Source organism: Artemia franciscana, chromosome 16, assembly GCF_032884065.1.
Source record: "Artemia franciscana chromosome 16, ASM3288406v1, whole genome shotgun sequence".
In the NCBI taxonomy this organism is placed as follows: domain Eukaryota; kingdom Metazoa; phylum Arthropoda; class Branchiopoda; order Anostraca; family Artemiidae; genus Artemia; species Artemia franciscana.
The window spans coordinates 34,301,540-34,373,628 of NC_088878.1; the positions used below are offsets into that span (position 1 = coordinate 34,301,540).

A 72,089-nucleotide genomic window follows, 5' to 3' on the forward strand; every position below is an offset into this window, starting at 1 on the left:
ACAATTAAATATAAAAAAAGGTTTTTTTAACTGAAAGTAGCGTAAAGAGCAGGGCGTTGATGAGGAAGCAACTTCATATAAGAAGTAATTTCTGTTCGTTTTAAGTTTTAATGTCGCTCCTTACTTTCAGTTAAAAAAACTTGTCTTTTTTTATTCAATTTCTGAACGTTTTTGAATCAATGCATGTTTTGATTTTGGCTCTCCGCAGAGGAATAATTAAAACGAAATTTGCATATTTTTTGGCTAGATGGCTTTCTCATAGTTTTGATCGAATGGTTTTGAGAAAAAAGGAGCGGGGGAGGAAGCCTAGTTGCCCTCCAATTTTTCGATTACTTAAAAAGGCAAGTAGAACTTTTAATTTTTTACGACTGATTTTATTAGCAAAAGATACACGTAACTTATAAGTTAGCTTACGTAACGAACTTTTGTATTCTCATGTTTTTATTACATATATGAGGGGTTTACCCCCTCGTCAGTACCTCGCTCTTTACACTAGAGCTTAAATTTTGTCCTAATTCATTAAGAATAACCCTTGAATCACAAAAGCCGTAGAATAAATAGTTGAAATTACTAAAAATACTTTAGCGTAAAGAGCGAGGTATTAGGAGGAGGTGAATCCCTCATATGCGTAATAATTTCTGTTTGTTTTAAGTTTTAATGTTGTTCCTTACTTCCAGTTGAAAAACTTTTTCATATTTATTTTTTCATTGTTTTTTTTAAATAATGCTAGAAAATCCTGCGTTCCCTTCATGGAAATTTTCTTCCCCCATGACAAATTCCTCGATGGAAAGTTTTCCCAACATATCCCCCTCTTCTAAACCCCTCCCCCAACCAAAAAATCCCTCTTAAAACGTCTGTACACTTCCCAATAACCATTACTATATATAAGCACCGGCCAAAGTTTGTAACTTGTAGCCCCTCCCGTGAGGACTGTGGGGGACAAAAGCTCGTCAAAAGACAAATTAACAGATTTTTGTATAGACAATCTGGGAAGTTTTCTTGTATGAAACTTGCCCTTAAAATTTTATCCTCGGAAACATCCCTCTCTGCTGAAAATTCTCACGGTAGAAAATCTCCACCGTCATCGCTGAAAATTAGCCCTCCCCAAAAAAGTCTGTTCTCTTCCCAGTAACATGTGGGCCTACAGTATGTAACCAATACGCAAATGTCATATCTTACAGCCTTTTTCCCAGGGCTGTGGGGAGTTCATATCACCCCCTTGGCACGACATAGTTGAGTTTTCCACTATCTTGAACAAAGTTGTCAATTCAAATTTTGATCGGATACATTTGGGGAAAAAGGGCGTTGAAGGGAGGCTACTTTACCCTTCAATCATTTTTGTCGCCATGAAAGGCACTCGAACTTTTAATTTCTATTCAAAGGAGCCTTCTCCCTACCATATAGGACCATGGGTTCGATACGATCACCCTGGAAAAAAAACACACACAAAAATAATAAGAAAAAACACTCGATCTTTCTTACGGCAAAAAATACAAAATTCCAGAGATAGTACCCTGAATTCTCTACTTTAAGGTTCTCTGATATGCTGAATCCGAGAGTGTGATTTCCATTAAGATAATTTTCTTGAAAATAACAAAAATATTTTAATAGCTTTTGACAGGTGACATTAAACCTAATGAATTCCAGGTTAATTTAAACATTAAACTTTATATATTTGGAATCAGCATAAAAAGCCAATTGTTTTGATGCATCTATTGTTACCAAAATTCAGTTTTTTAGAGTTCCTACGTAAAGAGCAAGTCAGATCTTGAAGTGAAGTGAATTGGTTTGAGGGGGCAGCACGAACCCTTTTATAAAGGTTAGTCTCTTTTCGGTTTCAATTTGATTGTTACTTTTTTCTACGCATTTTACAAAGGTTACAAAGGATCATATGGAAAGAGTAATGAATAATATGAAAATTAAAACGATCTCAAGAGTTTGGTTGGGGGGCACAAGATCAGAGTTACTCCCCCTCCTGTGTAAAATTGTGGTAATAAGTACCTAATACAAACCTGATGCAAACTTTAAAACTCTTCAATTGTACCAATCTATGAAAATGAAGTGGGGGGGGGAATCATTTAAAAAAGGTCAAAATTTTTTTTTTCTTAACACAAAAAGCACATGTTTCAAAATCTATAGGGGAGAGAATATTATTTTTTCAGATTCTAAAAAATATAAATACAAACAAATTCCGAATCCTTGCGTAGTTGGTGCTCCAGAAACCGAATAAATTGCAATTTTTTAAAATAATGCGATGCGCCAAAACCCTTAATCCCTCTTTACTTTGGGAGGGTATAGAGTCTAAGTGTTTGAAGCATTAAAAAACCAATTTCAGCTCCATTCATTGACCTTGCATATGTTTACAAGAATTTTTAAAAACAAACTGGTCTACCGATAGTACCGTGATTCGCGTCATCGAAATTTAGAACAACTACCTGTAGTGTAAAATTTACAAGCCATCAGGCGAAAGTAAGCGGAACAATCTATTATTAATTTATATTCAGTCGGCTGAACGAAGAGATGCAATTAACACACAAAAATGCCTGAGAAAACTTACTTCTTTTGTGCAATTTTTATAAGTGCCACAGTAATTAGTAAAAAAGGAGTTTTGACTGAAAGAACTCTCAATTTGGTTGATTCAACTGAGAGTTTGGTTGTGTTTGATAGCGATGTGACTTTTCCAGACTCCACTATTCCCCCAGAAGAACTTGCAGTAGAATTAAGAACTGAAGAAAGTGATAGAAGTGATGAAGTCACAACTCTCGGTAACCTCGAATTTTCGTCAGGCATAATAGATGGATTAACCTCTTTTCCGACAGAAAAATTTCTCAGTGACGATGAGTTAATAAAAGCTGCGTCCTACGAGATTGATAGTAAAGAAACATTAGAAAGTGATGATTATGGTAAATCAGGATATGAAAAAAAGTCACAAAGGGGCATGGAAGCAAGGAGGATAGACTCCAATTCTCAAGAACAAAGGTTAATTAGGCCTAGCATTAAAGTACAAAATAGAAAATACCAAACTATTAAAGTTACAAGTAGTGAAGAAGAGGAAGATAGTGAAATATTAGCAAGTGATTCTATATCAACAAACATGAGAGTTGCTGGAATTTCTAAAGACAGTTTGGAAAATAATATTGAGAAAACACCATCAGTTATTGCACCAATTGTCCATGAAAAAATTTTACAGTATAAAGCAAAACCTATGAAAAAGCATGATTCAAGATATGAAAAGATTAAAATACCATATTCAAAGCCCATTAAAATAACTATGACTGAAGAAGTAGATGAAAATATAGATTTTGTTCCTCTTCCATATCCACAGAATATGAATATGAGGATTATAGGTGTACCTAAAGAAGAAACGATTTCTGAGACCCCTGATCTACAAGTCAGTGAGACAACTCACACAAAATCCCATTTAACGTCCTTAGTTCTATCAAATATTAATAATGCTTTCATAAGTTCAACAGAAAAGCCCGAAGGTATTTCAACAATAGATCATTTAAGCACAGCAGGTATTCCATTTTCTAAGGAAGAGAGTTCCAACGAGGCGATAATTAGTATAGATTATGATAATGATAAATTTCCAAGTTCCGTCGTTGAGGATGACATCCTGGAAGGCTCTGGAGACAATGAAGAAGGTAATATCCTACCGCAGTTGAATTTTATTGAAAGTGAAAAATTAAATTCTGACCTAAATGCAGGTGCAAATATGACAACAGAATCTAGCATAACCGGTCAAAAAATTACTGGTTTATATGCTCGTTTGATACCTACCCGACAATCAACTTCCAATTCCAGTTTTACAACTACCCCAAAAACTACTAGGATGACGTTTAGAAGACCTATATTCAGCAGAAGGCCATACCCAAAATCAACACTAAAGGTGATAAGCACAACACAAAGAATTTCTTCTGAATCATCAAGTCGCTTCAGAAGACCTATAAAGCGATTTTCAAATTCCCCTTTAACTAGGACTGGGACTTTAAACCGAAGAACATCGATATTGAATCTCAGTTCTTCATCTCAGAATTTGAATGACATTTTACCCCTGGAAAGCTTCTGGGATGAAGATTCAATTCAGAAATGGAAAAATATCCCTCAGGTTTATACAGATTATGGAAAGCAGGAGCTCAATTTATCAGTATTGAAAGATACTAAAAGACTCCGACATTCAGTAGGTGACATATTACAGGACTTTAGTAATATATCCTACCCGATAAACAAGGAGAGAATTTGTCGAGTGCGGAAAGTTCAAATAATTTTTATAATATTTTCTCGTGCTGGGAATTTTCATCAGCGGAATATGATTAGAAAGACGTGGTTAAATCAAGTAAATGTTAATGAGGCCGATGAGATAAAACATATTTTCTTACTCCCACAGGACAACAATCTACTGGAAAGAGTTACCCATGAACAAAAGGAGTTTAATGACATAGTGTATGCAAATGTGCATAATGCAGATTTAGCGATAGCTTTTCTTAAATGGGTTGCTGATTATTGTCCTAGGTCACAATTTGTTATGAAACTAGATGATGATGTCTATGTCAACCTGGAAAAGTTGTTAAACACGATGAAAAGGATTACAGAATTTAATGGTATTTATGGAATAAGGGCTACACATCTTGTCACCGAAAGAGGTATTTTTTTTGTTGTCTTTAAACTAAAGCCTTGACTGTTGACTAATCAAAAATTTTTGTCCCTATAACGTAATGAAATATTTATGAATTTCAAATTTATTTGTAGCAACAAAATCATTTTAAGGCCCAAGAACGGTGAAAATGAGGCATGAAGATTTGAACTGGTAAGCACCCGTGAATATCTTAAAAAAAAAAAATATATATTTAAATTCATTTTATATAAAAATGACTTTCATATACAGTTATGCGTTCTTTATAGCATTAGAAATCAGATATAAGAAAAACGGAAAAAAAGAGAGAAAAAATGTTTCCAAACAGTTTAAGAGGGTGTACCTTTTCTTTGAAAGTTTAGTTGTCGTTGGGAATCAACGGATTGTTAGGTTAGGTTAACCTAACCTGAATTTTTATGATGAAAAGTATTTTTCATTACCAAATCAGTTCCTTTTATTAATTTTTTCTTTAAAACATGGAAACAGTGACGAAAACTTCGTATTGTCCTAAAAATTTCATAATTTTGAAAAAAGCCAAAAAAAGTTGTTAATTTTTTTGTATTTATGCATGATGACCACTCCGGTGGTCCAGGGAGGAGGGCAAAAAATCAAAATTATACAGTTTAGTTAAACATTGTGGCTGGACCTTGGCTCGGGATAGAGTATTTGGAATCAAAGGAACCAAAGGATATCCATACGTTTTCACCAAATAAGACGGATCCGAAAAATAGTATAGCATTTTTAAGCTACAAAACAGCAAATATTTAATTAAGAGGCTAAAAGGTACAAGAGCTAAAGTATAGACTGGAGGTTGATTACTAGAGCTGGATGTTGTATTGGATTTAAAAGTGCCGAAGAAATTGTTTGGTCCCGAATGAAATTGGTCTCACCCTATTAAACAGTTCTTGGTAGCGAGCTGTAACTAAGGAGCGACACGGCTCAATAGTAACCGAAACTCTAAAAACCGAAAGTTTGATACAAATAGATGCATCAAATGAATTGGATTTCAATGCTGATTTCAAATATATAGGTTTTGTCAAGTTTTGTCTTGCCAGTCAAAAGCTACGGAGATATTTGCCTAATTCCCGAAAAAAAGGGGAAATATAGCCTCCCCTTGATGAAAGTTCTTATAATCGCATTATCAGATTCAGCGTATCAGAGGACCCTACTGTAGAGGTTTCAAGCTCCTGTCTGCAAAAACGTGGAATCTTGTATTTTTTGACAGTAGAATGATCTGCGATGCGTTTTTTTTTTTTTTTTTTTTTTTTTTTTTCAGCGGTGACCGTATAGAAAGTGGTCCTAATATCGCGAGAGGGTTCATTCAAACGTAAATTAGATATTCTAGTTCTCTTTTTAAGTGAAAAAAAAAAATGGAGGGCCACTAGCCCCCATTCCACACTCATTTCTTTCCCAAAGTCACTCAATCAAAATTTTAAGATAGTCATTTGTACAGCATAGCATGCTATAGCATCAAGTATCAATTTTAAATATCTAATTCCAAGTATTTCCAGCTGTTGAAATACCCATTTTTGTTGATAAACATCACTAATAATTTTTGTTGAATGTGGAATGTGGTTGTGGAGAGGCTGTAGTCGAGGTTAAACCTCTCTCTTCAACCCTCTTAACGGCTCGGGTATGATTTGTGTTTTATTAAAATATTTATTTTGAACAGTGTGATTTTGTTATCAAAACATCAAAAAAAAGAGAAAAAAATCACTCTAATAATCAAGATAATCGAAAAGAATTAATTGAAGTCGACTGATTGTTTAATATGTAATGATATTATTTCCTGGAATTTTCCAAAACATGTAATTATAAGCGAGGAAAAAATTAAATTAAATGTTGTTTTCAGTAAAGAGGAATGATGCTATGACCTTTAAAGGGTTCTGGGGTGGTAATCCTACTTTGGGTCTTTACTTTTCTTTGAAAAACTTCTTTTTTCAAAAAGTTTTTATTTAATTTTTGCTTGCTTTTGACTGATAATATTTTATTGTGGTTATTTTAAACTTATATAATATTTTAAACTAGGAATATTTGTGCATTTTTTTCAGTTTTTCAGCCTAGGAATGAGAATTTTGGATTGTAATTTCAGTTTGAATAAAATTAGGATATTCAGTTTAACTTGCTGATCAGCAGTAATTTTTCAAAATAAACTTTTAATAATGGTTTAACAGAATATTTTATAATGGCATCCTTTACAGGGCTGCAGCCGTTCTGACTCGTTTTTTTTTGTTTTTTTTTTTCTTTCAGTAAATCCATGTCAAGGTGGTTTATTAAAAGTAGTTTAGTTTTTTTGTATTATTAAGAAAATAATACAAAAAACCTCACAGATCTATACAACCAGATTTGTTTCCTTAATTTTTTTTTTAATTGAAGTTCCTATGATTTTAAATGTTTAATTAAGACGTCTACAAGGTTAAGTTGTCTACGAAGTTGCGATTTGAAACATAGGCAATTTTTAAAGGGGGAAGCAGAATTTCAAGTTAATAATTTAAGAGTCACAATAATTTCGTAATTTAATTTTCATAAAAATAGAGTAGAGGGCGCAGTCGGCAAAATTTGTTAATGCATCCAAATTTTATTCAAATTTGGCCTCAAATTTTATGGGAGACAGGGGTGGGGGCTACTAAAGATTTTTCCCCGGACGCAGGAAAGGACAGAACTCCCACTGATTTTGAAGCAGATTAGCGTCAAAAATTCAAATGTTTTATGGAATCGATACAACCAAATTTTTCTGTCACAGAATTGTCACACAATTGTTAGAGTGAAGTTTTTCTCGGAGACGAATGAACCAATGCCTTCTAGTGCTACCTTTTTGAAATATATACAAACCGACACCTGTGTCAATGAATATTCTTTGCTATTTCATGGTCTATAAAAAATTAAATTTATTCTATATGCCATTTCATTATCATCATTTGCTTTACATTGAAGAGTATTTTTGCCGAAAAGACACAACAGCAACATTTATGTATATTTTTGTCTTACTAGTTTTATATAGTCTATATTCTGAATGCAACCCTACTTGAAACTAAATTAATATCGGTAGAAAATAGTTTGCAAGCTAAATAACCACTTAATTTTAGTGTATTTAAGGTTGGATAAAAATTATTTTAGAGTTTAATGGAAACTTAAAATCTAATGGTTAAATTTTTTATAATTTTTTTTTCTCGGTAGAATTGTATCGGGGAAAGAATCAAGAACTTACTTAAATTGGAAGCATAATACACCCACACAAAGGAGTAGTGATACCCCTAAATCTATCGTTGTTACAAACCTCTTTAACCTCTTGATTCTGAGTGGTCACATTAGAAAAACCCCATTCACGTCCACGTACCTCGTCTTTCTTGTATCCGCTTCGCGTAACATAACCGAGTATACAACCCCTGCTTCAAATATAATATAAACTTGGAATTTGTGAAACGGAAAGATACAACAGAAAAGCCATTTATGCTTAAATCTATTTAATAGAATATTTGCTAGAACATAAGCTATCCTTGATCCCTCTGGATATGAAAACAAACACTAGGAGAAATGAAGTAGTGATGTTATCCCTTGTATATGTTAACGTCACATGATAAACTTCCTTGTCAAGGAAGGATATATCCCCGGAAAAAAAATTCAAGGTGTTTGCGAAAGACTATTGGAAATGCAAAAGCTTTAGCTGGTTTAAATAGAGAGTGGACCACTTAACTCTTTATTAGAAGAGAGAATTCAAACAGGAGGATATCTATACTGATATTATCCATTTTTATTGAACTTGCTTATACCAAATACAAGACGATTCAATTTGTTTTTAAATTCTTTTACAGTATCTATTTAGACCTTTTAGATTATTTTTTTTAGTAAAATGAAGAACAAAAACGAACTGAAACTCAATGAAAAAATAACTGCTGTTGCTTAGGGTTCACTTTTGTTTTATCAAACTGTACAACACAGCTCCTAACATTTACACCACCTAACGATAACAGGAATAATTTAACAATGATAACATAGCAGTGATAGCTTATAAACTACAGAGCTCCTGTTTTCAAGACTCTTTCGCTTTTTAGTTCAATGCTCTTATAATATATAGCTTTATTGACGGAAATGAATTCAGCCGTTTGTTTTGGAAACCCTTTTATCTCATTAATATCATTATATGATATCATCATTATCATTATCATTAATCTCATTAATATCATTTATGAAAGAATAACAGCTATTATCAAACAGTTCGTGGTAACGAACTGTTTAAACTCCGTAACGAACCGTTAAACTGTTTAACGAACATTTAAAATCAGATTTAAGATTAATATTAATATCAAACAGTTCGTGGCAACGAACTGTAGTAAGGAGTGACCCGGCTGAATAGTAACTAAGACTCTTAAACATGGAATTTTCATACCAATAGCTACATCAAAAGAATCGCATTTTAATGCTGATTTTAAATGTATAAGTTCCATCAAGTTTAGCCTTACCCATCAAAAGTTACGAGCCTGAGAAAATTTGCCTTATTTTAGAAAATAGGGGGAAACAACCCCTAAAAGTTATACAATACGAAAGCCACACCATCAGATTCAGAATATCAGAGAACCCTATTGTAGAAGTTTCAAGCTCCTATCTACAAAATGTGGAATTTTGTATTTTTTGCCAGAAGGCAGATTATGGGTGCGTGTTTATTTGTTTGTTTGTTTTTTTGTTTGTTTGTCGTTTTTTCCCCAGGGATGATCGTATCGATCCAGCAGTCCTAGAATCTCGCAACAGGACTCATTCTAACGGAAATGAAAAGTTCTAGTGCCCTTTTAAATTGACCAAAAAATTGGAGGGCACCTAGGCCCCCTCCCACGCTATTTTTTTCCCAAAGTCACCAAATCAAAATTCTGAGATAGCTATTTTATTCAGCGTAGTAGAAAAATCTTATAGCTATATCTTTGGGGACGATTTACTCCCCCACTGTCCCCTTGGGAGGGGCCAGAAGTTACAAACTTTGACCAGTGCTCACATATAGTAATGATTATTTGGAAGTGTACAGACGTTTTCAGGGCGATTTTTTGGTTGGGGGGGACTAAGAAGAGGGGAATACGTTGGGGGAACTTTCCTTAGAGGAATGTATCATGGGGGAAGAAAATTTCCATGAAGGGAGCGTAGGATTTTCTAGCATTATTTTAAAAAAAATAACAATGAAAAAATAAATATGAAAAAGTTTTTTCAACTAAAACGAAGGAGCAGAATTAAAACTTAAAACGAACAGAATGTATTACGCATATGATGGGTTCACCTCCTCCTAATACCTCGCTCTTTACGCTAAAGTATTTTTAGTAATTTCAACTATTTATTCTACGGCTTTTGTAATTCAGGGGTCATTCTTAAGAAATTGGGACGAAATTTAAGCTTTAGTGTAAAGAGCGATGTACTGACGAGGTGGTGAACCCCCTCATATGTAAATTAAAACATGAGAATACAGAAGTTCGTTACGTAAGCTAATTTATAAGTTACGTATATCTTTTACCAATAAAAACATTTGTAAAAAATCAATAGTTCTAGTTGCTTTTCTAAGTAACCGAAAACTCAGAGGGCTACTAGGCCTCCTCCCCTGCACCTTTTTTTCTCAAAATCATTCGATCAAAACTATGAGAAAGCCATTTAGCCAAAAAAATAAATATGCAAATTTCGTTCTAATTAATCATCTGCGGAGAGCCAAAATCAAAACATGCATTGATTCAAAAATGTTCAGAAATTAAATAAAAAAAACTATTTTTTTAACTGAAAGTAAGGAGCGAAATTAAAACTTAAAAAGAACAGAAATTACTCCGTATATGAAAGGGGCTGTTCCCTTCTCAACGCCCCGCTCTTTACGCGAAAGTGTTTTACTGTTTTAAAAAGTAGAGTTGAGAGAAAGTCAAAGTTTAGCGTAAAGAGCGGGGCGTTGATGAGGAAGTAGCCCCTTTCTCATACGAAGTAGTTTCTGTTCGTTTTAAGTTTTAATGTCGCTCCTTACTTTCCGTTAAAGAAACTTGTTTTTTTTTATTTAATTAATACAAGCCTCAAAAATAACAGCATTAACTTAACAAAAATAACAATAACATCTAAAAATAAAGTTCAATAGTGACAGTTTTCAAGACTGTCTTTATTTCTTTTATAACGTTTCTACATAATACACAGTTTTCATGACTGGAATAAATTCTTGAACTTTATTTTACTGATGTTTTTCAGCCAACAGACATCCATAAAAATAAATTACTTCTCGCTTATTTTCCTCAGATATAGTTCTGTTTAATTAAAATGGAACAACTGGAAAAACAAATTTTTAGAACCTTAGCTTTTACACATCAAATGTTTTAAGAAGACTACCAAATCTCTTTGTCAGTATGAAATATGTATAGGGTTGCCACCGCTAATGATTCATCACTATTGATAGTGATTTTTTTTTATGTTGCGTAAACAAAAAATTAACTAAATCAGTACATAAATAACCAGATTACTGAAAAAATCATAGAAATCACTAAATTTGAGTGATTTTATTTCACTCGGTGGCAACTCTGAATATGTATCAGAAATAACCAATTTAACAAGCCTTGGTATTGAATCCACTAAAATAGCGCACTTGTTATTGACTTCATCATCGTGGAACGAATAGAACTTTTTTTTTTTGTAGAATGTTTCAAAGAAATTTCCTATGGAGGAGCTATGTTGTCCGATTTAAAAAATTATGGGAATTATCTGGCTTTTAAAGTTTCGCTCATTTGTTAAAAATTATCTTATATAGGCTTCTGAATAATCCATTTTCTAAGAAAAATAGAAATAATTAAAGTAAATAAGAATTAAATTAATTAACTACACAATAATTGATATAAATTAATTAAGACACGAATCTTTTTCCTAGACAATAGGGTATTTAACTAAAGAGTCTCAGACCAGAAAACACCGGAACCCGTAAACCGGAAGAACCCGGTAAAAATACCCCGGAAATATACACCAAGCTCCAAGTTTTTATTTTCACTGGGTGGCAACCCTGAATATGTATCGAAATAACCACTTTAAAAACCCTTGGCATTGAATCCACTGAGGTGGCGCAAATGATATTGACTTCATCATCATAGACCGAATATAATTTTTTTTTTAGTAGAATGTTTTATAGAAATTTCCATGGAGAAGCTATGTTCTGTCAAAAATATTGGAATTGTCTGGCTTTTAAAGTTTTGCTCATTTGTTAAAAATCATCTTGTATAGGCCTCTGAATAATCCCTTTTCAAAGAAGAATAGAAATAATTAAAGTAAATAAGAATTAAATTACTAAAATTAACTAGCCAATAATTAATATGAATTAATTAAGAAACTAATATTTTTTCCTAGACAATAGGGTGTTTAACTAAAGAGTCTCGGACCAGAAAACACCGGAACCTGGAAGAACCCGGTAAGAATACCCCATAAGTATACACCAAGCTCTTATTTAAAGTTGTTTCTGAAGTGTGCAAGCTAAATTAAATACTTAGTACATGCTAAAACAGTTCTAGTGTGTCTAGTGGGCTAATACAACCTTTACGTAGTGAAGATGGATGATGGTTAGCGGTTAAATGAAAAAAACTAGTTTTTTTAACTGTAAGTAAGGAGCGACATTAAAACTTAAAACGAACCGAAATTATTCAGTATATGAAATGGGTTGTCCCCTCTTCAACGTCTCACTCTTTACGCTAAAGCTCTTAATTGTTTTAAAAAGTAGAATTGTGGCGAAGAGTCAAACTTTAGCGTAAAGAGCGAGACGTTGAAGAGGGGACAACCCATTTCATATACTGAGTAATTTCTTTTCGTTTTAAGTTTTAATGTCGCTCCTTACTTACAGTTAAAAAAACTAGTTTTTTTCATTTAATTTCTGAACATTTTTGAATTAATGCATGTTTGATTTTGGCTCTCCACCATAGGACTTGTCCAATCTTATTGAATTTTTTGTATTGAATCAGATTAACAGATTATTAAAATGAAATTTGCATATTAATTCCTTTTTTGGCTAAATTGCTTTCTCTTAGTTTTGATCAGACGATTTTGAGAAATAAGGGGTGGGGAAGGAGGCCTAGTTGCCCTCCAATTTTTCGGTTACATAAAAAGGCAACTATAACTTTTAGTTTTTAACTAACGTTTCTATTACTGTTTATTACTGTTTTAAAATGTAGAGTTAAGAGAAAAAGTCAAACTTTATCGTAAAGAGCGGGGTGTTGAGGAGGAAAAGCCCCTTTCATATACGGAGTAATTTCTGTTCATTTTTAAGGTTTACTGTCGCTCCTTACTTGCAGTTAAAAAAACTTGTTTTTTTTATTTAATTATCGAAAAGCGCTTGCATTGCTATACACTAGTTTTTGCGACCATTCAATACTTTTCCTATCTGGTATTTCACATATCCTGAAAAAAAGACAAGATCTGGCTGAACTGTGTATATTATATTTCCGCTATTGTAAGTTTCTGTTTCATTTACCCCGGTCTTATATGAAAAAGAAAATAATTCGTTATTTCGGGGCTTCTGACATTATTACTCCTTTGCGGAAGTTAGGCTCAAAATTGGAAAAGGATTATATTTTTTCTCTGGGCCCCTTCCACCTCTTAGTTCGTTTATTTTCCCGTTAGTTTTCACCTGTTTTCGCTTTATAGTTGTGTTATCTCTTAGCAGTTCTTTCGTTAGTTGAGTTATGGTTATAGTATATATGTTTTATCGCTCGTATAGTTTTGTTATTTTCAAATTATACTCCATAATAGAGAGGCTCCGAACACCCAGCATTGTATATTAAGCTCTGAATTTGACGTTTTTTTCTAACGTGACCAGATTCGTCCTGCGCCCTGCGCCCTTTTCATTGAATTTTTCTTCCCCCATGACATATTTCTCCAAGGAAAGATCCTCCCACATAGCCCTCTCCCCTCAACCCTACCCCCAAAACAAAAAAAATCACCCTGAAAACGTCTGTACACTTCCCAATAACCATTATTATATGTAAACACTGGTCGAAGCTTGTAACTTGCAGCCCCTCCCCCAGGGACTGTGGGGGAGTAAGACATCCCCAAAGACATTGTTATTATGGTTTTTAACTATGCTGAACAAAATGGTTATCTCAAAATTTTGATCCGTTGACTTTGGGAAAAAAATGAGCGTGGGAGGGGGCCTGGATGCCCTCCAATTTTTTTGGTCACTTAGAAAGGGCACTAGAACTTTGCATTTCCGTTATAATGAGCCCTCTTGCGACATTCTTGGACCACGTGGTCGATACGATGACCCCTGGGAAAAAAACAAATAAATAAACACGCACCCGTGATTTGTCTTCTGGCAAAAAATACAAAATTCCACATTTTTGTAGATAGGAGCTTGAAACTCCTACAATAGGGTTCTCTGATACGCTGAATCTGATGGTGTCATTTTCGTTAAGATCCCACGACTTTTAGGGGGTGTTTCCCCCTATTTTCCTAAATAAGGCAAATTTTCTCAGGCTCGTCACTTTTGATGGGTAAGACCAAACTTGATGAAACTTATATATTTAAAATCAGCATTAAAATGCTATTCTTTTGATGTAGCTATTGATATCAAACTTCAATTTTTTAGACTTTTGGTTACTATTGAGCCGGATCGCTCCTTACTACAGTTCGTTACCACGAACTGTTTGATTGGAACCATAAAAACTAGGGATTTTCGGTGAGGCCAAATCGTCTCCAATTAAGATTCAAGGGGAAACTAGCCTCTTTTAAGAATTAGCGATTAAGGACTATGCACGATCACTTAGACTACCTTTTTTCTTCGGAAAAAAAGAAATTTGTAGATACTGGCTTTAGTCCTAAAAAATTTAGAATTTCATTTCATAATTTCCATCAAGATTGCATCCTTTTTTTCTAAGGTGTTTAAATCCTATTCCTAAAATTATGCAATTTCTCATGGAATAATAACAATAATGACCAGCTTTAAAAATAACACTTTTGCATAGTTAGAATCAGCATGCGAAACAGATTTTGTTGTTACATATTTTAATAAGTTTAATCAAAGCTTTATATTTAGAGTTTCGGCTTGTATTGACAAGAGTAACTCTTTATCAAGGCTGCGTCCTTTGTCCCACTCGTAAAAACGTAAAAAAATAAATGTAACCAAATTTTTAATGCGTGTTTTAAAGTTTTTTGTAAACCCTCCCCCCCTCCAAGGAAAAAATCTTTTTGTAAAACACCCTTCGAAAAAAAAAATCCTAACAGTTTTTTGCTAAGAAGTGTTTTATCTAAGGCTCTCTGAACTTTGAGGTAGGCTACAATTTCCTTCTTCAACTCCTTTTATACATATAAATAGGAAAACAAGAGATATTCCTATTTAAATATTTGTGAAAAAAGCTGCCAGTAGCAATGGCTCACTCCCCCCTGGTGAAATTCCTGGTGGTGCTCATAAGTCCTCTCGCCCTTTTGTGCCTGCAAGCTGATGTATTTAATCGTTTTTGTTATGCGGAATATCTATTTTTGCGAAGAGAAGGGAGCCTCTTTATTATAGGCTCAGTAAAACAAAAAAAAATCCCAGAATGGAAGGACGATCAAGGGTTAATACCCATGACTTTGAGAAAACAATGAGCATGGCAGAGGGCCTTGGTGCCCTCCAATTTTTCGGTCAGTTAAAATGGGCACCAAAACTTTTAATTTCCGTTAGAATGAGCCCTTTCATGACATTCTAGGACCATTGGGCCGATATGATCACCCCTGGAAAAAAACAACAAAAGGAAAAAAAAAACAACAACAAATAAACACGCATCCGTGATCTGTCTTGTGGCAAAAAATACAAAATTCCACATTTGTGTTGATAGGAGCTTGAACCTTCTAAACTAGGGTTCTCTTATACGCTGAATCTGATGGTGTGATTTTCGTTAAGATTCTATGACTTTTAAGGGTTTTTTCCCCCTATTTTCTAAAATTAGGCAAATATTCTCTGGCTCTTAACTTTTTATGGATAGGATTAAACTTGATTAAGCTTACATATTTAAAATCAGCATTAAAATACGATTCTTTTTATGTAACTATTGGTATCAAAATTCGGATTTTTAGAGTATCGATTACTATTGAGCCGGGTCGCTCCTTACTACAGTTCGTTACTACAAACTGTTTGAAAATCACAGCATAATAAATCACTTCTTAAGGTCTTAATCCCATCCCTATCCCTTTCATATTTACAAAGATATGCCAGCTCTCATCTATCATAGTTGATGCGGAATTATACTCAACTGTAAATATTTTTATCTTTTTACTAACTTTTTAAATGAAGCTTTAAGATAAATGTCTATAATGACCGTTTATTTTGCATGGATTAAGTTTACCTTTAGGAGTGACTGTGCCATCTTGTGGCATTACCTTCTCTAAAACTAGGAATGTTGTTACATAGTTTTTCGATGATTAAAATTGATTGGCGATCATTATTATCTCTCGATAGGTTTTTGACCTTCTTTACGCCAAAATTTGTGGCCTTGCCCTAAAAAGTGTCACAAAATGCCACTTTGCTACTTGAAAATGGCTAGAGAACTTTTAATTTCTCTTAGATGAGACTTCTATTGATATTCAAGGACTAACTGCACGATACAGTCACATATAGAAAAAAGACAAAAAAAAACAAACAAGCATCCTTGGTAATCCTTCTTAATTTGTGAAAATTTTGCACTTCTGTAGATAGTGACTTGAAGATAGTCGAGATTGTAGATATAGTGACCTCTTCGACAGATTTCTCTGATATACTGAATTTGGTTGTGTAACCAAACCGTGATCGTTCAGATCGGGTTTGTTTTGCCATATTTTTTGAAAATAAGTCTTGCAAGGACTGGTGGGTTACCAAAAATTCTTCTTTTTTTATGTTATTTTTTGCGTTATATAAGAAAGCGTTTTACGTTATAAAACATCCCATATTAATACGGTCTTCTTCAGACTTTTTGATGCTAATTATTTAACAAAGGCAACGTTAAAATGTAGCATAAGAATAAAGGGAATTAGGGGAGACAGTAAACCTTTTTATATTTAGAATAAATAGTACTTTCGTTATTTTAATATTGATTTTTCTATTTTGTAATAAGAACACCTTATTTTTTAACATTTGTTCGTTTTTAAAGAACAGATTAAGACGTACAGAATATATTGCCTAATAATGAACTGCCCTACCACCTGGGAGTATACTCTTTGGACAAGGATCCTTATAAGTATTTTCAACAGTTTAAATAGGGTTATTATATAATTTTTGCTTTATATATTTTGGCCTAATTTAGGCCAAAATCCTTAGTGCAGCGCACAATTATATGAAAGTGGCATGTCTTCTCTTCCTTCCTAAAATTAGGCAAATATTTCATGATAGTAATTTTCCTAAGTGATTTTAAACTTAATTAGTCTTATAGATTTACATATTATTGTTCAAGTTGTTTTAACAACTTGTTATATATATATATATAACTTTTAAGTTATATATATATATATATATATATATATATATATATATATATATATATATATATATATATATATATATATATATATATATATATATATATATATATATATAACGAAAAGAGAAATCACCAATGCAACAGCACAAACACAAAAAAAAAAAAATAATATATATATATATATATATATATATATATATATATATATATATATATATATATATATATATATATATATATCATGAAAAGAGAAATCACCAATGCAACAGCACAAACGCATAAAAAAAAGAGACAGAAGGAGAAAAGGAAGACTGTTTTCCTAAATTAGTGATTAATATAGACCAGCGCTTGAACGAGGCCTTAACCCTACTCATAAATTCTATAGAAAAGTCGTTGGTGGGAGGAAGCCCATTAAGTCGAATTCAGAAAATATCTAGTAGTTTTGCGTTATTTCATTAAACTCTTTATTTTAGCCTTACACCGAAAGCCTCTACTTAAAACCCAAACTGTTTCAGGAGTCTCGTTAGTGGAATCGCAGTATGTTAGGCTGATATACTTGTATAATTGAAGTATACTTTATGTATATACTAAGTAGTATATACTTATATACTATAGTATATACTTATATGCTAAGTTTAGACTCGAAACTAGCAGCTTTTTAGAAACTTTTGTTATGTCATCTACACGTGTTCCTGGTTAAAAATAACTGAAGATGACGGATAATTGGAAGATGGTGAATGGCCGCAATAACCTTTGACTCTGCTTAACATGTCGCAATTTAAACATTAACTAAATAAAGCTGTGGTGAAACCTCATTACCTTAGCATCCGTATAATCACAGACGTAGGGTTGTCACTACTTTTGATTTATCACTATTTTTAGTGATTTTTCATATTGCCTAAAGAAAAAAAAATCACCAAGTCAACACATAAATCAATATATTATTGAAGAAAAGCAGTATATAACTCAAAATCGGTAAAATTTTTATTTTTTTTCACTATTCAGAGACCCTGCACAAACGTGTGTGAACTAGTAAGAATACAACAAAACAAGAAAGACAATTTTGCATGAGGGCTTGAAATGTCAAAAGTCTCTGCATAATTGGTCAATTATCTGTCGTTTTCAACCGATTCCTAGTAACTAATAGCTATGGGCTTAAATAATGATGATAATGGTAAATGAATTATTATATTTATATTATATTATATTATATTATTTATATTGTATTATATTTATATAATTTATATTAGATGACGCAATGGCCATATACAAAAGTTGTGATTACATCCATATTGTCCCAATCCAATCCTCCCTCCAGCCCTATCCAGTATTCTCCCAACATTTTATTTTCATAAGCGACTCTTTCAGCCCTATTTTGACAAGTCTACCATGCTTTTTTTTCTTCAACTAGAGGATTGAGTTTAAAATTTCGAAGGAGTATTGGATCTTTAATTTCTCTATTAAGGATGAAGGGCAAACAATTTTTTCTCTGGGCATTTGTAGTTGACAGGCAAATACATTTGCAGATTGCGTAGTTGTTATTGTTATTTTTAAATAATGTTTCAGCTTTATAAATCAAAGTGTTTTCTCCTTTAAGCCTGTCGTCCCATAGGCCTCACTGCTATCTTACATAGCTTCTCTGATGCTGATAGACTTACAATATTTTATTAAAACAGTTCGTGGTAACGAACTGTACTAAGGAGGACCCAGCTCAATAGTAACCACAACTCTAAAAAAAAATTATTGATACCAACATATACATCAAAAGAACCACATTTTTGTACTGACTTTAAACACCTAAGTTTCATCAAGTTTAGTTTTATCCATCAAAAGTTACGAGCCTGAGAAAATTTGCCTTATTTTCGAAAAGTCATAAAGTCTTAATGAAAATCACATCATCAGATTCAGCGTATCAGAGAACCATACTGTAGAGGTTTCAAGCTCCTATCTGCGAAAATGTGGAATTTTGAGGTTTTTGCCAAAATAAAGATCACGGATGCGTGTTTATTTATTTATTCGTTTTTTATTTGTCGTTTTCTCCCCAGGAATGATCAGATCGACCCGTTGGTCATAGAATGTTCCAAGAGGACTCATTTTAACGGAAATTAAAAGTTCTAGTGCCCTTTTTAACTGACCAGAAAATTGCAGGGCAACTAGCCCCTCTTTCACGCTAACTTTTCACCGGATCAAAATTTTGAGATAGCCATTTTGTTCAGCATAGTCGAAAAATCTAATAACTATTTCTTTGAGGACAACTTAATCCCCCACAGTCCCCGTGGGAAAGGCTGCAAGTTATGAACTTCGCCCATCGCGTACATATAGCATTGATTACTGGGACGTATACTGACGTTTTCAGAATAGATTTAATCTGGTGGCAGGGGTGTCAGAAGGAGGGGGTTACCTGAGAGGATCTTTCCTTGAAGGAATTTATCATGGAAGAAGATAATTTCACTGAAGGGGGAGCTGGATTTTCCAGCTTTATTTAAAAAACAATGAGAAAAAGAAGTATTCTCAACTGAAAGTAAGGAGCAGCATTAAAACTTAAAGCGAACAGAAATTATTGCGTGTATGGGGCGGGTACGTCCCCTCCTCAATACCTACTGACGGTTTTATTACCGCATCAATACCGTTTTATTTGTTTTTTCAATTTTTTTGTATAATATCAGTCAAATTGATTGAGTAGCTAACATTTCTACCCAAAAACAATCGTTAAGACATAGGCTATAAGACATTTTAGCCCAAGGATACAGTTTTTTAATGGCGAGTTTGACTAGATACAATCTTGAACGCTTTTGAACCTTCTGCTGTATCCCTCTTCTATCTACAGGACAAGAGTAAAATCCAACTCTGTAATGCAAATTCTCTTTAATCTTCCGTGGTTCTATATGTTTAAGTGCGTGGCTCTAGAAATACTATAATCTAATTTTATGACCATAAATATGGCTGAAATCTTGTCATTTGGATGTTTACACTGCCTAACAAAAATAACAAGGAATCTCAAAATACCTGGAAGAGCAAGACTGAGATCTGAATGTTGGAATTGATTAAGTGAAAACTTCTACAACCATAGGCCTATGTACAAGATCGTATCCAGGGGGTGGGGAAGGGGGTTTAATCCCCCCCCCCCCCGCCAAAAAAATTCTTTTACTAGTTAAAACGTCACAAGAATGAATATTTATCCCCTGAAAGAATCGTTTTGTAAAAACCTCTCCGAAAAAAAAATCAGATATGATCCTGCCTATATATCATAAAAAAATCAGAAAAATCAGGAATTCAATTTTAACAAGAGACCTCTGTGTGCAGCGGTGTAATTTTGGTAGTAACAATGAAAATTTAAAAAAATAAAAGAAAAACGAGTGTTAAATCAGCAAAAAAAAGCTAAAATACATATGGCACCAAAAATTTAAGAAGATGTAGCTTTCCTTTAAAGGTATTGTTGTCTTTCGGAAGGAACAGATTGCTAATATTTGAATTTCATCAGACGAAAAGTATTTTGTAACTTCCTAATCTAGTTTAAAACTCTCCAGGAGGAAAAATCTTTTTAATTTTGAAGTGGTTTTACTTTTAAAATGCAAAAAAAATAAGAAAGAAACCAAACTATAAGACTAGAAGACAAAAAAAATTAATTTTTTGTTTAAAAATAGCTGAAAGTGTTTGAATAAATACTTGAATACACTGATATTAATTACAAAAGAATTTAAGTGCATATCTAAAATATATATCCAAACAGTTACCCAAAAAGCGTTTGCAACTGAATGTGAGAGAATTGTAGATATATTCAATACAAATGCCCTTATGTGTAGAAAAAAGCTTTTGTTTAAAAGGAAGGACAGCTTTCGAAGTGGCTGGATGTCCTCGTAAGCGAATTTCCGGCAGGAAGAAGCGTTAAGGAAATTCATTATGTTAATGGTGAAAAATTTTCACTTTCTGCTAGTCAAGCAAAAAATCTTATGCTTAATTATGTACTAATTGGCCTATTTTTTGTACATACTTTGTTTTAGTTTAAAACTGTTAAAAGTTGTATTCGAGGACGATGGCGTTTTTTATCAGGGGGAAAGGGAAAGAGATTATTTTTATAGACTAACAAAACTGTTTTCAGCCAAAAAGCCAAGCTTGTCAATTGTAATTAAAACTATAAAATATTGAAGCTTGTAAAATTTAGATAAAAAAAACTGTTTTGGGGTTCCAAATATTTAAAATTTAATCGCTGACCCATGTATGATATTTAACGTTTATCAGGCTTTAGGTATCAGAGCTTACTTCCGTTTCAAGACAAGCTCTTCAAGTAAATCTGTTTTATAGGGAGATCCACCATTTACGCTGGCAAGAGCAATGCCCCCGTTCTCAAATGATAAACAATAGGATATTAAATATATTTATAACACGAAAATGGAAACATTACAATTTAATTCTTAGTGAAAATAAAGCTCATGGTATCAACTCTCCCCCCACCTCTGAGAAATTTTCTGCCGGTGCTAAGGGTCCCTAAGCACCGACATCTGAGCATAAGACTCTAATCTTTTACGTTATACGAAAAAAATTTACAATAAGAAGGGGAAATCATCCCAGAGGACCCTTAATGAAAGAGTATTATTCTCCCCCCCCCAAAAAAAAAATCTAAATTTGTCTAAGGGCTCACTGAGACTGTGAAATTTGATAATAAAAACACTCCCTTTAATGCTTTAGGCACACTCTTTTTACCCAACTGTAGATCTTCCGATCCTCCTCTGTTAGAGCTAATTCGTAATTTTTAAAAATTTTGTGCAATTTGATCCATCCTTAAATGAATAAATTTAGTTAAACGAAGATTTAAAGTAATGATTACGTTATTCATTGATTTTATATTGACCATTTGTATCTTTAGAAATGAATACATTACCGAGTTTAAATCTAATGCGCTCTGAGACCATACTGGCTATGCATGACGTATGAAAACAAAAGCTACGAGCTCATATGGCACTTGTGACGAGGCAAGAAGAGCTAAGAGCCAAGAGCTCATATGGTATGAGCTCTAACAAAATTCTAAGAATCAATAGATTGATTTGAAAGGAAAATCAGAGGCTTAATGCCGGTCGGGATTTAAAATAAGAGCTCTGAGTCACGATGTCCTTCTAAATATCAAAATTCATTAAGATCCGATCACCCACTCGTAGGTTATAAATACCTCATTTTTTCTAATTTTTCCTCTCCCTTTAGCCCTCCCCCCGATGTTCGAATCTGGGAAAACGATTTTATCAAGTCAATTTGTACAGGTCCCTGACACGCTTACCAATTTTCATCGTCCTAGCACGTCCAGAGGCACCAAACTCGCCAAACCACTGAAAGCCACCCCCTAACTCCCCCAAAGAGAGCGAATCCAGTACAGTTACGTCAATCACATATCAAGGAAATTTCCTTATTCTATCCACCAAGCTTCATCCCGATTCCTCCACTCCAAGTGTTTCCAAGATTTCTCCCTCCAACTCCCCCCAATGTCAAAAGATCTGGTCGGGATTTGAAATAAGAGCTCTGAGACATAAATTCCTTCTAAATATTAAATTTCATTAACATCCGATCACTTATTCATAAAATAGAAATACCCCAGTTTTCACATTTTCCAAGAATTCCGGTTTCCCCCTCCAACTCCCCCCAATGTCACAGGATCTGGTCGGGATTTAAAATTAGAGCTTTAAAGCACAAGATTGTTCTAAATATCATTAAGATCTGGTCACCCTTTCGTAAGTTACAAATACCTCATTTGTCTAAATTACCCCCCCCCCCCGAACTCCACCAAAGAGAGCAGATCCGGTCCGGTTATGTCAGTCACGTATCTTAGACAGGTTTTAATTCTTCCCATCCAGTTTCATCCTGATCTCTTCGCTTTAAGTATTTTCTAAGATTTCCGGTATACCCCCAACTACCCCCCCCCCCCAATGAGCCTGGATCCGGTTGAGATTTAAAATAAGAGATCTGAGTTACCAGGTCCTTCTAACTATGAAGTTTCATGAAGATCTGATCACTCCTTCGTAAGTTAAAAATACGTCGTTTTTTCTAATTTTTCAGAATTACCCCCCCCCCCCCTGGATAGAGCAGATCCCTTCCAATTGTGTATATCACGTATCTAAGACTTTTGCTTATTTTTCCCACCAAGTTTCATCCCGATCCCTCCAATCTAAGCGATTTCCATGATTTTAGGTCCCTCCAAACTCCCCCCAATATCACCAGATCCAGTCGGGATTTAAAATAAGAGCTTTGAGACATGATATCCTTATAAATATCAAATTTCATTGAGATCCGATCACCCGTTCGTAAGTTAAAATTACCTCATTTTTCTAATTTTTCAGAATTACCCCCCCCCCCCCCCAACTAACCCAAAGAGAGCGGAGCCGTTCCGGTTATGTCAATCATGTATCTAGGACTTGTACTTATTTTTCTCACCAAGTTTCATCCCGATCCCTCCACTCTAAGTGTTTTCCAAGATTTTAGGTTTCCCCTCTCAACTCCCCCAAATTTCACCAGATCTGTCGGGGTTTAAAATAACAGCTCTGAGACACTATATCCTTCCAAACATCAAATTTCATTAAGATCTGATCAACCTTTCGTAAGTTAAAAATACTTCATTTTTTCTATTCATTCCGAATTAACGGGCCCCCCACTCTCCCCCCCAGATATTCAAATTGGGAAAACGACTATTTCTAATTTGATCTGGTCCGGTCCCTGATACGCCTTCCAAATGTCATGAAGATCCGATCACTCGTTCGTAAGTTAAAATACGTCATTTTTTTAATTTTTCAGAATTACCCCCCCCCTCCCCCCTCCGATAGAGCGGATCCGTTCCAATTACGTAAATCATGAATCGAAGACTTCTGCTTATTTTCCCCACCAAGTTTCATCCCGATCCCTCCAATCTAAGCGTTTTCTATGATTTTAGGTCCCCCCAAACTCCCCCAATGTCACCAGATCCGGTCGGGATTTAAAACAAGAGCTTTGAGACACGATATCCTTTTAAATATCAAATTTAATTCAGATCCGATCACCTGTTCGTGAGTTAAAAATACCTCAATTTTTCTAATTTTTAGAATTACCCCCCCCCCCAACTACCCCAAAGAGAGAAGATCCGTTCCGGTTATGTCAATCATTTATCTAGGACTTGTGCTTATTTTTTCACCAAGTTTCATCCCGATCCCTCCACTCTAAGTGTTTTCCAAGATTTTAGATTTCCCCCTCCCAACCCCCCCAATATTACCAGATCTGCCCGGGATTTAAAATAACAGCTCTGAGACATGATATTCTTCCAAACATCATATTTCATTAAGATCTGATCAACCGTTCGTAAATTAAAAATACTTCATTTTTTCTATTTATTCCGAAATAGCGGGCCCCCACTCCCCCCCAGATGGTCAAATCGGGAAAAAAGACTATTTCAATTTAATCTGGTCCGGTCCCTGATATGCCTGCCGAATTTCATGAAGATCCGATCACTCCTTCGTAAATTAAAAACACGTCATTTTTTCTAATTTTTCAGAATTAACCCCCCCCCCCCCGATAGAGCAGATCCGTTCCAATTATGTAAATCACGTATCTAAGACTTCTTCGTATTTTCCGGCTAAGTTTCATCCTGATCCCTCCAATCTAAGCGTTTTCCTTGATTTTAGGCCCCCCAAACTCCCCCCAATGTCACCAGAAACGGTCAGGATTTAAAATAAGAGCTTTGAGACACGATATCCTTCTAAATATCATATTTCATTGAGATCCAATCACCTGTTCGTAAGTTAAAAATACCTCATTTTTTCTAATTTTTCAGAATCAACCCCTCCCCCAACTACCCCAAAGAGAGCGGATCCGTTCCGGTTATGTCAATCATGTATCTAGGACTTGTGCTTATTTTTCTCACCAAGTTTCATCTTGATCCGTCCACTCTAAGTGTTTTCCAAGATTTTTGGTTCCCCTCTCCCAACTCCCCCCCCCCCCCCCAATGTCACCAGATCCGGTCGGGATGTATAATAACAGCTCTGAGACACAATATCCGTCCAAACATCAAATTTAATTGACATATGATCAACCGTTCGTAAGTTAAAAATACTTTATTTTTTCTATTTTTTTTCCGAATTAACGGGCCCCCACTCCCCCCAGATGGTCAAATCGGGGAAGTGACTATTTTTAATTAATCTGGTCCGGTCCCTGATATGCCTGCCAAATTTCATCGTCCTAGCTTACCTGGAAGTGCCTGAAGTAGCAAAACCGGGACAGAAAGACCGACAGACAGACAGACCGACAGAATTTGCGATTTCTCTATGTCACTTGGTTAGTACCAAGTGCCATAACAAGAAAGGAAATAATAAATGAAAAGAGAAAAATCAAATAGGTGAAAAACGAGGATTTTGTCGGCCAGTAGCAAAATATGAAAAACAAGCAAATATTTCAACAAGGACCTCCGCCAAGTCGTCCTCAGTGCTCAAAAAAATAAGAAAGAGGAAAAAGAAACAAAGAAGAAACAACAACAAAATCTAACCTTCTTAAATGAATTGTACGAGAGGAAAAAAGACACTGAATCAAACAACAAAAACCAACTTGAAATCAATGAAAGAGGAGTTACCAATCAGATTGAATGAGTATCCTTTGCCTTGCAACAGATTTCGCCTGTCTACAATTTCGGTTTCCATTAGATATGCGTACAGGTTGTCTTTAATTAGATTAAATAAAAAAAATTTTTTTAAATGAAAGTAAGGAGCGACATTAAAACTTAAAACGAACAGAAATTTCTCCGTATATGAAAGGGGCTTTTCCTTCTCAACCCCCCGCTCTTTACGCTAAAGTTTGACTCTTTCTCTTAACTCTACATTTTAAAACAGTAAAAAACTTTAGCGTAAAGAGCGGGGCGTTGAGAAGGAAAAGCCCCTTTGATATACGGAGTAATTTCTGTTCGTTTTAAGTTTTAATGTCGCTCCTTACTTTCATTTAAAAAACTTGTTTTTTTTATTTAATTTCTGAACGTTTTTGAACCAACACATGTTTTGATTTTGGCTTTCTGCAGAGGAATAATTAAAACGAAATTTGTATATTTTTTTTTTTGGCTAAATGGGTTTCTCATAATTTTGACCGAATGATTTTGAAAAAAGAAGAGCGGGGGAGGAAGCCTAGTTGCCCTCCGATTTTTGGTTAATTTAAAAGGCAACTAGAACTTTTAATATTTTACGAATCTTTTATAAGAAAAAGATATACGTAACTTATAAAATAGCTTACGTAAAGAACTTTTGTATTCTCATGTTTTTATTACATATATGAGGGGGTTCGCCCCCTCGTCAGTACCTCGCTCTTTACACCAAAGCTTAAATTTTGTCCCAATTCATTAAGAATGACCCCTGAATCACAAAAGCCGCAGAATAAATAGTTGAAATTACTAAAAATACTTTAGCGTAAAGAGCGAGGTATTAGGAGGAGGTGAGCCCCTCATATGGGTAATAATTTATGTTCGTTTTAAGTTTTAATCCTGCTGCTTACTTCCAGCTGAAAAAAAACTTTTTCATATTTATTTTTTCATTGTTTTTTAAGTAATGCTAGTAAATCCTGTGCTCCCTTCATGGAAATTTTCTTCCCCCATGACAAATTCCTCGATGGAAAGTTCCCCCAGCATATCCCCCTCTTCTCAACCCCTGCCTCCAACCATAAAATCCTCGTGAAAACGCCTGTACACTTCCCAATAACCGTTACTATATGTAAGCACTGGTCAAAGTTTTGAACTTGTAACCCCTCCCACGGGGACTGTGGGGGAGTAATTCGTCCCCAAAGACATAGTTATAAGGTTTTTCGACTATGCTGAATAAAATGGCCATCTCGGAATTTTGATCCGTTGACTTTGGGAAAATAATTAGCGTGGGAGGGGGCCTAGGTGCCCTCCAATTTTTTTGGTCACTTAAAAAGGGAACTAGAACTTTTCATTTCCGTTAGAATGATCCCTCTCGCAAGATTCTAGGACAACTGGGTCGATACGATCACCCGTGGGAAAAAAAACAAAACAAAAAACAAACAAATAAACATGCATCCGTGATCTTCTGGCAAAAAATAAAAAATTCCACATTTTTGTAGATAGGAGCTTGAAACTTGGACAGTAGGGTTCACTGATACACTGAATCTGATGGTGTGATTTTCGTTAAGATTCTATGATTTGTAGGGGGTGTTTTCCCCTATTTTCTAAAATAACGCAAATATTCTCAGGCTTGTAACTTTTAATGGGTAAGACTAAACTTGATGAAGCTTATATATTTAAAATCAGCATTAAAATGCAATTCTTTTGATGTAGCTATTGATACCATAATTCCATTTTTAAGAGTTTTGGTTACTATTGAGCCGGGTCGCTCCTTACTACAGTTCGTTACCACGAACTGTTTGACTTGGCGAAAAGATTCATCGAGTCTTTTAATATTAAATTGTTATAAATTGGGCTTAAGGAAATATCTCCCGTGTCTCTATTTATAGCCAAATTTATATTTATATGTTTTTTTTTCTATTTATATGTTCTCTTTAAAAGATTGCGATAGGCTATTTACGGTACATATTAAATTTGCCTCTCCAAAAAGAACTAAATGGTCAGGATTTTCGCATATATGCTGGGCCAGAGCTTATTTTTCATATTTTGCTACTGGATGACAAAATCCTCGTTTTTCACCTATTTGATTTTGCTTTTTTCATTTATTATTTCCTTTCTTGTTTTCATATGTCATGCATAGCCAGTATGGTCTCAGAACATATTTACGTCAAGCTTACGGGGTGCATTTGACCAATATTGTTTTAGACTTTTAAATTTTTTAAAAAACACGCAAATCTTATTTGTCAATTCAATTTCTTAGAAACTTGCAAAAGAAATCGAATTCTTCTTCCTTCTTTACGTTACAATTTACACTCAGGTACACAATCTGAAGGCCTATTTAGCCAGAGAATGGGTTTCAAAACTCTAACTTATATTTTAAAAGACCATAGACTCACAAGATATGTCCTTAGTAATAAAAAATGTAATTTAAAATCTTTATTACATCAGACTTTATCCTTTCCAGATTTTCTCCAAATTTTAAATATCTCACAAAGGTCTTTCCAATAAGTTTTTAATTTAGCGAAAACTCGCTTATCAGAAAAAATTTCAAAACTCGAATTTCAACATTTTCAACAAACACGGATTTTCCTTCCTAGATTTTGTCCTGGCTCTCCTTTGGAAAATCTATCCTCCAAAGTTTTCACACGCAAGGAGCTAAGTATTCTATCAAAAGGACCTAAATTTGCATGGCTCAGACACACGTAAATATATCAGAAGTTATTACGAACGTGGAGTCTGGTATTCTTAGCTCTCATGGTGAATTTGAAAATCCAGACCTACTAAGAGGAGAAATAGTAAAGAGTATCCTTGATTATAAGCCGTCATGGTTGCTTACAACTCAATCAAAGGAAAAAATTAAAATCCTCCGAAATTTGAAAAAAAGATAAAAATACAGTAATTACAAGAGCAGATAAAGGAAACACACCTTTGTGATTATGGATTCTGCAGGTTATCAAAATAAAATAAATACCCTTTTATTGGATAAAAATATTTACAAAGAAATAAAAACTGATCCCACAGATAAATACATCAAGCAGTTGAGAAAAAAATTATAAATTTTAAAAGACAATAGACTAATCACCCCTCAAATGTACAGAAAATTTTACCCAAAAGGTTGTTCAGCCCCAAAATTTTATGGTCTACCCAAAATCTATAAGAATGATACTCCGTTACATCCTATTGTAGCATGTTATAGTTCTCCAGCTACAGTTGTAGGAAGATTCTTAGCTACAATTTTCTAGTCTCTTCTAGCAACACAGAAATCTTATATAAAAAATTCCATAGATCTTGTTGAGAAGCTGAAAAATCATAGTATAACAGAAAAAACTATCTTATCTAGTTTTTATGCAGTTTCCATGTACACTTCATGCGATGTCCATAAATATGAATAGGCCTTACAAAGAAAATTAGAGGAAAATTCTGCTTGGTCAGATTATAAAACCTTGGAAATTGACACAATAATGACGCTTGTACGTCTTTGCAACAAGTTCTCCTTATATTTTATGTTTCGAGAAAATTTTTTCCTTCAGGTCAAGGGCCTACCCATGGGCACTGTTTTGTCTCCTTTTTTGGCAAATTTTTACATGGATTTCATAGAACAATTTGCTTTGAATAGTTTCCCCTTAAAACACTCTCTCTGGTTTTGTTTCGTTTATGATAATCTTGCTGTTTGGGAACATGGTCAGGACTCTTTAAAAGATTTTTTGGCATATTTGAATTCTTTTGATTCAAATCTTCAATTTACAATAGAACTGGAAGATTCAGGAAAGCTCCCTTTCTTGGACGTTTTAATAATAAAAAATAGTCCTAGCCTTGGATTTTCCATATATAGAAGGCCAAACAATAATGATCGGCATCTACATCTTTCGTCCAACCACCCTCCTTGTGTAAAAACAGGGGTAGTAATTTCTTTAGTCGACAGGGTTCTAAAAATATGTTATATTCAACTCGGGAAAGGGTAAAATGGACCCTATACTAGGTAGTGGTGTCTACAGAGTCCCGTGTTCATGTGGAAAATTTTACATTGACAGGACCCATCAACAACTAGGGGAACGATTGCATGAACACAAAAGTTCAATAAATAAGTCCCTGAGATTTGAAAATAACAATGACAACTTTGATTCAGCTCTGGCCCAGCATATATACGAAAATCCTGACCATTTAGTTCTTTTTGAAAAGACAACTTTAATATCTACCGTAAATGGCCTATCGCAATCTTTTAAAGAGGCAATTGAGATAAAAAAAAAACCATATAAATAGAAATTTGGCAATGAATAGAGGCACGGGAGATATTTCCTTAAGCCCAATTTATAACAATTTAATATTAAAAGACTCTATGAATTTTTTCGCCCAGTCTAATTTAAGACAACCTGTCCGCATTTCTTTGAAATTACTAAAAGTACTTTAGCGTAAAGAGCAAAATACTGACTAGGCGCCGAACCCCCTCATATACGCAATAATTTCTGCTCATTTTAGGTTTTAAAGCTGCTCCTTAGTTTTAGTTGAAAAAACCTTTTTTTTAATTTAATTTCTGATTGTTTTTTAAGTAATACTGGGAAATTCAGCGCTCTCTTCATGTAAATTCTTTTCCCCCATGAAAAAACCCTCAATGGAAAGATCCTCCCACGTAACCCTTTCCTCCCGACCCCCCACCAGAAAAGCCCCCTTGAAAATGTCAGTATACTTCCCAATAACCAATACTATATGAAAACAATAGGCAAAGTTCATAACTTGCAGCCCTTCCCCAGGGGAATATGGGGGATGAAATTGTCCTCAAACACATAGCTATTAGATTTTTCGACTATGTTGAACAAAAATGGCTACCCCAAAACTTTGATCCGGTGACTATGGTTGCCCTCCATTTTTTTGTCACTTAAAAGGGCCACTAGAACTTTTAATTTCCGTTCGAATGAGCCCTCTCGCGATATTCTAGGATCATCCCTGGGAAAAACACAAATAAACACCCTCCTTGATCTTTCTTTTGGCAAAAAAGAATTCCATATTTTTGCAGATAGGAGCTTGAAACATATACATTAGGGTTCTCTGATACGCTAAATCTTGTGGTGTGATTTTCATTAAAATTTTATGACTTTTAGGGTGTGTTTTCCCCTTTTTTCGAAAATAAGGTAAATTTTCTCATTCTCGTAGCTTTTGAAGGGTACTTTTTAATTGTTTTAAAAATTAGAATTGTGGCAAAGAGTCAAACTTTAGCGTAAAGAGCGAGGGATTGCGGAGGGGACAACCTATTTCATATACGGAGTAATTTCTGTTTGTTTTAAGTTTTAATGTCGCTCCTTACTTTCAGTTAAAAAAACTAGTTTTTTTTTATTTAATTTCTGAACGTTTTTGAATTAATGCATGTTTGATTTTTGCTCTCAGCACATAAATTATTAAAATCAAATTTTCATATTAATTCTTTTTTTGGCTAAATGGCTTTCTCTTAGTTGTGATCAGACGATTTTGAGAAATAAGGGGTGTGAAGGAGGCATAGTTGCCCTCCAATTTCTTGGTTAATTAAAAAGGTAACTGGAACTTTTAATTTTTAACGAGCGTTTTTATTAGTAAAAAATATGCGTAACTTAAGAATTAACTTACCTAACAAATTTTATATTCTTATATTTTTATTATGTATATGAGGGGGTTTGTCCCCTCGTTAATACCTCACTCTTTATACTAAATCTTAAGTTTTGTCCCAATTCTTTAAGAATGACCCCTGAATCAGAAAGGCCGTAAAATAAGTAGTTGAAATTACTAAAATACTTTAGCATAAAGAGCGATGTATTTATCTCCTTCTAAATACCTCGCTCTTTAAGCTAAAGTATTTTTAGAACCTTTCATATGCTTAATAATCTCTGTTCGTTTTAAGTTTTAATGCTACTCCTTACTTTCAATTAAGAAAACTTTTTCATGTTTATTTTTTCATTGTTTTTTTTTACAGTAATGCTAGAAAATCCTGTGGCATTTTCATTGAGTTTCTCTTACCCAAGGACATATTCCTCAAAGGAAAGATCCCCCCACATAGCCCCGTCCCCTCAACCCAACCCACCAAACCAAAAGAATCCCCCTGAAAACGCCTATACGCTTCCCAATAACCATTACTGCATGTAAACACGGATTAAAGTTTGTAACTTGCAGCCCCTTCCCCAGGGACTGTGAGGGAATAAGTCATCCCCAAAGACATAGTTATTATGGTTTTCGACTATGCGGAACAAAATGGCTATCTCATAATTTTGTTTCGTTGACTTTAGGAAAAAATGAGCGTGGGAGGGGGCCTAGGTGCCCTCCGATTTATTTGGTCATTTAAAAAGGGCAATAGAACTTTTCATTTCCATTAGAATGAGCCCTCTTGCGACATTCTAGGACCACTTGGTCGATACGATGACCCCTGGGAAAAAGAAAAAAAACAACAAACAAAAAAACAAACAAACAAATAAACCCGTGATCTGTCTTCTCGCAAAAAATACGAAATTCCACATTTTTGTAGATAGGAGCTTGAAAATATTGCTATAGGGTTCTCTGATACACTGAATAAGATGGTGTGATTTCCGTTAAGATTATATGACTTTTAGGGGGTGTTTCCCCCTATTTTCCAAAATAAGGTAAATTTTCTCAGGCCCGTAACTTTTGATAACAAATACTAAATTTGATGAAACTTGCATATTTAAAGTCAGCATGAAAATCCGATTCTTTTGATGTATCTTTTAGCATCAAAATTCCGATTTTTAGAATTTTGTTTACTATTGAGCCGGGTCGCTCCTACAGTTCGTTACCACGAACTGTTTGATTAGATTAAAAAAAGTTTTTTTTCAAATCAAATAGTTTCAAAGTCAAATCAACTGTAAGTAAGGAGCGAAGTGGCTCAATAGAAACAGAAACTGTAAGAAACAGAGTCCTGATAATAATATAGATCTATCAAAAGAAAGGCATTTTGATGCTCTTTCAAGATACAGAAAATTTATAAAATTTAATGTTATCCATCAAAAGTTACGAGCCTGAGGAGTTTTGCCACATTTTTGAAAAAGGGCGGAAACATCCCAAAGAAATCAAATTATCTCAATGAAAATCACACCATGAGATTCAGAATTTCAGAGAACCCTACGTTCGAGGTTTCAAGCTCCTATATACAAAAATGTTCAATTTTGAATTTTTCGCCAGAAGCAAGATCATGGATTCGTGTTTGTTTATTTTTTGTTTGTTTTTGTTGTTTTTCCCATGGGAGATTATCGAATCAGTGATCTTAGAAGATCGGAAGAGGGCCTATTTGATGGGAAATAAAAATTTCTAGTGCCTTTCAAGTGACCAAAATGTTGAAGGCCAGCTACCCAATCCCACCCCTTTTTCTACCAAAAGTTGTCCGATCTAAGTTTCGAAATGACCATTTTTTTCAGCATTTTAGAAAGGTCTTATAAGTATGTCTTTGAAGATGACTTGACCCACCACAAACCCGCAGAAAGGGCTGCAAGTTATGACCTTTACCCATCGCTTACATTATTTACCCATCGCACTGGTTATTGGAAAGTATAAAGATATTTCGGGGAGGGGGGAATTTTCTCGGGGGTTCTCAAGTGGGAGGATCTTTCCATGGGGAGTGTAAAAGGGGTCATAAGATAATTTCCTATGGGAGGGGAGCTTGATTTCTCAGTATTAATTCAAAGCTATGAGAAATTGAAAAAAAAAAGTTTATTAACTGTAAATAAGGAGCAGTATTAAAGCTTAAAACGAACAGAAATTATTACACACATAAGGAGGTTACCCCTCCTCAATGCCTTGCTCTTTACGCTAAAATATTTCTTTAATTTATAAAATCTAATTATTCCATTTAAACGGTCCTTGTGTATCAGGAGTTATTCTTAAATAATTGCAACAAAAAGTCAAACTTAAGCGTAAAGAACGAGGTACAGGGGGGGGGGGTAACCCCCTCGTAAACGTAATAATTTATGTTCGTTTATGCGTTAAATGTTGCTCCTTACTTTCAGTTAAAAAAACTTGTTTTTTATTTAACAAAAGGAAATAGCGGTATTAAAAGTGACAGAAACTGCTCTGTCATAGTAGAAGTATATATACAAACAGCCGCGAAAGGTTTCTTCAAACATAACACACATTTACAGCGCACTGTCTAGGAAGTTCCTAGGCCGTCAGAGCAACAGTTTTTCGTTGTAATACGCTAACCATTTGTCATTGCGCGTGCGCGAAGGCGCAGTCATGAAGAGTGGTTTGTGGTTTAGCTTTTGTGGCTTTAGATGTGTTACGTGTTTAAAAAGAACGTTTCGCTACTGTTCGTATATATTTATACTATGCTATTCTATATACAAAGTATACGAACTAGTGCTACGCTTCGACAATTTACGAGTGAACTTGCGCTTGAGCAGTCCTTTTTAAACAGGCAGAGACAAAAATTCCAACTTTAGCATAAACAGCGGGGTGTTTGGATAGGGCAGTTCTCGTAACCCACAATTTTTTTTATGTTTGTTTGAAGTTACCATGTAGCTATTTACTCTCTTTTGACAAAGCTTGTGCTTTTTATTTAGTTTCTCTTGGTTGTAAATACCACCATCAGGGTTACCCTTAATGTAACGAGAACTACCGAAACCTTAAACTCGACTTTCTCAAGCAAATTCTAGCTTTAGCAGAATTATACTTAGAGAAAAAGAGGTCATTTTGTGCGTTTACTTTTTTGGAATTTATTTTAAATGTACAATCAAACAGTTCGTGGTAATAAACTGTAATAAGGAGCGAACCGGCTCAATAGTAAACGAAATTCTAAGAAACAGAATTTTGATGCTAAAAGATACATAAAAAGAATCAGATTTTTATGCTGATTTTAAATATATAAGTTTCATAGTCTTTGTCATCAAATGTTACGAGCCATAGAAAATTTGCCTTATTTTGGAAAATAGGGAGAAACACCCCCTAAAAGTAATAGAATCACACCACTTAACGAAAATCACACCATCACATTCAGCGTATCAGAGAACCCTACTATAAGAGTTTCCAGCTCCTATCTACAAAAATGTGGAACTTCGTATTTTTTGCCAGAATACCGATTACGGGTGCGTCTTTATTTTATTTTATTTTTTTTCCGTGGGTCATCGTATCGACAGAGTGGTCCTAGAATGTCGCGAGAGGGCTCATTCTAACGGAAATGAAAAAAGAAAATGGGTTAGTATCGCTTAAACGTGCACACAAAATTTCTAAATTGTGAGAAAAATATATATATTTTCTTCAAATTAACTTTATTCTATTCTCAGCAGACATTTTGTAAAGCATGCTGATGCAGAGATAAATTTCTCACAAGTAGCGCTGGCGTTGTATAAAATGCAACTAATTTCAGTAATAATTTTTAGCATATTTATATCAGTTCTTTTTTTTGGAGCTGGTTGAAAGAAATATTTAGAAAAGCGAAAATAGCAGGAAGTCAGCATGGTATTGTACGCAGAGGCAGTTCAATGTTTAAGTGTAGTGTTTGAATCCAAAACGCAAGGAATAGGACGTTATCAGTGCTTATTAGGCATTTCAATGACAATTAAGAATTTCAGAGTCTCGATTAAATTCTAGAAATAAAAATAAAGACCACTAAATGGTTTATCAAATTCCAGGACCAAACTACAACCAAATCTAGTTATAGTGCGAACATCATTATAAAAAGCACTAAGTCTTATTTTCTTTTTCAATAATTTCTTTTTCATTCAGGATTGTATTCAATTTTGCCATTATCAGGCTCACATTTTTACTTGATGATAAGGCTTCAAAGGCAGTGTATTTGGAAAAATATTAATGTGGAACATATTATTTATTATTACAAATAGCGGTAAGCATCAATGCTTGTCGCAAAAAAGTGTAATGGAACGCCATTTTCATATTAAAAATGGATTAATTAAAAAAAGTTATTTGCTCAAAATGAATTCAAAACAAGTAACAGTTTTAAGGTTAAATAATAAATTATAGTTTTTTTCAAATTATTGGGGAATCAACCGTCCACACCCCTTGCTCCCTCCCTCACTCAACGACGCCACTGCACTCCTCCAAATATTTATCTGGAGAGGGAAAGGTCTGAGATTTCAGAACTGAATTTTTTTATCATCGTTTCCAAGGTTTTCTAAGTAAGTTTTTCTCAAAAATTTCTTTTAAGGGATATCTAAGATGGACACTAGCTGAGGACCAGGTTTTCAATGTCTTCTGAGCAACATAAAGACTTTAAAAGGTTTGTAATTAGCTAAATGAGAAATGTTTCTGGTATAATTTCAAAAGAACCATAACAGAAAACATAACAGCCGTGGTAACGAACTGTAAGTAAGAAGCGACACGGCTCAACAATAACCGATAGTTAATGTCAATTGAAATATCAAAAGTCTCGGCTTATTATGCTGATTCAAATTATATAAGGTTCATTAAGTTTAGTATTACCCATCAAAAGCTACGAGCCTGAGAAAATTCGCCTGATTTTTGAAAATGGGGGAAACACCCTCTAAAAGTCAAGGAATATTAATGAAATTCACACGACCAGCCTAAGCATATCCGGAAACCTTATTGTAGAAGTTTCAAGCTCCCATCTGCAAAAATATTGAATTTTGTATTTTTTGCCAGTAGGAAGATCAAAGATACGTGTTTATGTGTTTTTCTTGTTTGTTTTCCCCACAGGGGATCGCATCGAATCCACAGTCCTAAAATATCAAGAAAGGGCTCATTGGAATGGAAAGTAAAAATTCTAGTGCCCTTTTTAGGTGACAAAAAATACTGGAGGGGAACTAGCTCCCTTCCCTCCCCCATTTTTCTCAAAGTTGTCCGATCAAATTTTTGAACAGTCATTTCGTTTGGCATAGTTGAAAAGCCCAGTAACTATGTCCTTGGGAATAAAATGACCCCACAGCCCCTGGGGAAAGGTTGTGTAAGTCATGAAATTTCCCCTTTGTTGATGTATAGTATTTGTTATCGGTAAGTATACAGACATTCTTCGGGAGAAGGGATAAATTTTTTGTGGGTTTTTCACATTTTTCACGGTGATAACATTCCTTAGGGAGGGAAATTTCCCGGGGTGAAGGTTACAGGGGAAATTTTGCACTGGGGGGATTTGACACAATTTCTGTACGAAATTCTTTCTATTTGTCCTACTTTATTTACCAATTCAATTTTGTATTTGGAGATGTTCAGGGGGAGTTACCCAGGGGCTATTTTCAGCATGTTTGGATCTCCAGAAAAAAAATCCAGGAATAGGGGTTTTCCGGAGTGATAAGGAAAATGATTCGGAACCAAAGTCTTTTTCAAATGTAATTATACTAGGGCGAATCTTTCAGGCTGAACCGTCCGCAAAAACTTCAAAATTTATGGGGGGCAGGGTATGGGGATTTTAAGCGAGGATGAAATTGTATGGATGGAATTCAAATGGGGGTGTGAATTATCTGTAGCAAGAAATTTCCATGGAATATTTTCCCGTGAGGGGAAGAAATTTTTTATGGAGGACGAGTCAGATTTACTGGTATTATTTGAAAAGCGATCAAAAATTAAATAAGAAAAATTAGTTTTCCAAATGAAAGTAAGGAGCAACATTAAAACTCAAAACGAACAGAAATAATACCGTATTAGAAGGGGTTGCCCCTTCCTCAATACCTAGCTCTTTACGCTAAAGTTTGACACGACTTTAAAACACAAAGACCGTTTAATTACAGTAGAAATTTTTTTTTTAATGCTAAAAGCTTTAGTGCAAAGAGGAGGGTATTGAGGAGGGGGAATATCCCTTCTTCTGCAGAATAATTTCTGTTAGTTTTGAGTTTTAATATTGTTCCCTACTTTAAGTTTAGATAACTTGCGACGCAGATCCAATTCAGAGCTCTTTTTTGTTTATTGGAGTCTCCTTAGCCCCCAGACATATACGAATATATAATGGTATATATATATATATATATATATATATATATATATATATATATATATATATATATATATATATATATATATATATATATATAATAGTGCATAGTATATAATTATTTACAATTATTTAGAATGCGTTTCATTTTTGAAGATTTTTCAAGATTTTTCATTTTTTAGGCGATGAGGGTCTTTCCATGCAAAGCTGGCCCTGGAAAACACTCCCACCTTACCTTGACAGTTCAATTCTTCTCATGGGGGGTGAAATTGTTCCAAAATTATACGGTGCGGCACAATCACTGCCTAAGCTGAATCACGAGGGGATCTATTTGACATCGTTATGCACACAGAGTGCTGGAGTTAAACGATATTTACTTAAGAGGTCAGTATAGAATTAGTTACTAATGTAGAATACTGTACCTGTCACTAGCCAATTACCTTTCCAACAAAACCGTAATATTACCTACCACTACTACTACTACTAACAACTCACTGCAGCAGCAAGCCGCCTAAGGTCAACACAGCTACAGGTACCATGCTCCTCCTCCATCCCCATCTATTCAAAGCCTCCCTCTTTAAACCATCCCAGAAAGGCCCCATTTCCCTTAAATCTTCCTTTATGACATCCTACCACTTCAACCGCGAACGACCTGCTTTCCCTTTAGCCCTAGACAGAAACTATAATATTGGGGTTTTTTATTATAATTTATTGATAAATCATCGTCAGTCGGAGGTAGTTTTGTTTTTATAAATGGGGACCAAAGGTTACATCAGTCTCCACTAAAGCTTAAGGGCAACTAAGCGCGAAGGACACTAAACCTAAAGGGGCAATTAAAGTTTAGATGGCAATGCTATTTATATAAAGGTAATAAATTTTTTAATTTCCTTTGCATATGCTGTGCAATGTTATATGCTTCTTAGATGGTTTAGTCAAACCAGAATTTTATAAATTCAAAACCTTATTTCTGGGTATAATTCCATAAAAACACAAAAAAATTGTCCTGTATCTAACCAGTAAAAGCTACATATTGCGTATAACTAACCAACATTATACTTTTTTTTGAATAGCCAAAGGAAGACCCGATGCTCTTAAATTTCCCTAGTCGAAGCTGGCTATCGCCTAAAAGGCCTTTTGGTAAACTAAAAAATAAAGTGGTTTCGAACAACTTAGGATTACTTCACATTAACTATATCATTAAGATGCCGGTTAGGTCTACCCTTGCCGTAAAATCTAAGCTTTACTTTGGTGAAGCTTAAATGCTGAGTCATAAGAAAACAATTGACGATGAAGGTTAAATAAAACCGTAATTTAGTTGTTATTTTAAACAAAGACGGCAAATTAAATTGACTATAACCACAAAGTGACAAATCTTGCAGAACTTATAGTTGTTTATCGTGGGAAAAAAGCGGTCAACTTTGTACTTTTTATTTCATAGTTTACTGTCTAAATCTCAATTAATCGGACGTTGTTGGTGTTACTGAACTTACTTTTTTTGTTAAATTATGAATAACAGAAATAGACATGACATCATTGAAAAATAGCGTAAAAAGCAACTGTTTTCAACATGGATGGTATTAATATATTGATTAAAAAAATCGACATGTTTTTGAATTTTGTTTTTGCTAAAAACATTCTTTTTTCGAGTCGTCGGTGTGTTAGCACCATGCAGAAGATAAACTTTGTACGGAGGATTGGTTTGATGTGCAACTTAAGAGCAATCTGTATTGAGATTAAATAAAAATAACAAGTTTTTGTAACGGAAAGTAAGGAGCGACATTACAACTTAAAACGAACTGAAGCTACTCCGTATATGAAAGGGGCTTTTCCTCCTCAACGCCTTAAAGTTTGACCCTTTCTCTTAACTCTACTTTTTCAAAACAGTAAGAAACTTTAGCCTAAAGAGCGGGGCGTTGAGGAGGAAAAGCCCCTTTCATATACGGAGTAATTTCTGTTCGTTTTAAGTTTTAATGTCGCTCTTACTTTCCGTTACAAAAACTTTTTTTTCATTTCTGGACGTTTTTGAATTAATGCATGTTTTGATCTTGGCTCTCCGCACATTAGTAATTAAAACAAAATTTGCATATTAATTAATTGTAATTAATCGGAAGATTTTGAGAAAAAAGAAGCGAAGGTGGAGGCCTAGCTGCCCTCCAAGTTTTTGATTACTTAAAAAAGCAACTAGAACTTTTATTTTTTTACAAACGTTTTCACTGGTAAAAAATATACGTAAGTTACGAAGTAACTGACGTAACGAACTTCTATATTCGTATGTTTTTATTGCGTATATGAGGGGGTTCAATATGCTGAATCTGATGGTGTGATTTTCGTTAAGATTGTATGACTTTTAGGGGGTTTTCCCCCCTATTTTCTAAAATGAGGCAAATTTTCTCAGGCTCGTAACTTTTGATGGGTATAACTGATCTTGATGAAACTTGTATATTTTAAAATCAGCATTAAAATGCGATTCTTTTGATGTAACTATTGGTATCAAAATTCCATTTTTTAGAGTTTTGGTTACTATTGAGCCGGGTCGCTCCTTACTACAGTTCGTTACCACAACTGTTTGAAAGTGCTTAACTTTACTTGGATATTTGTTAATATATTAGTTCATGGGACTTGAGCAAGGGGGAGGGGCTGTATCCTACATATTTTCCCCAAAAAGTTTTAAAATGTTGCCAAACATTGCAGATGTGGTGTAACATGGTGGAATCTAAGGATATTCAATATTGTAAAACAAGCAGTTTTACTACCACAACTACTACTAACAACTCACCGCAGCACCAAGCCGCCTGAGGCCAACACAGCTAAGCCCTCTTCTCCTCCGTCCCAATCTCTTCAAAGCCTCCTTCTTTACACCCTTTCGTTCTTTCTTTATCTTTCTTATGACATCCCTCCACCCCGGACGAGTACGACCTGCTTTCTGTTTACCCTTAGATGGTTGGACGAAACGGACAATCTTCGGCGATCTGTCATCCTTTGTCCGCAGAACTTGTCCTAACCATCTTAATCTTTCTTTCATTATAGCCCTAGAAAGCGGGACTGAACCACACTTTTCGTACAGCCTACTGTTTGAAATACGGTTAGTCAGCTGGGTACCCAGAACAATCCGTAGGCAACTTCTCTGGAAAATATCTAGTAAATCTTCATCAACTTTTCGGAGCGCCCACGCTTCAGAGACATATTTGACTATTGTCATCACTGTACCTTCCAATATTCTAATTTTGGTTTGCAGACTTGTATTTTTTTTTTGCTTTTAGGGGGAATCCATTGATAACTAATTTGTTTTGTAGTTTCGAAAATGGCCGCACAAGCCATAAGGTTTTTTGACAAAATTTTTCTTTTTTTGTTTTATTTTGTGTGTTTTTTTTTATAAGTTCTTTCTCTCTATGAAATAAAGAAGAGTTAATATATTTCAGAGCAATACTGAATAGCTTCACCAACTATCAAGGATGTTCAAGTTTTATGGAATAAAAATTTTGCAAACGACATTTCAAGTTTACAGCTAAAAATCGTGATACAGGAAGGATTTTTTTGTTTGTCTACTTACACAAAGTTTATAATAGTTACTTTTTGCCAAGTTTGGTGAATATTAGACTTTCACTTAGAAATGTTTTCCTTATTTTGACCTTCATTATTTGTGACTGTTATTTTTGTTTCAACTCCAAAACAAATTCAGTTGCCCACGATCAAAAGAGACTATCTACTCAATTTTGCCATTTGGGAAGTAATGTACCAACATTTAAAGCTAAATACTTACTTATTGACATAAATATTATTTGAGTAATTAAAATTATTACACTAATTCCAAGGTGACGCATTAGTTTCATTACATAATTCTGTAACATAGGGAATTTGTTGTTTAAGGCATGTCTTTAGAAAGGCTTCTTCAAGCATAGTTGGTCGAGTTAAAACCACTTTTTGTTCACTGGATTTGGCTTTGTCTAGAAAGAAACCACTTCTAAATTATCTGATATAGCCTTAGAGCCTTAAAAACCCTGATGGGGACTGAAGCTGCCATAAAAGTTAAAAAAACACAGTCAACTTGGCTTAAAAAGTCACAATGTAAATACGGCTTTATATTTAACACGAAATTCCGAAACATCACCGTCGGAATAATTTACTATAGTGTTGATGTTAGTCTTAACTCATTCACATATTCCCGTTAATCTAATTCAATGAATGGACTAAGAAAAGTATTCGTGATAGTGGTAAGTAAGGCGAAACTACCCGGCATTGTTAGGGAATCTTCGCTTGGTTTTTCACATCCTTTTGGTCTCGTATCTCTATTTCTTTTTAGTTCTTTTTTGTTCACTCTACCGACAGCTTTTCTCCCTCCTAGACAAAACTTCCCGCAACCCCTTTGGACTATTTTTACCTATTTGCTTCTCTTTCCCGCCCCTTCCTACCGCAAACCAAAAATTTATAAAAAAAAATGGTTCCATCTGGGAAGAAAAATACCTGCGTGTACAGCAAACATGACAAATACTATTTCGTAAACCATGTAAATAGATTTCGCCAAAGTTATAATTTGAGCTAAATAATGCCCAAATTTGATCAGCCTGGTTTTGTTTACTTAAGTATTTTGGATAAGATGAAAAAAGTCTTTGCATACTTTTCAGCAGGACATTTGTTAGGTCTGTGAGACGGTACTGGCAGTAAAATGAAGCATCCAAAGATTGAGCCTCAAAAGGACCTAGTTCGTGATTTTTGTAGGAATTTACTTTAAAAGTATAATAGTTACGTCGTTTATGATTCTTTAATTCCCATACCCTAAGACACTGCTGTGATGTGTCACCTGACATTGATTAACATAGAAAACGGGTGGGATAGCACAATAAATTTTGCTTCTTTCTAGCCATGGATCTCAATGGCTCTGGGGTAAGTTCGGTTCTTCTGGACTAATAACTGTTCCAATCCATCACTGAAGCTTTTTAGTTCATACATCGATATTTCGAACAAAAACCTGACAGCAGAACAAATACCACCATATTCCAAATATTGGAATGGGCAACAGTTTAATTTTGCACCATTAATTTAAGCCCATATTTATTTTTTTTTGCCACAGCACGTTACAGATCTAGGCGAACGTTATATTTAAGGCTGCTGCATGGAGAAATAGAAGAAACCACTGATAAAGAATCTTGTGGCTAGAAACCTTTATTTTCTAATTACTGGCTTAGAAATTCACTAAGGAGAACCAATAAGATGAAATTTACCTTTTCGTTCCTCTTCACTGGTTTGAGATTTCATACAGTAGGTCTTAAAACCAACCAGGTTTCAACAAGTCTGGGTATTTTTCTCTCCAAAAAAAAAGGAATAATATTATTTGCTTACGAAAATTCATCAGAAATATAAACCAAGAAATTAAAACAAATCCTGTGACTACAGAAGAGGGACAAATCTTTTACCCTTTCACGATTTGGTTTTAAGTGTGATAATTATATTAAAGTTGTGCATAGGGCTACACACAACCATATATATATATATATATATATATATATATATATATATATATATATATATATATATATATATATATATATATATATATATATATATATATATACATGTATATACATATATATATATATATATATATATATATATATATATATATATATATATATATATATGTATATACATGTATATATATATATATATATATATATATATATATATATATATGTATATACATATATATATATGTATATATTTATATATATATATATATATATATATATATATATATATATATATATATATATATATATGTATATATATATGTATATATATATACATATATATATATACATATATATATATATATATATATATATATATATATATATATATATATATATATATATATATATATATATATATATATATATATATATATATATGTTGATGAACCTGTCAAATATTTAATTCAGCATTTTGTTTTTAGGTTTTTTGGAGAAAAGCGTGATTTCAATTTAACAAACTGTGCTAGTGAATACCTAGATGCTTTTAGAGTGACAGAGCCCTCACGATTTGAGATGGTCACAGCAGAAATCAAGAGGTTAAAATCTGAGGATCAAAAATGTTTTGGGTCTATTGATTGTGTTGAAAGCGTACATGGGATTTGTTTAGGACTTCACGAAGTTATATAGACAGAATTTACTGAACGTTCATAAAAAACATCTGTGCTCACATGTAGGGAGAGGCGTTCACGTCCAGTCAAACTGTAACCGTAAAAACTTCTCCGAGTCTAAAAATAATTTTCTCGTTCTTCGACTGCTTTGTTGTTTCGACGGAACTTCGCCTCTTATGTCAAATTGAAAACCTGTCTGAAGTTCTGAAAAAAAAATCCAACATGCTTGTTTAGAAGCTCAGGAAATGAACCTTATGAATATTTTAGGAATGTTTCATTTCTGAAAGGAGATCTTGAAAAAATAGATTTGTACGTTTCTGAAACAAAGATGATGCTGTTCTTTAAGTCAAAAGTCTAGACTGAGAAACATTTTCGACATTCTTAACATCAGTCGCGACAATTCAATTCTTTTTTTTTTAATTAATAGGGTATATATTTCTTTGAACAACCGAAAGAAATATTTTGCGTTTTTGTTAATAGTTCGTTCCTGTACTTTTTTTGCTTGACATATATTATTTTCAAGAAACAATATTCTAAGCAAAACGTATGAATAACTGAATGGAAGAACAAAAACTTTGGTAATTAAACATGTTCTTAAAAGATTAAAAAAGTAATACAACCATTGAAAGGACACAAGTATCCAGGAAACTCTAAAAGAGCTAAAAATAGGCTTTATTTTAATTCACAAAAATAAGTTTATTTGAAATAAACTTAAAAATTTTGAAATTAAGCCAATTCGAATTAGTAAAACCATTTTCTATTGATTAAAAATGGTTAGGGCTGGTCTAATATATAAAAAATAGGCTAGATTAAGAAAGTGCACCCACAACAAAAAAAACATATATAATAATAAATTAAAAAATAATGAGACTTCATTTCATAACTCTAAATGAAGGTTTTGTCTGATTTTTTTCTTTTTCTTTTTTTGCAGAGAAAAATTTGAGCTTCCTTTCTCATTAACTACCCATGATCTATCGTTTAGAGTAAAAAAAAGTTTGTATTAGTTGGTGCATATTCAAGCTGTTTCAGCAAGCAAGGAAAAGAGAAACTGCATACTTTGGGAACCAGGAAGAAACTCTGTCTGAATTACAATTTATTAAACAAAAACAACAATATGCAATTCAATTATTTGACAAATAGTAATCCACTAAAATCCTGTAAAAGCTTTGAGGACGAACAACTCCAACAGTCTTGATCAGTAAACTTGGCTAAATAACTGAGATATATATATTTATATATAGTAATAAAAGTAAAATAAACATCAGAAATCAACCCGTTTTGTCAAAAAAGGCCTTATTGCACTGAATAAATATAATTTGCACCTAAAACTTTAATTTCAAAGGACAGTGAAAATAAAATCTGATTGTTGGAATTGGTTAATTTGGGACCTCATCAACCGTATATATTTGAAAAAAAATAGGGAAGCGTAAAAGTCAATTTTTAATGTGTAGTTAGTTATACAACTTTTAATATTAGTAAGCGTGAAATTAAACGAAAAATTCGTAAGAGAAAACTCAGCAAAAAATAAGCTAAAAGTCCGCAGCACCAAACATCATCCAACATGTAGCTTTCTTAAGAAGCTGTAGCTGTCTTTGGGAATCAAGTAATTACTAATTCCTGAGTTTTCATAAAATAAAATGTTATTAAGTTGAAGTAACTACTTTTACTAATTTGTATTTACGGTTGAATGTGACAACACTGACGAAAATTTTACACCTCCTAATAACGTCATAATTATGGGACAATAAAAAAAAATTTCTATTTTCTAATATGAATTGATCTAAGATGTGCCCCGGGCTATAAAAAAGCTTGTCTTTATATCCTTGGTATCATAAAATAAATGAACTCTTTCTGTGGCAAATAAAATGAAACTTCTTGGTAACTTCAATCGGATAAAAGATCGAAGATAAAACTACAGAATATCATATCAAATTATGTTTTAATCATTGCTGAATATTATCTTGGCCCTTAAAGATAAATTGAAAATTTTTTATTTGAAAGTCATTTAGCTTTAAAAAACAAAAATTAAACCAATCTCTTTTCCCTCAGGAAAACTTTTGAGAAGCTCTAGTTATATATCTCAACATTTTATGCATTATACCTTTCTTTAAATTTATATTTGTATTGTAAAATTGTTTAATAGTTGTGGATATTTTATATTTAGTTTTACAAATTTGGTTTTTTTTTTACGGATAAGGAAATGAAATGGGCGAGGATGCCTATTCTCGAAATATAGGAAGAAGGGGAAGGACAAGAATTTTTTCCGTGTTATTTTCAATGAAGATACAGAAAATGTTTTTTTTTTTTCAAAATCGAGGGGAGGCAATTTTTTTCAATTATTCTCAACGAAATCTACAAATAACAGTCTTTTTAGAATTAAGGGGGTAGAGGGGGCAATTGATCCACCTCCCCCCAATCTGCAGCCCTCATTTCAAGGATTTCTTAGAGATTTTATGTAGGATAAAATAATTCACTCTCAAACAAATACGGTTTTCATTTCGTGGGATAAAACTTTCCATCCAGCCTTATGGATGAATCCAAAAATTCCTATCTGAAAATCCTTTAGCACTTTCAGGAAAGTGTTAAATTAATTCTCTTCTGCTGTTAAGTTTCTATTTTTTTAGCGTCTGAATGAACTGTATTCAAATATTTGACAATAGTTTCCATAGCAGCAAAAAGCTACAGAGATAATTATATTTATTTTTTAATGAATTGAAAAAAAACCTAACCTTGTGTTTTTTTCGTTTCATTTTTTCTTAGCACTGAGGACGACTTGGCGGAGGTCCTTGTCGAAATATTTGCTAAATTTCTCTTCATATGGTTTCATTGGCTGGCACTACCCTCGTTTTTTTCTGCTTTTTGATTTTTTTTTATTTATTATAATTTCTCTTCTTTGTTTCATAAGTCATGTATATCCAGTGTCGTCTTAGAATGTATTTTTGTTAATGCAATGGCATAAGGCACAGTGTTTGTTTCTCAGCAAAAATGTATAATCATGAAATAAATTCTCACAAACTAATAGCCAACCGTTATAAATAAATAATTGCGAAGACAAAGAGCTTTAATCGTTACACAGGAAATAACACGGCAAATTTATTTAGATAAAAAAGGCCAGTAAATAGGACCCTGTCTTACCATGCAAGATATCTGTAGCCTGATTATCGCTGTTTACCTAGTTGAACGTAGAAAATATGTTGTTTTTTTTTTGTTTTTTTTTTTGTTTGTTTTTTTACTGAGGTAAAATTAATGTCTAAGCATTTAAAGTTCAGATTGTTTTTGAATTGTGACATTTATTTTGAATAAACGAAAAAAATCATAAGTAAAAAAATTAAATAAATTTAATTGAGCAAGAATAAGAGGTGGTTCTTAAAAGAATATAAAACCACAGAATGAAGTAAGTGAGTGTTTATACCTTAAAGGCAGAGAACTGAATTTGGATAAATATACTTCCGTCAGAAAAAGTGCATAAGAGAATAAAAAATCATAAAGTTGGAAATTTAAAGTGAAAACCTTAAATTTTAGTGAAACCCTTAAATATGATCCACTCAGAAGTTCAATTACCTATGTTAAAGATTGAACGAAAAAAGAAAATTACTACCTTCTGTGGGGATAGGGCTTAGAACTACAAATTTGCCTGAAATGTAAACAACAAATTTGGAAAAAAGTTATACATCCATTGAAAATTAAAGATCAGTCAGTTACATTTATTTAAAAAATCTCTAAACAGGAAAGTCTACAATTACGAAAAAGGAAGAAAGGACTGAATGTTGGGGCTTAAAAATAAGTTTATCGAATCTGTAAGAACTGTAAAAACAAAAAATAGTGCATGACAGACTTAGGACTTTTTGTTTTTACTTATTTAAAAAAAAATTATTTGAACCTGAGAAAATCTTTACTGGTGTTTGTGTTGTTTTTGTTGGTGTTATTGATTGCAACGGAGTAGAAATTTGTTAGTTTTGGGGGCGCAAAAACACGGGATACACCAGAGCATCAAAGCATTAACCATATTTCAGTTCAATATATATTTACAAAATTTTTCACACTTTCAATAACGTTACAATTAAATTTCCATATTCCTTCAAATGTTCTGTTATTTTGAACCTTTGTTACAAGCTTCAACATTATTCTTATACCCTTGTTTAAACTTTAATTATATAAGTCTTTTATCTTCCTAACACGGGGAAACTAACTAGAATAGTTCCCAATGACCAGGCCGGTGGTCCTTGTGATCTGTATTTGGGATGGCAACTTGCTTACTCCGGTAACCTAAGAAAACCAATAAACAGAAAAGATGGGATAATAATTATTTCTGTTATAATAAAGTAAGAAAACCAATGGTAATTTTGCCCAAAACATTTCTAATTCTTTTTGAAAGAGGAGGGTTTGGAGTTAGTATACCAATCTAGATTTCTTCCTAGTTTTCTTCCATATATTATATTCAGATCAGTTTTCTTAGCATAATGGTTTAGTAAATAATCATACCACAGACACCCTGTGTTTGGAGGTGCTATCGTGCCACCTAAAATACTTTTTGATTGTCATGTGCACCAAAAAAAGCAATCGGCATCTCAAATCTTTTATATCTTTAGATTTTTTGTATACCATGAATGGCAATCTGCTGCCTCAACTTCAGATCCAAAAGAGACCAAAATGGCTTACTTTGACTTAATTCTTCTGATATATTGGCATCAGTGCCGAGAGTGCATATACCTCTCTTAGCCACGTCTCAAGCAGCCGCAAGTGCATCTTCTGGTGTCATTCTTGCCCAAGGTTGCCACCTATAGTGATTTATCGCTATTTCTAGTGATTTTTTATGTTGTGTAAAAGAAACTAAATCGACACATAAATTACTAGATTACTGTATAAAATGATAACATTAACCAACAAATCAATATAGTTTAGTGATTCTTTACTCACCAGGTGGTAACCGTGTTCTTGCCTTGCTTATGAACTGAATATGAACTTGCTTATGAAACTTATGAACTGATAGACTATCAAAGCACCAACATTAATTTACTTTTAGATTAATTCATAGACTATGAAATGTTAATAAAATGTAATAATGGTTAATGTTTAGATGTTCTATTTGTTTCTCTGTTCGTGTAAATTGGTAGTTGAGTGATTTTTTTTTTATCATTGCTTAGGTATTATAATGTACCTTATATTTTATTTATTGTCTATTTTGTGATTTGGAGCTCTTAAACGCATGTTCCTTGTGATAATTTTCGGTTAAATAAAATTATATTTAAGGAAAAGTATTGTATTCTTTTCTAGCTTTTTGTTTTCTAAGAATGGCCACAAAGAAAAAGTGAGTTTAAGTGTAAACAAAGTTGTAACTTATTTTGTTCTTTTTACTGGATTAAAAATTCGCATAAAATAACCGATAAGTTTTGGCATTCTTAGTACTGATTTAAATAGTTCCAGCCCAACGGTCAGGTTATTTAAGTCGTTAATTTTAAAAGACTTTTGCTCCAAAAGAAGTTTTTCGAAGAAACTTTAAGGACTGCACTAAACAAAAGACCATCAGAAAATATAAATGCAACGCAAAACGGAAAAACCAAGTCTTTAGTTTTCATCATCCCCCTTAATTTCCCTGGAGAATAGTAGTGACCAGTGATATATGTTTTTAGCGGTTTGGCACCATGAACTATGCCATAAAATCAATTGAATTGACTTACGAGAATCTAAACCGCTGTTAAATAATATAAAAGTGAAATTTTATATTATATCTCTTATGTTTGATTCTTATTTTTATATAATTCATTCCATTTATTCCCAATATTCTATTATAATTTACAAATAGCTTTATATATTGGACGTCTCCTTGAGTTTTGGAACCATCCAATTTTTCAGCGAAAAAAAAATATAGACCTGGAAAAATAACCATAGCGTATAAAAGAGAAAGAAAAGAAAATACACTCCATAGCAACATCTTTACTTCAACACTAAATAGCCTTTTGAACACAAAATAATGGGAGTGATAGAACAAAGAAACTGATGGACTACAAAGTAATTATGTTGATAGAAAACAGTTAAATGAGAGGCGATAAAATGAAGAAACGAAGTTACCATACTAGCCTGGACAAAAAGAAAAGCAACTTATATTGTGCATGTTCTAATTTTTTCTCTTTTTTCTCTTTTAACATAAAATAAGGGGGGAGATGCAATAAAGAAACTGATGAATAAGAAAGTAATTCAATTGATAGAAAAAAAGTTTTATGATAGAATAAAGCTAAAAATCATGGTCTACGCACTACTAAAGATGAAGTAGAAAGCGATTCGCCTCACACAAGTTCTTTATTTCCTCTTTCTTCCGGTTTGGATATACAATGATCGGTTATTGTGAGAAGTTGAGAGAGGGTTTCCTTGTTATTGAAATCTTGTATATTTACGAAGTGAGAAAATAAATCAGAGGAAATCTATTTGCCCTTTCTAGGAGGTTTACTTATACAGAGCGTATTCATTCAAATATCCTGCCGAATTAGTTTTGAAATTTAACTTTGTTATTATTTGACATGTTTATAAGAAAAAAGCAATATTACCAAGGAGAGTAAAAATTAAATTTTATTAGTTGAATTAACTGAATGGAAACTTGGACAACCAAATATATATTTGAAATTAGGAAAAATTGGAGATTCGATTTCTAGTGGAAAAGACCTTCTTATGCAGGTTTTGGTAGTAGTACCTACAAAATTAAAAAAATGGTGACAATAAACATTAAAAAATAAGCAAAAACATATGGTAGAAAACATATCAAGAAGGGTTAACCTTATCCAAAAGGTTAGCTGTCTTTGAGGATCAACAAATTGTTAATTTTTAGATTTGAACTTACGAAAACCATTGAAATTGAATTAATTAGGTCTGATTGTTTATTTTTACTGTGACAATGCTAAAAAAAACTTCCTGTTTATTTTTAAATGTGAGAATGCTCAAAAAACTTCCCAATTTTGGACAGAGCAAAAAAGAATTCTTTAAAATCTTGACTTTCAGATATGACTAGACACAAGAAAGATGGAGGGGGGCGAATGTTTTAATTTGTTGTTCTTTGTACTTTAAGAACAGAAATTAAAACTACATGAGAGTGTGTCTTGGTTGACTGGTTGCATTATAGAAGCCTTAATTCTAAATACAGTCTCATAATTTCTAGTTTTATGGCATTTTGAACCCATTTTTCTCCAGTGTGGACCGAAATTGCCACTTTGGAGAGTAAAATAACTACAAGTAGGTCTACAAGTAAAAACACAACAACTTCTTCCAGTTATGTACACAAATGTAAAAAACTGGATGAGGAGCAATATATATATATATATATATTGTGTGTGGCTATACTGTTTGACCTATGTGATTGTAGGGTTAAGGCCTCATTCAAGTGCTGGTCTATATTAGTCACTAATTTAGGAAAACAGTCTTCCTTTTCTCCTTCTGTCTCTCTCTTTTTTTTTTTTTTTTTTTTTTCTTTTTTTTTTTTCTTTTTTTTTTGTGTTTGTGCTGTAGCATTGGTGATTTCTCTTTTCATGATATATATATATATATATATATATATATATATATATATATATATATATATATATATATATATATATATATACATATATATATATATATATATATATATACATATATATATATATATATATATATATATATATATATATATATATATATATATATATATATATATATGTATATATATATATAAACTTGTTAAAACCGATATATAAAGTTTTTTGAATAGTATTGTTTGGTGGAGAACTATACGCAAAAACGAAAAAGTAAGATTAAAAGCGAGAAATGTGTATACAGAAATGTAAAAATGGGCTTAAGATCAATATAAGAAAGAGCTCTACTGTTACTACTAGTCGTACTACTACTATTGCTACTATTATTTTTACTGCTATTACTATTATTCCTCCTTTTACTACTACTACTACTGCTACTGCCACTACTACTGCTAATACTACTACTAGCATTACCGTTATTACTACCACTACTAGTACTACTACTGCTACAACTATGGCTAATACTAGTTACTACTACTGCTGCTACAACTACTACTAGGATTTTGGAGCCTAAATTGGGAACCGTAGTTTTAAAATGATAAGATATTGACGGTTATTTCGATATAAACTAGAAGAAGGAGTTAAGTACTAAAAAAAAATAAATAATAAAAAAATAGCCGGTTCCTAAGGAATTAGAAAAAGCTGCAAATTTAAAAAAGCCAAATGGGATAAAACCCTAGTAAATGAAGACCAGCATCGCCGATAGGGACTCTAAAGTCCACTAGAGTCTTCTTTACCCTTAGGTTATTTATTATTTAGGAAAAATAATAAAAGCAGACTAGGATGAAAAAATATAATTAACAAAACATATTCGGAAGAAAAAAAGAAGTTAGTTAGACTAAAAAATTCTTGTCATTGAGAGAGAATGCTCCAAAACTGGCAGGATTAAATTACACGTCTGTATTTAGGACGCTTGGCCAAATTGACGATATTTAAAATGTTTACGATATTTACAATTTGACGGTATATACAATATTTACGATTCAGGTTCATTTTAGTAATAAAATAAGTTACAAAATGTCCAGAGCCCGGCTGAGAAGACAAATTCGTAATGCACGGGATCGAAAAAAAACTTCTTTAAATAAATGCAACATCCATACTTCGCTACATGCAATTCAAACAAGTGCAATTAAACATTTTCCCCCGTCAATTGCCCGGTCAACAGCACCACCCGTTGACGCGTCCAACGAAATAAACATAAAAATAAATAAAAGATACCAAGAACCCTGGAGAATGCCTAGGTCCAGTATCATAAAAAACCATATAAAATGGGAACAAACTTAACATCCCAAAGGCGACCCCCACCAACCAAAAACCATTCACATATCACAAAAATTTATCAATAAATCAACATAAATTTAAGTTTTCGTTTAGCTATTTTAATTGATTTTGAAGTATCCAATTTAGACATATAAATATTCCAATACCGAATTACCGAGTTTCAAAGGGAAAATTTCAGTCTTTCATTTATTATTCTTGGCTGATATAATTTATTGAAATTTCTAGTTAGATGTCCGTGATCAATACTTTTAAGTGGGAAAAGGTTCGAGGAATGAAAAAACGAGGGAGGCAAACCATGGTCATACTTCAGTTTGAAGAGGATAGATTCAACCGTCACAAAATGTCTTAAAGGAAGAATATTAAGGAAGCAATACAGAGAATCAGCTGACGACTTCGCTGGATATAATTTAGGGGAAGGCAAGTAGCTCTTAAAGACCCACAAAGCTTTCTTCTGTTGTCTCTGAAAGGCATAATATGAGAACTAAATGTGTTAAGGTAAACAAGTGATGAAAACATTAAATGAGAATGAATAAGTGCATAATAAAGTGATCTCATTGCTTCAAAGGGAAGGGATGACCTGAGTATTCACATTATCCCTATATTTCTTCCCAATTTCATCCACAGATTCGATGTATGAGGCTTCCATGATAGATTAGAGTCAAGGAGGACTCCGAGGTATCGCATAGTTGCTGCGTGAAATCTTTATTTTAAAATCACTTGATTCAATTAGTTGAAGCTCAGGAACTACAGCGTTACAACGCGAGAAAGCGACAAAATTTCGTTTTATTAGCGTTAAGAGCTAGGTAATTTGACTCAAGCCACAATAGAAGATGGTTGAAAGCTTCTTCCAATGCAAGTTTCAAACAGCTCACATCTTTCCGTGCAACAGCACACACAGTGTCATCCGCAAATTGCAAATTTAAACCAAATATTCTCATTGAATTATTCAGGTCGTTCACATAAATTAAGAAAAGTAGGGGACCAAGTATTGACCCTTGGGGGACACCAGCGGTGTTAGATTGACGAGTCTCTTCAGATGAAACATCGCCTCCATCAACATACTGAGAACGGTCCTTAATATAAGATGCTAGTAGGGATTTTTCTGGCCCTCTTTTACCGTAATTAAGTAAAAAAAACAAGTTTTTTTAACTGAAAATAAGGAGCGATGTTTTGATTTGGCTCTCCGCAGAGGAATAATTAAAACGAAATTTGCATATTTTTTTTGTTTTTTGGGCTAAAAGGCTTTCTCATAATTTTGATCGAATGATTTTGAGAAAAAAAAGCGGGGAAGGAAGCCTAGTTGCCCTCCGATTTTCGGTTAATTAAAAAGGCAACTAGAACCTTTAATTTTTTACGAATCTTTTTATTAGCAAAAGATATACGTGACTTATAAATTAGCTTACGTAAAGAACTTTTGTGTTCTCATGTTTTTATTACATACTAGCTGTTGGGGTGGCGCTTCGCGCCACCCCAACACCTAGTTGGTGGGGGCGCTTCGCGCACCCCCCCCCAAGCCCCCCCGCGCGCGTAAGTCGTTACGCGCCATAATAGTTACGCGCCATTGTAGTTGTGTCCCTATGTCCCACCTGTGAATATAGATAGATATATATATATATATATATATATATATATATATATATATATATATATATATATATATGGTTTTAACTACGTAAAACTTGCGAATATACAACATTCTTTGCTGTCCCATTGTCTTTGCATATAAATAGATTGTCAGGTTTACCGACTCTTGAACATGCAACATATAATGGTCCATGGGAAAACAATCTTTATTCAGATCTATACCTCATGATTCTAATGATTGCCCTTGAGCTTTGTTGATGGTGATTGCTAATCGACCATTCCCTGTCCCGGTGTCCCGGTCGTCATTTATATCCCCCTGTTTCCCCCGGTGTTTCCGTTGTAGTTGTGTCCCTGTGTCCCGGTCGTCATTTATATTCCCTGTGTCCCGGTCGTCATTTGTATCCCGGTGTCCCGGTCTGTATATACATTCGTTTTTTAGTTTTGTTTTTCTCCTTTATTTTTTTCCTTTTTTTTTTCTTTTTTAGTTTATTTAGATTTTTAGATTTTTTAGTTTTTTTATTAGTTTTTAGTTTTTTTTTCTTTTTAGTTTTTTTGTAGTTTTTACCTTCTTTTTAGTTTTGTTAGTTTTTTTTTTTACTTATGTCCTGGTCGTCATTTATACTCCCTGTGTCCCGGTGCTTTGTTGATTGCTAATCGAACATTCCTTTTGTCCTGGTCGCTTTCTCTTTGAGTGTCGTCATTTATTTTTTTCTTTTTTAGTTCTTTTAGTTTTTACCTTTTTTAGTTTTTTTTAGTTTTTTAGATGAAATTTTTTTTTAGTTTTTTCCTTTTTTTCTTTTTAGTTTTTTATTGGTTTTTACCTTTATTTTAGCTTATTTTTCAGTTTTTTCCTTTTTTTAGTTTTTTTTTATTTTTAATTTTTTTTAGTTTTTTACCTTTTTTTAGTTTTTTTAGTTTTTTTAGTTTTTTAGCTTTTTTACTTTTTTTATTAGTTTTTAGTTTTTTTTGTAGTTTTTGCCTTTTTTTAAGTTTTGTTTTTCTCCTTTATTTTTTTCCGTTTTTTTTCTTTTTTAGTTTATTTAGATTTTTAGATTTTTTAGTTTTTTTTATTAGTTTTTAGTTTTTTTTCTTTTTAGTTTTTTTGTAGTTTTTACCTTCTTTTTAGTTTCGTTAGTTTTTTTTTTTACTTATGTCCTGGTCGTCATTTATACTCCCTGTGTCCCGGTGCTTTGTTGATTGCTAATCGAACATTCCTTTTGTCCTGGTCGCTTTCTCTTTGAGTGTCGTCATTTATTTTTTTCTTTTTTAGTTCTTTTAGTTTTTACCTTTTTTAGTTTTTTTTAGTTTTTTAGATGAAAATTTTTTTTAGTTTTTTCCTTTTTTTCTTTTTAGTTTTTTATTGGTTTTTACCTTTATTTTAGCTTATTTTTCAGTTTTTCCCTTTTTTTTAGTTTTTTTTATTTTTTATTTTTTTTAGTTTTTTACCTTTTTTTAGTTTTTTTAGTTTTTTTAGTTTTTTAGCTTTTTTACTTTTTTTTATTAGTTTTTAGTTTTTTTTGTAGTTTTTGCCTTTTTTTAGTTTTTTCAGTTTTTTTTTTTAGTTTTTTATTGGTTTTTACTTTTATTTTAGCTTATTTTTCAGTTTTTTCCTTTTTTTTAGTTTTTTTTAGTTTTTAGTTTTTTTAGTTTTTTACCTTTTTTTAGTTTTTTTAGTTTTTTTAGTTTTTTAGCTTTTTTATTTTTTTTATTAGTTTTTAGTTTTTTTTGTAGTTTTTGTTTTTTTTTAGTTTTTTTAGTTTTTTAGCTTTTTTATTAGTTTTTAGTTTTTTTTGTAGTTTTTGCCTTTTTTTAGTTTTTTTAGTTTTTTAGCTTTTTTATTTTTTTTATTAGTTTTTAGTTTTTTTTGTAGTTTTTGCCTTTTTTTAGTTTTTTCAGTTTTGACGTCACCTGATCCAGTTTTTTCAGGTGACGTCACCTGATCCACAGATCCACACACAGACAACTTATTTTTATATATATAGATATGAGGGGGTTCGCCCCCTCGTCAGTACCTCGCTCTTTACACCAAATCTTAAATTTTGTCCCAATTCATTAAGAATGACCCCTGAATCACAAAAGCCGTAGAATAAATAGTTGAAATTACTAAAACTACTTTAGCATAAAGAGGGAAGTATTAGGAGTAGGTGAGCCGCTAATATGGGTAATAATTTCTGTTCGTTTTAAGTTTTAATGCTGCTCCTTATTTCCAGGTGAAAAAAACTTTTTCATATTTATTTTTTCATTTTTTTTAAGTAATGCTAGTAAATCCTGCACTCCCTTCATGGAAATTTTCTTCCCCCATGACAAATTCCTAGATGGAAAGCTTCCCAAGCATATCCCCCTCTTCTCAACCCCTCCCCCAACCAAAAAATCCTCCTGAAAACGCCTGTACACTTCCCAATAACCATTACTATATGTAAGCACTGGTCAAAGTTTGTAACTTGTAGCCCCTCCCACGGGGACTGTGGGGGAGTAAGTCATCCCCAAAGACATAGTTATAAGGTTTTTCGACTACACTGAATAAAATGGCTATCTCAGAATATTGATCCGTTGACTTTGGGAAAATAATTAGCGAGGTAGGGGGCCTAGGTGCCCTCCAATTTGTTTGGTCACTTAAAAAGGGTACTAAAACTTTTTATATCCGTTGGAATGAGCCCTCTCGCAACATTCTAGGACAACTGGGTCGATGCGATCACCTCTGGGGGAAAAGATTTTTCCATATTACCAAAGTCTTCTTTCACTAAATCATTCGCTAGAATTTGTTTAAGGTCAAGCGGATCCGCCTCTAGTCTATCAAGCCTATTCCCAACATTTGTAAATTTAGACATAAATTCTTAGTAGATAAATAATCGCTGGACGCGCCCCCAAGCGGGGCACGCAAAACGGCAAAGAAAGGAAAATGGATAACTGAATGCAATAAAATACAGTTGTACACTTAAGAACCTGATCTACATCTACAATAAAAAAACAAAAAGAACAAAAGAGAAGACAACAAAAGACAAAAAAAAGGACCATGATTATTACGGCTAGATCGTACTTGATTTTTAAACAAACCATGATGACGACCAGAAGAAAAAGAAACAAATATATATATATATATATATATATATATATATATATATATATATATATATATATATATATATATATATATATATATATATATATATATAGATATATATATATATATATATATATATATATATATATATATATATATATATATATATATATATATATACAAATTAAAATATCACCCATACTAACAGCAAAAGTCAATCACTTATCTCGACAAAACCCCATCAAAAAAAAAAAAAGAAAAGAAAAAGAAGAACTTTCAACTGTTGTCACTTAAAAGGAATAATAGTCATTTTAAATAATCATTATAATCTTCACTGCAGTTCACTGATAACTGTTAAGCTTCATGATGGTCATCGTATTTTACCCACTTTTCAGAGTTCAGGCGACATACTTCTAACCATAGATCCGCTCCCTTTTGTTTGATCCTGGAGGAATCACATTTTCCAGCTTCGTGCTGACCTTTAGCCTTTAGCCTTTAGCCTTTAGGCTGTTCCTGATATCGTTAAGCTTGAGAGGAAGATCAGACACAACGCGACTTCCGGACCCTTTAAGTTTCCCCACATTACGCATAATTAATTGGACATCTTTGTCGTTGCTAAGGGAAAGAAAAACTGGTTTTAACGTCTCAAGTTTTCGATGAGCTTCGCCTAGTGGTAATGTTATTGCTTGTTTTAGACCCCAGTCTATACAAATTGTCAATTGTAATAGGGCTAGAAATTCCTAAAGTATCACTGATTCATTATTGCATGTTAGATTCCAGGGTTTGGTTACCCTTTTCGTTTCGTAGACCATGAATGATGAGGTTTTTTCTTCTGCTTTTTAAGTCAATTAGCAATAGTTCTTTCGACAGTAATTCGCAGGAAGCTTTATGAGCATTCAGTTGACTTTCGAGTTACCGAATCCTGTTGCCACGTTCTATTCCATCCGATCTTATGATTTCAATACCAGCTATCAAACTCACAAATTTCAGTGATAATTCGTTTTAGTTAGCCAAAATTATATCAAGTTTATCAAGTTTCATCAGCTTGGCATTAATGCTGACTTTAAAGTCCAAAAAACCTTTTTGCTGACGCTCGCCATCATTAAATAAATCAATAATTACGACCTAGTTAGAATCACCTTAGATCAGTCCTTGCTATCAACAATAATCAAACACTTCGTGGTAACGAACTGTAGTAAGGAACGACCCGGCTCAATAGTAGCCGAAACTCTAAAAAATGGAATTTTGATACCAATAATTACATCAAAAGACCCTCATTTTAATGCTGATTTTAAATATATAAGTTTCATCAAGATCAGTTACACCTATCAAAAGTTACGAGCCTGAGAAAATTTGCCTCATTTTAGAAAATAGGAGGAGACACCCCCTAAAAGTCATACAATCCTAGCAAATAACACACCATAAGATTTAGAGTATCAGAGAACCTTATTGTAGAAGTTTCAAGCTCCTATCTACAAAAATGTGGAATTTCGCATTTTTTGCCATAAGACAGATCACGGATGCGTGTTTATTTGTTTTTTTTGTTTGTTTGTTTTTTTCAGGGGTGATCGTATCGACTGAGTGGTCCTGGAATGTCACGACAGGGCTCATTCTAACGGAAATTAAAAGTTCTAGTGCCCTTTTTAAGTGTCCAAAAAATTCGAGGGCACCTCGGCCCCCTCCCAAGCTCATTTTTTCCCAAAATTCACCGGATTAAAATTTTGAGATAGCCATTTTATTCACAATAGTCGGAAAACCTATTAACTATGTCTTTAAGGACGACTTGCACCCCTGCAGTCCCCATGGCAGAGGCTGCTAGTTACAAACTTTCACCTGTGTTTACATATAGTAATGATTACTGGGAAATGTACAGACGTTTTCAGGGGGATTTTTTGGTTTGGGGGAGGGGAAGAGTTGAGGGGGGTGTTACGTGGGAGGATATTTCCATGGGGAAACTTCTCATTGGGGAAGAGAATTTCAATGAAAGGGGTGCAGGATTTTCTAGCATTATTTGAAAAAACAAGGAAAAAAAATATTAAAAGTTTTTTCTACTGAAAGTAAGGAGTAGTATTAAAACTTAAAACGAACAACAATTATTACGCATATGAGGGGTTTACCTCCTCGTTATACCTCACTCTTTACGCTAAAGTATTTTAGTAATTTCAACTATTTATTCTACGGCCTTTGTGATTCAGAGGTCATTCTTAAGGGATTGGGGCAAGATTTCAGCTTTATTGTAAAGAGCGAGGTATCGATGACGGTTGAACCCCCTCATAAACGCAATAAAAGCATACGAATATAGAAGTTCGTTACGTAAGTTAATTCATAAGTTACGTATATTTTTTACCAATGAAAACGTTTGTAAAAAATTAAAGGTTCTAGTTGCTTTTTTAAGTAATCCTAAAATTGGACGGCAACTAGGCCTCCTCCCTCGCTCCTTTTTCTGGAAATCTTCCGATTAATTGCAATTAACTAATATGCAAATTTCGTTTTAATTATTTATGTGCGGAGAGCCAAGATCAAAACATATATTAATTCAAAAACGTCCAGAAATTAAATTAAAAAAAAGTTTTTTTAAATGAAAGTAAGGAGCAACATTAAAACGAACAGAAATTACTCCGTATATGAAAGGGGCTTTTCCTCCTCAACGCCCCGCTCTTTACGCTAAAGTTTCTTACTGTTTTAAAAATAGAGTTAAGAGAGAGTCAAACTGTAGCGTAAAGAGCGGGCGTTGAGGAGGAAAAGCCCCTTTCATATACGGAGTAATTTCTGTTCGTTTTGATGTTGCTCCTTACTTTCATTTAAAAAACTTGTTTTTTTAAATGAAAAAACAGGTTTTGTACGGTTGACTTTAGCGAGCAAAAAAACGTGCAAAAAAACCGGTTTTGCACGTTTGACTTTAGCGAGCAAAAAAACGTGCAAAAAAACCGGTTTTGCACGGTTGACTTTAGCGAGCAAAAAACCATTCAAAAAAACAGGTTTTGCACGGTTGACTTTAGCGAGCAAAAAAACGTGCAAAAAAACAGGTTTTGCACGGTTTACTTTAGCGAGCAAAAAAACGTGCAAAAAAACAGGTTTTGCACGGTTGACTTTAGCGAGCAAAAAAACGTGCAAAAAAACAGGTTTTGCACGGTTGACTTTAGCGAGCAAAAAACCATTCAAAAAACAGGTTTTGCACGGTTGACTTTAGCGAGCAAAAAAACGTGCAAAAAAACAGGTTTTGCACGGTTGACTTTAGCGAGCAAAAAAACGTGCAAAAAAACAGGTTTTGCACGGTTGACTTTAGCGAGCAAAAAAACGTGCAAAAAACAGGTTTTGCACGGTTGACTTTAGCGAGATGGTAACACCTTGAATGACCAGCCAGAGAATAAAAATTGTCTTGCTATATTAATGATTATACCCAAAAAAAGGTGTTTGCAGTATGAACTCTCAAACAAGACTGATCAAACGATATTTACAAGTTGACGATATTTGCAATATTTAAGATATTTATTAGGTGACGAGATTTACAAAACACCATTCTGCCAGTTTCTAATGAATAGTTGGTAATATGATACAGCGTCCTACTTAATCAAAAAGGAATATCAAGAACAAAAAAAAAAAAAAAGAACACCAGAGCACCAGTCTTCCAGTATTTAATGAATAATTGGTAGTATGATACAGCGTGCAACTTAAAACAGTGTCTTAGGCTCGTTATTTAGCACATCCCCTGTTAGAAACAAACGTATAAAGGGTTACTAAGTGCAATGGAAAATTTTCACAAATTACGAGTTATCCGCTATACCTTAAGGAAATTTGACCCATATTCCCCCTATATGTCGTTTTCAACCCCCCCCCGCCATATATCCTTGTGTGACGTGCCCATATTCGCCCGTATCTCCTTGAGCGATGTCATGGGGCATCACCTATTCCCTTGCCGTGTGGAATGACTTTCCTAATAATACTTTTAACTAAAAGTTTGCCGAAAGCATTTTAGAATGTGACACACATAAGTAGTTGGTAATGGCAATTCCATAATTTACCGGTTGTCTTTAAAAAAAAAATGGAAATATAATGATTAAAAGAAACTGTCACCTTTTTTTATACTGCCTCCTGACCTAAATATTGTTTCAAGATTTTTTATTTTTATTTTATTTATTTTTTATTTTATTATTTTTTTACCAAATCGTTGCTGATTATTCTACATTCTAAAGTTGGACATAATACATTGAATTATTTTGATAGTGGATTTGATAAATTTCAGATAAAAATCAAATCCTGAAAATTTCACTTGAAATATTTTGTTCAGAAATAAACCATTTTAAACCTTATTTCCATAAATTCTTAGTTCCAATAAACCTTAGTTTTCATTCTTTAAATCTAAAACCCATCAATTCTTTTTTAACATTTTTAAGTAAGTTCATTCTTCGAAAACATAAACTCAAGTTTAATATTAAATTGGAAGAAAAATTTTCACTGAGAGTAAGGAGCTAGATTGAAACTTAAACAAGAGAAATTACTCTGTATGCGAGGGGGCTGCTCCTTTATTAGCCCTCGTTTTTAGGCTTACGTCTTAAAGCTCTTTAAAATACCTCTCAATCATAATCAAGGGCCCTTGTATTAGCGTAAAGAGTAAGGATTGAGGACGTGACAGCACCCCTAATATACAGAACAATTTCTGTTTGTTTTAAGTTTTAATGTTGTTCCTTATTTCAACTGAAAAAACTTACTTTTTAAGTTAACTTAAAACTGACTTTCCGATCATGCCAGGAAATACCGTTTTCCCTCCCCCGTGTAATATTTCTCCTGGAAAAGCCTCTAAGCAACTTTCATCCCCACGGGAAAGTCTGCCCTGTAAAATATCTCACTCCCCAGAGAAAATTACCCGAAAATGTTTCGTATGTTTCCCAATAACAAATACTATATATGAGCAATGTGGACAAATTGCATTACTTACAGTTCTTTCTCCAGGTATAGGGGTTATATCGTCACCAAGAGCATAGTTATTGTATCATTGGACTCTGCTGAATTAAATGGCTATCTTAAAGTTTTGATCGGATATCTTTGAGGAAACAGCGACGTCCGAGAGGGTTAAGAAGGGCACTATAACTTTTGATTTACGTTCTAATTACCTATCACCCGATCCTTTAGGACCATTGGTTCGATACGATCATCCCTAGGAAGGACAAAAAACATACATCCGTGATCTTTCTTCTGGCCAAAAACGTAAATTTTTCGTAAAAAAATGATAAAAAAAAAAAAAAAATTCACTTATTAAACTACTTAATAAAAAAATAAGTAGGAGTTTGAAACCTCTACGGTAGATTTATCTGATTTTCTGAATCTGATGGTAGGATTTTTGTTAAGATCGCTTGACATTTTGGGTGTATTTTCCCCCCTTTTTGAAAATCAGGAAAATTTTCTCGGCTTTTATTGGTAACATTAAGCTTAATGAATTTCAGGGTAATTCGCCGAAAATTACCCTGACAAATGTTTAACATTGAGCATATGCCAACATTGGACAAACTTATAAACTTGCAGCCCTATCCCAAGGGGTTGTGGGGGGTATGTCACCCACAAAGGCCTTTTTATTGGACCATTCAGCTATGCTGAACAATATAGCAATCTCAGAATTTGATCGGATGACTTCGGGTAAAAAGGGGCGTGAGAGGAGGGCCAGTTGGCCCCCAATCCTTTTGGTCACTTTTTGGTCTCCTGGTCCCTAGAACTTTTAATTTTCGTTTGAATGAGCCCTTTTCCGATATTCTGGGACGATTGGATCAATATAATCGCCTCTGTGGAAAAAGCAACAAATAAACACGCATCCGTGATCTTCCTTATGGCAAAAAATACAGATTTTCACATTTTTGTTGATGGGAGATAGAAACCCTTGAAGTTGTGTTCTCTTACGCGCAAAACATTACGTTTTGATTTTCATTAAGAAGCCTCAACTTTCTGTTGTTTTTTTTTCTCTTTTCCAAAAATCAGGCTAATTGTCTCAGGCTCGTAGCTTTTGATGGGTAGCATTAAACTTAATTAATAATATTTTGGAATCAGCATAAAAAGCCGTTTCTTTTAATATATCTATTGCTATCAAAATTCTGGTTTTTAGAGTTTCGGCTACGATTTGACCGAGTTGTTCCTTGCATACTGTTAGTTACCATGAGCTGTTATGATAAACATAACAGCATGTAACATATAACTATATGTAACATGTAACTACATGTAACATATAGTTACATGAGCTGTTTGATAAACATAATGACCGTGTACATCAGATACATGACTTCAGAGGATTGAGAAATTGAAATAAGGGAACGATCGCTAGAGGTTACAACAGTAATGGCATAAATGACCACAAAAAACAAAAAGAATAAAAAAGGATTAAACTGGAATAAAACTCATTAGTATTGCTTTTTACACAAAGGCTTGGGAAGCTAAACTTCATCTCTTTCATCGAAATTGGAGACAAACCCAGAGCATGGAGAGAATCACAGAACACCAAATCTGAACATAGCAAGAAATTATGGACTACCCTCTCCCTCCCCTATCTGAGGGTCCTTTCGTTGTTTTAATTTGTTTGCGTTGTTTCCTTCCAATTTGACATTTTATGCTATGATTTCCACAAATTGGATTGTTTACAGTGATATAAACATTCATGGAAACAAACTTTAAGCAAGGAATGGCCAGTTCTAGTAGGAACCAAAATATAAAAAAAGGAGTTTAAAATTATTAGTTAAGTCAAACTTCTTCTTGGAATGCCAGCCTTCTGGAGTCCACTTTGGTCTTCTTTTGGCTTCATGACGATTTTCCATCTGCAGGTGATGATTGGGAATAAGTCTTGCTACTACCTGCCTAATCTACTCGCAGATATTATGATGTATCAAGAAATTGAAGATACTTCTTTATATTGATGTCTTTCAGTATCAGATGATGTCTTTCACTGATGTATTTCATTGTAAGCTGGTAGGCTTGAGAGCAGCAATACGTTCATGTCAGGCTAGTGCTTTGCCTTACCAAATATTTTCCTAATATTGATTACTTCTTGCTGGATGAATTAAAATTCAAAAATCAAGCGGTTCAGGGATTCTGGAAAACAGATGTCAAATCTGCAGCAAGGATCGACTCGTTTATGTCAAGTAAAATCCTCCTTCTTAGGATCAAACAGTTACCTTTGATTCTATAGTAAAGAATATTATCTGCCCTTGATGGAAATAAGGATGGATGAAACTCTTGCCCAGGATGGAATGGGCATTTTTGTTTTTGAAGGCAGTCTTCTTCCGAGTGTTTTTCTGAAGGTTTGGGATTTCAAGTTGGGTTGATCCAATGATTCTAGGAGTTACTCATATTAAAACAGAAGTTAAGAAGGGTTGTGTTCTATCCCGTATTTATGGATCGTTTCGAAAGGAGCACAGGAAAGGGAATGGGAAAACAAGGAATTAAGTGGAGAAGAAACAAATTCATATACTTTGACTATGCTGACGATTTAACCATCTTAGATGAAAGTATAAGCAAAATGCACGAATTTTTTGAGGTTTTGCGAGTTCAGGGTGCTAGATTAGGATTGAAGATTAATTTCAAGAGGGCCAAGTCACTAAGGCTTGGATTAAGTTAAAATAGGAAAGTGATGTTGAGTAACGAACAGATCGATCAAGTGGGCAGCTTCACTTACCTTTGTAGGATTAATACCAAATCGGTGGGAGCAGTAAAGATATTAAGAATAGAATAGTCAAGGCTCAGGGTGTTTTTTCACATTTGAAAAACCTTTGGAAGAAAAGGAAAATAAGTCTACGAACTAAGATTATAATATTGGAAGTGGTCAATTGGTGATGAAAATGTTGAATATGGTTCTGAATCATGGGTGGTCCGACAACGGAGGAGGATTTACTAGATGTGAGTAGTACTGGCCAGTAGGCCAAACTTCAGACTGGCCAGTTGGCTTGCTATCTCATTATATTTGATACTTTGGTGACTGGTAATGTGCTGGAGCTTGATATTAATAAGGATATTTTGGAGACCAATTAATTGATCTCTGATCGTCCTCAGGTCTGTGTTTCTGAATTTTTTACGCGGTTTCAAATAGTTAAAAAATGTGCCTACAGTTGGCGATCAAAATTACTAGCATTAGATATAGGACTGGTTCTAGCGCTCTTTAAGGAGGGTACTATCTATCTATAAAAAGGAAAAAAAATCTATTTCGCATTCAGTGATGTCAAATCACGAAAATTCAGTAGGGGAGGGGGGCAAAAATAAATTTTTTAAAGTCTATGGGGATAAAAATTGTTGTATTTTCTTTTTTTTTTAATGAAAGCATAAGAAAGCCGTTTTCTCTGGAAATAAAAAGAAGGCTATTTTCAAAATCCAGGGAGAATACCTTGAAGGGAATAATACCTCATACCCCTCTGTTTCCGGCAATTGGACACCACTCCTCAGATGAACCAGCTCTATGTTTGGCCTAATGCAAGACAAAGATTTAAAGACCAGCATATTACACTTTTATTTATTAAAAATGATCAATAATTGAAAGTAGAAATACAAAAGCAGTAGCAATAGTTTAAGTAAACTTTAAACTTCCTCTTAATAACTTTGTTTCCACTTTATAAAAGAGATATGCATTTATGTTTGTAACAGAGTGATATTACAAGTCACATAATTGTGCAAATAATATAATATTCACAAAAAAAGGATGTCAACCCAAATCTGTTTCGTCAAATTTGTGTATTTTGTTGCCGCATGTTTTTCACCGACTAAAATTTACCACGTCTAGGACTCGTCCCTTGATCTCCAATCATGAGCTTGAAAACAAAGAAAGAATTAAAGGACTACCGATTATGAAATAGCACCTTAAATAAAGCTAGGTTTTAGTGGTAAGATAAGAGGTAGGGGTGGTAAAATAAACCCTTCAATCCATCCAAGAACTTTTAAAAGTGTCAACTATGTTGGTGTTTTACCTGCATTCCCCTCAATCGGGGAACTATTGAACCTCGCTCGTCAAAGAGCAAAGCCTTTAACGACAAATCGTCAAAAGACAGCTTGGCAGGACTACCTTGAGCAGGGTAAACCCTGTCAGGAATAACTTAAAAGAGCTTCACCGACGATCCATTAGTACCTTGAATAAACCTCCAACAGAATCGATCTCTGAAAGTCCTTCGCTGGAAATATTCCCGTGAAGGTGCAATAGATACGTCAAATCTGTCGTCAAAGCTGTCATCAAAGCAACGTTAAAGCTGTCGTCAAAGCAACGTCAAAGCTGTCGTCAAAGCAACGTGAAAGCTGTCGTCAAAGCAACGTCAAAGCTGTCGGCAATACGTCAAAGCAACAAATACGTAACACAAAAGGAATGAGGCAGCTGCGATATATCTCCATTGTTGATAGAGCCATAATGATTGTAATAAAAAAATGTTCAGGAAAATGTTGCCAATCTCTTGATGTTGTCCTGGTGTTTAGCTGGGTACTTGTATGATATACCCCCCTACCTAATATTCTTCTGATATGTGTCTCTGACGCTCAATCTTAATGAAATGTAACTAAGTATGATAAAACTATAATACTTTAGCAAATAAATTTGGGTTGTATATTTGCATATTAGGGGGGTGGGGTAAACTATAGTGGTTAAAGTGGGTAAAGTATAAAGTATAGGGATATCTGGATTTAATTTTTAACTCAAAATATCCCCATCTGCAGTAATGTAGTTTTTGGTAGTAAAATTTAAAGAGACAGAATCGTGGTTAAACTCAACAAGTATCTTTTGAAGATGTAGTTGTTTATGGGAATCAGCAGATAGTTATTGTTTAAATTTTTACGGAAGAGTTCATTGATAATACAAGTAGAATATAATGATAATTACATTAAGATAATTTTCGAGGAAGGTCACACGATAACCTAACCTACCCCCTACCCCACTAATGTGTGAAAATATAGCCAAAATTTGTTTATAAAGTTTTTTGTTTTCATCAAGTTTTGGTATATTTCACTAGGATTAACTTAATTTCACTTCTTGAGTGGGTTCACTATAACAGATAAATACCATAATTATTCAGATTTGACCATGCTTATCATCCTTTAAACCTCAAACATAAGCCATCTGTTGGCTCCTACATGAAAGCTATTCCCTCTTTAGCTGTTCGGTGTTTATGGTTTTGGCTTTTTTCTGCTGATTTTTCATTCGCGTTTCTTTTTTTGAATTTGATGTCGTTGCTCCCAAAAAATGCATAGTTGCAATATATCGTTTTCATTAAAATTGGAATTTCTGATTTTCACTTTATATATATATATATATATATATATATATATATATATATATATATATATATATATATATATATATATATATATATATATATATATATATATTTATATATATATATATATATATATATAAATATAGCCCAAATTTCTTGCCAAAAACTGTTGATCGTTTATTCAGCGGTGATCGAGTCATTTAACAGACCAAAAGGTATTGCTGGTCATGAAATAGTGACTTGGGGGTGAGGTAAAACGAGGTCTTATAATGATAGTTATAAGAAGAGTTTAATTTTTATGGAAGAAAAATTTGACGGTTATCATTATCACCCTTCAACTTGAAAACAGTGACGAATATTTTGTATTACCCTAAAAACTTCACAATTTCGGAACAGGCGAAAGAAAATCCTGAGAAATCGTGGTTTTCGGGTAAGAATCGATCTAAAACAAGTCCAGGAGACAAAAAATGTCTTCCTTTTGATTTTTTATGTAAACATTGTATTATGCCAAGTTTTATCCGGTAAAAAGAGTATAGAGCCTGATAGGTGTACAATTGTACAATTACTCCTCCTCAGAGGGAAACATATATAGTTCTGAAAACAATTTTCAAAGTTCTAAAATGCAAAATTTATCAATTTCTAAAAGGAGTTCACTTTATTTTACTGAAAACTCGTCATCACCTTTATGTTCTATTATGTTCAAATATGTAACCAAAATTACATGTTCGCGTTTCATTTTCCGTTTCTTGATTTCGTAGATATTGCTTCTTTACTGCTAAATTTATAATTTGGGATTTATATTTGACATTAGGGAGTGACAGGGACAGAAGGAAGGGTAGAGTAAATTGAAGTGCATTCGGAATTATACCAGTAAGTATTTTAGAATTTGTTCAACTTAATTGAATAGTGTTTTCCTCTAAATATGAGAGTGACTGCTCATTAGAAAAGTAAGAAATAAATTATTATAGATAGCGGTAGCAGTTTTCCTAACTGTATGTAAAAACAAACATAATGCAGTAGTAAAAAAAACTTGAAAACAAATTAGTGTTTATACAATTATCTAAAAACAAGTCCTGACCCTTTCAATTCTCTGCTTCTGTAGAAAAATTTAAGATTAACCAAGAACCGTGATCATTAATGGACTTAGAATGCTTTTATCACCAGACAACACTATAGCGTTGATTTGGCATGAAAGAAATATAAACCATTTCAAAAAGCAGCATTGTGTGACATGTAGACGTCAGTCGTATGGCTGAAGTAGATGCCACTGTTGTATCCTTTCTTTCGGGTTATTTATCATCAAATTCCAGTGATGGTAGGCCTTCCCTTGAGCATAACTCTTGCCGCCAATTGTGAGTTTCCCAATTATACCTGAAAAATACATTTTTCCAGTTAAATTTTTTTTTTTTAGTTGGCTAGGTGAGAATAATTATAATCTACAAGTAAAATTTCAGGGGAGGAGGAATTCAGGACTGGAGCCACTGAATACTTAAATTCTCAGGATTCTTTAAAAAATTCAGTATCATAATAAAGTGTTTGAAAATCACTTAGTATTGTTATGAATAGAGAAGTTTATAAAAGCAATATTTGCATATGTGTCTATTAAAAGAAGCTTTTCTGTCCAAAATCGAACAAAATCATGCGCATTGATAGAGGTTTTGAAAAGTAAGTAGCTTAAACTATTTCCATCGCCTTTTAATCAATTCGTGACGTTTAGGACGTGTTTGATTTTTCTTTTCTTTTTAACAAAGGTCAACACCAATTGCGAGTTTTTTCACCTTTTTGACTGGACATCATTGAGTCACAAAAACGATTTTATTTTCTTTTCGATTTGATTCAATTTGATGTCAACATGATGGTGTGAATTTAATATTTACAATTTTTTCTATCTCAAACAATTTATTTTTTGGACGCCCAGGTCTGTAGAAATAGAGATAGATGGTATCATAGCGCAATTAAATTTGGCAGAGGAAAAAAAAACAGTAGTAGCTACGGACTTTTGCAATTTTGTAGGTATAACAATCTAGTTACAACCTATATGGTATTTGGTCATAAAATTGGCCATAAGTTGACATGGCATTCACGTGATGGTAAGACAGCAAACCTTATTGATTATGCTATCGTAAACCAAAGACTGGCAGGCTCAATTCGAGATACTAGGGTATATAGGAGTGCTGTTATTGATGTTAAAAATAAAGATCAGAATCTAGTAGTGTCTAGGGTAAATTTAAAGCTGAAATTTTCGGAAGGGTAACTACCTCCCGGTAAGTTATGATGTTGGTAGACTCCAGCATGAGAACTCAATTTGATGTCAGTTCTGACGGTTCAAATTTACACCTTTTTTTTTCTACTTATCTCAAAAAATTCATTTTTTGGACACCCAGGTCGGTAGAAATAAGGATACACGGTATTCTAGCCTAGGTAAATTTGGTGTAGGAAAAGAAACAGTAATAGCTACAGACTTTTGTGATTTTGTAGGTACAACAAACTAGTTATAACTAATACGGTGTTTGGTGTTTGACATGGTATTCACAAGATGGTAAGACAGCGAACCTTACTGATTATGTTATAGTAAACCAAAGACTGACAGGATCAATACAAGATTCTAGGGTATATAGGAGTGCTGTTATTGATGTTAAGAGTAAAGATCACCATCTAGTAGTGTAAGGTTAATTTAAAGCTGAAAATTACGGAAGGGTAAGTACCTCCCAGGAAGCTTTGCTGTAGGTAGACTCCAGGATGAGAATTTGAGAAAAACTTTCCAGTAACAGTTAAATACTAAAATTGCGAGTTTAAAATTTGACAATGTGGAAGATGGATGGGATAATCTTATAAAAACAATTTGTAAAGTAACTGATGGTGTCTAGGGAAGAAAGTTAAGACTGCAACTAGGAATGTTAGTGAAAAGGCTTTAAGTTTAATAGAGAGGAGAAGGGGTCCGTAAGAGAACTATCTGAATGAAAAATCCTATTAAAACAAAAGGAATGTAAAGAAAGTGGAGAAAACATTAAAATATGAAATAAGGAAGTATGAAGTGGAGGCCATGAATTAAATTCCCGGGGATCTGGAAGATGAAGCTTGACGGCATAAAAGCAAAACATTACACTGGCATGTTAATAAATTGAGAGGGAGTGGTCAATCCAGACTTGTCCCTCTTAAAATAGGAACGGGGCCGCAATTAGTGACAAGAAATGAGTTAAAGAGAGATGGGCAGAATATGTCGAGAATTTGCTAAGCCGAGTTAGGGCTTCAGAAAAAGATATAGAGGAAAATGAAAAAATTTGTGATACCTTGGATGTGAAGGAAGATTTGATTTGTAAGAAGAATTAGCGACAGTACTAAAAGAATTAAGAAATAATAAGGCTCCAGGCGCTGATAGTGCGAGAAATAAGTTTTTTAAATATAGTGGCTCTGGGGTTAGAAATAAGTTACTGAAGTTTATGAATAGGATTTTTACAAAAGGGGAAGTACCTAACGATTTAATTAAACCACTGTATAAGAGAGTTGATAAGAGTGAGTGTCGTAATTATCGAGGCATTAATCTTGTCTCTGTAGATAGCAAATTACTTAGTAATATGATACTGTTTAGACTGAGAGATGCTGTAGATTTAGTTTTAAGAGAAGAACAGTGGGGTTTTAGAAAAAATAAAGGATGTATCCTCCAAATTTTCACTCTTAGGTTAATAATTAAGAATTGCCTTCATTGTCAAACACTTTTAGTCCTCAGTCTTATAGATTATGAGCAAGCGTTCGATTCTGTTGATAGAAGTGCTTCATTAAAGGTCTTATCCTTGTATGGCATACCAGACAATATATATTAAAGTGATTAGTGCTATGTAGGAGAATAACACTGCTGCGATTAGAGTAGGAAATCTGGTTAGCATCTGGTTTTGTATTAAATCAGGAGTTAAGCAGGGTTGTGTACTATCTTCCTTTTTACGCATCGTTTTGATGGACTTATTTTTAAGGAGCTCAGGAAGAGCAATGGAAGACCACGGCATCAATTGGGGAGGAGAATCTCTCCTGGACTTAGATTACACTGATGATTTGAGCATCCTAGATGAAAGTTTGAGCAAAATGAATGAGCTTTTAGAGGTTTTGTGAGTTCAGGCTGCTAGAATAGGTTTGAAAATTATTGCTAAAGAGACTATGTGACTAAGGCTAGGAATAAGTGAAGATGAAAAGGTGGCATTGGGTAACGAAAAGATTGATCAGGTGGACAGCTTCACTTACCTATGTAGCATTATGAGTAAAGACGGTGGGAGCGGTGGAGATGGTAAAAGTAGAATAGCCAAGGCTCAAGGTGTTTTTTCACAGTTATAAAAAGTTTGGAATAATGGAAAGATATGTCTGCAAACCAAGATTAGAATAGTGGAAGGTACAGTGATAGCAGTGGTCAAATATGGCTCTGAAGCATGGGTGCTCTGAAAAGCGGATGAAGATTTACTAGATGTTTTCCAGAGAAATTGCCTACGTATTGTTCTGGGTACCCAGCTGACTGACCTTATTTCAAACAGTAGGTTTAACAAAGAATATAGTCGTGTCCTGCTTTCTAGGGCTATATTGAAAGAAAAGTTGAGATGACTAGCGCATTTTTCGCGGATGAAAGATAACAGATTGCCAAAGATTGTTATTTTCGGCCAACCGTCTAGGGCAAGATGGAAATCAGGTCGTCCCCGTTTAGGACGGGAGGGTATCATAAAGAAAGATTGAAATGATATGATAATTTTCTGGGAGGGTGTGAAGAGAGAGTCTTTGAATAGATTGGGATGGAGGAGGAGC

The 72,089-nt window shown here is 33.6% G+C and overlaps 2 protein-coding genes across 2 annotated transcripts in view; one reads left to right on the forward strand and one right to left on the reverse strand.

Annotated features, from left to right (window-relative positions):
- The first annotated feature begins 2,480 nt into the window (after positions 1-2,480).
- Positions 2,481-48,982, forward strand: LOC136037377 (uncharacterized). The gene is made up of 3 exons (XM_065720106.1): positions 2,481-4,643; positions 37,649-37,850; positions 43,417-48,982. The coding sequence occupies exons 1-3, from the start codon at positions 2,540-2,542 to the stop codon at positions 43,619-43,621; spliced, it is 2,511 nt and encodes an 836-aa protein (XP_065576178.1). The 5' UTR covers positions 2,481-2,539; the 3' UTR covers positions 43,622-48,982.
- An 18,478-nt stretch (positions 48,983-67,460) lies between these two features.
- Positions 67,461-72,089, reverse strand: part of LOC136037378 (synaptotagmin-15-like) — a 182,953-nt gene continuing 178,324 nt past the window's right edge. The window contains exon 9 of the mRNA XM_065720107.1: positions 67,461-68,678. Coding sequence (XP_065576179.1) covers positions 68,548-68,678 — 131 coding nt within the window. The 3' untranslated portion in view covers positions 67,461-68,547. The remainder of the gene's footprint in view (positions 68,679-72,089) is intronic.

Coding starts and splice junctions, on each gene's coding strand:
- LOC136037377 (XM_065720106.1), top strand. CDS start 2,540: ATGCCTGAGAAAACTTACTTCTTTTGTGCAATTTTTATAAGTGCCACA. Junction 4,644..37,648: donor ACATCTTGTCACCGAAAGAG/GTATTTTTTTTG, acceptor TTCATTTTTTAG/GCGATGAGGGTCTTTCCATG. Junction 37,851..43,416: donor AAACGATATTTACTTAAGAG/GTCAGTATAGAA, acceptor TTTTGTTTTTAG/GTTTTTTGGAGAAAAGCGTG.